The 72089-nt window shown below is 35.6% G+C and overlaps 3 protein-coding genes across 3 annotated transcripts; 1 reads left to right on the top strand and 2 right to left on the bottom strand.

Annotated features, from left to right (window-relative positions):
* Positions 1–3361: 3361 nt before the first annotated feature.
* On the bottom strand, positions 3362–7896 carry LOC144450010 (C3 and PZP-like alpha-2-macroglobulin domain-containing protein 8). The gene is made up of 3 exons (XM_078140577.1): positions 7791–7896; positions 3844–4284; positions 3362–3387 (listed from the first exon to the last, which is right to left on the bottom strand). The coding sequence occupies exons 1-3, from the start codon at positions 7894–7896 to the stop codon at positions 3362–3364; spliced, it is 573 nt and encodes a 190-aa protein (XP_077996703.1).
* Positions 7897–38808: 30912 nt separating this feature from the next.
* Positions 38809–42027, top strand: LOC144450009 (uncharacterized). The gene is made up of 2 exons (XM_078140576.1): positions 38809–38869; positions 40358–42027. Exon 2 carries the CDS (start codon positions 40399–40401, stop codon positions 42025–42027), a length of 1629 nt encoding a protein of 542 aa, XP_077996702.1. The 5' UTR covers positions 38809–38869; positions 40358–40398.
* Positions 42028–52798: 10771 nt separating this feature from the next.
* On the bottom strand, positions 52799–66003 carry LOC144450317 (procathepsin L-like). Its single transcript, XM_078140915.1, has 7 exons — positions 65844–66003; positions 61742–61991; positions 61249–61407; positions 57166–57390; positions 56408–56573; positions 55778–55883; positions 52799–54765 (listed from the first exon to the last, which is right to left on the bottom strand). The coding sequence occupies exons 2-7, from the start codon at positions 61982–61984 to the stop codon at positions 54666–54668; spliced, it is 999 nt and encodes a 332-aa protein (XP_077997041.1). The 5' UTR covers positions 61985–61991; positions 65844–66003; the 3' UTR covers positions 52799–54665.
* Positions 66004–72089: the final 6086 nt, after the last annotated feature.

Below are 72089 nucleotides of genomic sequence, written 5' to 3'. Positions count from 1 at the left end.
ACTCACTCATCCTACAACTGGTCGCAGCCCTGCAGAATTGTTATTTGGTCGTAAACTACGTGGTAAACTACCAGACTTGTCAATGCATCATCACAATATGACGTCGAAGTTCGAGACCGTGACACTGAGCAGAAAGCCAAGTCTAAGATAACCGCTGATTTGCCACGTGGTGTAAAACCATCAGAAATCAACGTGGGGGATGAAGTACTGATTCGCCAGGAAAAGATGAACAAGCTGACAACTAACTTCAATGACATTCCACACACCGTTGTGCACAGAGATGGTAACCAGGTAACTGTTCAATCACCTGAAGGTGTTGGTTACAAGCGAAACACGTCCCATGTGAAATTGTTTGTAAATCCTGAAACTAATAATACAGCAGTGGAACCACCTGTGGAAGCACCAGTGGATGACCATAGTAAATCTAGTGTGCCACAAGCTGCCTGTAGACCAACTCGCACAAGGAAGTTACCCGTGAAATATGATGACTTCATCATGGGATGATGCTATTGTAAAGGGGCAGAATAATCCCCTTAATGACAGGCATATAGTTAATGGGTAGTCCACCCCAGCCTGAAAGTTATTCTTGAACACTGAGTAATTTGACTTATCGTTTTGACTGTTTAAGTCTTGACTATGTTGTTTCTCCACTTGAGAATTAATAATTAAATAACTGTTGGAACTATTAACTGTTGACTGTTAAGCTGAAAGCTGAAGAACTTTAAGCTGTTAATTGTTTGGTTAAAAACAAAAACCCAAAGAACGTTACTTGTGCATGATCAGGACATTTACTTTTGATGACTTATTTCACTTAGAAGAAAAAGAGGGATGTCGTGTTTTGATATGTACCACATTCCACCGGAAGCGGAACTTACTTATTCCAGAGCATTCTGGGTATATAGAAATGAGCGGCAAATAAAGTATTACATATTCGTTCGTCTGCTGAAGTTGAATCTTGTCTAAAGTCTAGTTTAATCTGAGCCAATAAGGCGGAATTTTACACTTCTGTCTATCTATTCCCTGACTAGGTGGGTATGTCACATCTGACAGTATGTGTGTAAGTTTGTCTTCTTCATCTCTCTCTCTCTCTCTCTCTCTCTCTCTCTCTCTCTCTCTCTCTCTCTCTCTCTCTCTCTCTCTCTCTCTCTCTCTCTCTCTCTCTCTCTCTCTCTCTCTCTCTCTCTATTGATGTTGGCGATGTATAGCACCAGAGCGCATACTTTTGGTACCCATATTCCCACCCCAGCAAACAAGACTGTAACTAAAATCGCTGTTTACCACGGCTCCATAAAATTTTGATACAATATCTGGCTGTACATTAAAAGATCGTAACTTTCTCAAGCCATGCACACAGGAGTTCAATTTCTTAAGAATGAAATCAATTTGGTGTTGCCAGTTAAATTTACTATGAAGGACAAGCTCTGAGTATTGGTACGTATCAACTCTCACCACTTCTACACCCTTGATTGTGACATTGTAGGACGTGATATGATTGATGATGGTGATGACATCATGGTAGGACTTGTTTAATTAAGTGAGCTTCCAGTAATTACATGGGGATGGGGGCGGTATAATTAGGGAGGGGGTCATATTTTAAAAATGTGGAAATTAGGGGAGGTTCACAATTTTGTTTGACTGATTCTTTGTCTACAGTTGTAATAGTTTTTTATTTTGATATGATGTCACCGCTGCCAATGGTTCCAAATTCTACTTTTACCACATCCCACCACTGCCACCATTGTAAAGTAATAGCTCGCGCAGCGGGCCAAAGACTCGTATGCATGCGCGTCCTATATACTCTTGTGTGTGGTTTTACCCATAGATGGTGATGAATTGTGGCACAATGACTTTGCATGCACGTTCTATGCACTATGCGCATTCTCCATGCAGAGGGCGCTATCTACAATATCATCGTGAGGCAGCTGGTCACAAATGAATCTACCCTGCGCGAGCTTATGGGCTTTGCTTAGTTAAGATATTATCATAACATATCAATGAACTGCAGTGAATGATCTGTTAGTTGTGGTGTGAGGAGAGGAGCGGTTCTTACAGTAGTAAAGGGGGAACAGCGTGGCAAGATATTTGGGATAATGTGGTGGAGTCGAGATATTGATCGCGGTCCTGAGGTTGTCAGATGTGCGCTAGTGTAGTCTTTTAGGAGATCTGGCCTTCAGCTATGCCAATTAAATCCAAACAAAAAAGCAATCAATATGGTGGGATCATACTACAGAACAAGTCTCTTTTGGGATTCCAACCCAGGACATCCAGACTACTAATCTTAAGCTGCAACATCTACACCACAGAGAGGTGGTGTTTAAAATATGTTTCCGTTGAAATATTTTAACAGAGGGCGGGTCATATTTTAGAGAATGGAAATTATGGGAGGTCACCTTTCAGTAGAATGGACTAGGGGAGGGTCATATTGTATACCACAGACCGGACTTGATTTTTCCCCGACCTCCCCGCTAAGTAATTACTGAAGGTTCATTGATGTTGGCGATGTATAGCACCAGAGCGCATACTTTTGGTACCCAATTTTCAAAAGCTTTCAGCGGCGGAAGGGGGATACCCCCTCTCCGAAAAATATCAAAACCCCTTGGTCCCTTCGCTCCCATGCTGTAGTACTTCCTACCCGGTTGCATCAGTTTACCTGTTACTTTTAGCATTGGCTATATCGCCAACAACATATCCATGAGATACTTACTCAAAAACAACGTGTCGATAATGTCGGGCGGCACTGTCTACTCATAATTTCACCCTCTGATATGATTTCATAAGTGTATGCAGTGTTAGATGCATTTAAATGCCCTTTTATCGACTCCAATTTGTTTTCCTATTAACTTGCAAATTATTTTTTTTCATCGAAAATCTAAAAATTGCAAGTGAACTACTGGGACTATCTCCCCCTCCCCTTGCCAGTTGAGTGTAAAAATATTCACATTGTTTTGTCACTGAAAAAATTAAAATGACAGCATACGGTCTTAGTACGACAATGCAGAATGTCGCTGACGAGATCATTTTAAGTTAGATATCACATATGACGTCATCGCTTATTTTCATCCAATCAGATAGAGATATATGACATTTATTGATAATAGAAATATAAACACTTTCTTAAAGTAAGAGGGTAAGTAATAAAGGCCAGATGAGAATAGGATACCATCTCGTAACATGTGTATATTGAGCTATTCCTGTGTGCCCGTGTGATCCGGTACTAGTGGAATTTGATCTAGTTTGCAGTGAGCCGAACGATCTCTACGACGTTTGAGGTGACTTCAATAATACTTGAGAACTCTAAAGTCTCTTAAAGAAATTCTACTGTACTTGGCATGCATTCGACCATTTTGGGGACTCCATCTGGTTATGGCATCACATTCATAACAAAATCTGTGTATTGACATATACACAATTGTAAAGACAAAGAAATGTTCGCATGTCGTGATTAGTGACGATAATGAGAAGGAATTGCAGCATGGTGGCTCAGTAGATTCACACACACACACACACACACACACACACACACACACACACACATGCATACACACACATACGGACAGACGGACAGACAGACACTCGGCGATGCCTATAGCACTACTGAACAGTTCATTTATGCTAAATATATGACATCTGGCTATTTTTCTCTCTTTAGTATGAGTTAATTGCTTGTTGACAAAAATAACGTACTAATCTGAGGGACTTGTTATTACCAGACAGAAGTTATAAATGAAATCTTCCTCAGCAGTTTTTTCATAATACTATCAAAGTTACCTATCGATCGTGTTAAACTATTCTTGAAATAGATTCAACTATATTATAAGGGCAAGACGTAATGACGTAATTTACCTTCAGTAGATTCATCAACGCAGAACTCAAATTCTCCATTACTTCCCCAGCCAGTGGAATATCCAATGTTGTTTACAGGTAAAGGGTTCGGATCAGTCCATTCCATAAATGCTGCATGGCCTTCTTTACCAACCTTGATAACACTATTGTTGTAGGTTATCCAAAATCCTCTGAATTCATTTGGTGACAGGATGCTAGGAGTATTTGCAAATACGCAGTTCTGGCCCCCTTTACTGCGTCGTATGAATGATTTCGAATTCATAGATCCACCAATACCAATCTCATATAAGGCAGGCTTATCCTGTGGTCCAGCAGAGAGTGCAATACGGACATCATTCTTTGCTTTGGCTTTAAAGTCAACACGTGTAATAGGTGATGATGATGCAAGATAACGGTACAGATATGTTGTATTGGTAGAAAATTGCATCTGATTAGCACATTCTGTGAAATGAAAATAAGAACCATTATCCAATGTTTGATAGACATGGAAACATCTTTTGATCTGTCTGTCTGTCTGTCTGTCTGTCTGTCTGTATGTATGTATGTATGTATGTATGTATGTATGTATGTATGTATGTATGTATGTATGTATTCTATTGGGTTCTATTTGGTGCGTGCGAATATCAGAACTTTTCCCACGTATAACCGTTTATACATCACGCGCGGTTTTGTTCCATTATATTCAGAAATGTTCAGGTTTTAACCTAACATTTTTGTATCTCGCCGATTTTTCCTTTGAAAAAGAATATTTATTCGAAACGTCGGATTTAACAGCTATTTATACGGACTGATTTATAAGTTCCATATGCATTTCCACCTATGTATGTATGTATGTATGTATGTATGTATGTATGTATGTATGTATGTATGTATGTATGTATGTATGTATTTATGGCTGGCTGGCTGCCTGCCTGCCTCTTTGTCTGTCTGTCTCTGTCTGTCTGTCTGCCTGTATGTCTGTCTCTCTCTCTCTATCTCAGACAGACAGACAGACAGACAGACAGACAGGCAGACAGTTAGAAATGACGTAAATAAATTGACTTTGGTCAGATTGGTAATGGAAAGCAAGCGACATCGAGGCCGCGATATAGCCTATCTATATTTGTTTACACGTCCTTTATGTTACAATAGTTCTTATTTAATCATGTTAATGGTTAATTGTCTATATTTTCACAAGGCTAAAAACCTTATATTAATATATAGTGTTAATGTTTAAGAGTACGATACTTTCCTCACTTTAACATTTTCATGTTGAAAGGAAGTTTGAGCTGAGGTAAAAATGACAAGTGGGTGAAATAAAAAAAATGGAGAAACAATTACTTGTGAACAGACACTAGTAAGCATAAATTTTTCAAATGTTAGTTTCGAAATTATGTTATTCACACAGTATGAGATTAATTTGTCAATACTGTCACTGACTGTTTTCTTAGTACGTTTATTTGAAAACACTTGATTGGTCACCATGACTACGAACACGTGGCTATTGCATAGAATCAACAAAACAAAAAGTGTTGTTATCATTATGACCATACAACTTGTATACACATTCAAATTCTCGCTCCTCAATAGAGACAGTTATGCTGCTAAAATATTTTTAAAGTAAAAAATTTCAAAATTGATATTGCAAGAGAAAAGTGCGCATAAAATTTATTCAAGTAGTCAATGATGATGAGTAGTTTGCTGCGTATGTTGAAGAGATAATTTTACCACACATTTTAACCTACATAGAATAATTCTGCTTTGCTAGGGAAATTTAATTATCAAGCCTTTCTGCACTAAAAAACACTTTCAATAGACTATTGAAATGGTGAGCCCATGTTAATTACTTCGTTGGATATTGGGTTACATGTTAATATACACTATCGAGAAACCATTTATATATCATTCAAATTGATATAAATGCTTACATACGGTAAGCCATTATTAAAGTTTGAAAGCTAGAATGAGTAAATGTAAATGACATCGTATAAAGATATACAACTAAAAAAAGAAACAATAGTGGAAAGCGAGCTTTTAGATTTAGAAAACACAGACACATAATTCCGTCTACTAACACTTTGTGTAGCTTACCCTCGAAATTGCAGTATCTTTTGTCCCAATATCTGCATATTGACATGTATTAACCATATATCTATATTACCTTACAACTACATGTTGACTGCATAGTTTGTGTTTACACTTTTCTATACTGCTCTTTTTGAATTATGTGTGTAACATATGAGATCGACCTGATATTTCCGACTGGTCACCAGTCACACGCCAACCTCTAATGTCAACGTGAATTCTGTACACAAAACTCATTCTCTCCACAAACTCTTTCCACTTTTACATCAAGTAAGCTTACCGAGATCCTTGAATGTTAGGGGAATACACTCAGATAATATTGACAAATGTAAAAGTAGCTAAACAATGTGATCTAGCCATTGGTTTTCCAGCTGGCCGGTAATTAGTCATTATTTGACACTGGTGATCTTTTAATGAAACTTTAATGTTGGCATCTTAGAAGAATACTATTCTCGATAGCAAACATTATTTAAAGTCTTAATTCAGGACAGAAGAAAGTTCACAGTAACCTGGCGTCACATATCAAAACATTGATCAAATCAAAATCATCTAACATACAATTATGTAAGGTTACGAATATCAGAAAATAAGGTTCTATCATCCTTGACTTATACACATCGCTAAAAAGAAATGGCTTCAACATATTTGTCACTACTTATATTGCCACAGATCAATGTTATTCGTTTCCACTATATAGGTTATGAACGTACATTTTATTTTTCGATCGGCATTAGATAAAGGTGGTCATTGTTGTACTGAAATCTACAAATTCTTCAGGAAAGGATACTCCTGTCTCGTTCTGCCTCTGTGGCTTTGTCTGCCTGTTTATCTTTTTTGTGTCTCTGTCTCGGTCTGTCTGTTGACCTGCCTGCCTGTCTGTCTTCCTGTCTTCCTGTCTGTCTGTCTGTCTGTCTGTCTGTCTGTCTGTCTGTCTGTCTGTCTGTCTGTCTGTCTGTCTGTCTGTCTGTCTCAAGATTGCTTTCAGACGTGCCACGTACAGCATCAAATGAAAGCGGAAACGTCTCCTGATCATTACTGCAAGTCCACCCATAAACATTTATATTCTCTAGCTTTTGGCAGTCATCGATCACATTGCAAAGAAAGTCACTTAGGTTGCATCGCTTAATTATAATCAGCGACGAAACCTTTACGAAGAGAATATATGCAGAATATCCTGGAAAATATATAATAGGTGGAAAACAACACAACAAGTTCAAAGAGCTGCAAAATATATAATAATATTGTACATTTTAGAACATGTGAGTTTTTTCAAAACATTACCCTTTTTATGAATAACGCAACCAATTATTTCCATCAGAAGATCAATAAAGGTATGTTCCATGAGAAATGTCATCTATCTCATTCAATGTTAGAGATTTGAAATGTAACTTGGAATGTGGGCCAGACTATCCCCGAAATGACAACAATATCGAAGAGATAAGGCTGGTACCTCGCAGAGAAGCACAACATGTCAGCATATCGAATTGGTTATATAGTGTCGATATCTTCCGAACCCCGTGAAATGTAGATTGAGACAGAAATGGGCAAGAAAGCTTTCAACCTCCTTCCCATGATCTCAATTTTTGAGATGATCTAACCATGTAATGCCATCATGTTATCACGTAATATTCTTCTTCAATTTGGCATTTTTCTAATTAGTAGTAAGACTATTTTACTTGAAAACCACATGTATTTGCTTTGCGTGCGTTCTTTTTTTCTACATAATTTTACGGTTGCGATGAATTTGATTAATTATCGAAAGAGATCACCTTGACATGACAGTAGTTGAAGATTAAAAGCCGTTGTTGTACTCATTCACTACTGGTATAAATTAAACAGAAACATATTTACATCAGGGTTTGTTTGAAGTGATTTAAACTTACCAGGATCGGGGGTTGCTGTAGATGTACATCTAAAAATGAATACAGCAAGGCACACTGCAAGAGTAAAACTGACTCTGGTATGAAATTTCAATATTGTCAGGTCCATTGTCGATGGTTCACTTAGTAGTACTGTTCACTGAGAAACAGTAACATATGATTCACTTTATATACGATATTAGTTCCATTCAAGGTATCGAAATTTAATCAAGGAATTGTTCAAACAATCTCTCACGTGTCCATTAAATTATCAATTATTTATGGTAGTTAATGTGATGAATAAATAATTGGATATATTTTCTTGTGTGTCCATTCCTCATCTTTTAGTACCTAATAAATAAGTGTAAACATATTGAATTACTGTTTGAATATATGGTTCGATAATGTGGATTTACGGTATTACTGAAGTCATTCGTTTGACATCCACATTTGCCATAAGTCATCATGGTAAAATATATATATATTCCTATGTCTTTGTTATAGGACGATGCACACATTCTAGTAGATATCAATGAACTGCAGTGAATGATCTGTTAGTTGTGGTGTGAGGAGAGGAGCGGTTCTTACAGTAGTAAAGGGGGAACAGCGTTGAAATGTGTCTACAAAATTACTTTCCATGTTTTAAATATCAATATGGAAATGGTATTTAGATCAAAATACATCTTTAATGGACTGTAGAATATTTTTGGGTTTTGTAAGTTTGTAATTGTATTTTAGGCCTATGGCCTTTGACTACAACAAAGTGACTACTAGTTCATTCAGAAATTGTTGCATTTAAGAAACACGTTTTAGCATGTTATTATTTTTCACTATATGTAAAAGTCGGTGTATTTAAAAAAAATATATATTTTCAAAATTTTAAAATCTCTTTCATACTTTCAAAGACATTAATAACTAACACAGTATATCTAATAACGATTTAAAAAAATATATTTAAAAGAAGTAGTCAATAATATTACCCAGAATGCATTGATAAGTGGATTACATATGCAAGTATCAATAGATGTATGTATTAATATTCTAGTTGTCATAATTGTATTTAAAACTTTCACTATACGAAAAGTCCAATTTACCCACCTTTACCCAACCTTTACCCTACTTGTGACCCCCTAACCACCACCTCTGTCCAGGGGTAGTATGAGGCGCAGTACCACTTTTGACTGTCAACAGCCCTAGGGGAGAGATCACCGGGGGGGGGTGAATCAAGTGAAATGTGTCACTTCGTCTCATACTCACCACATTTACACATCCTCTGCTAAAGATTTACCCCGGTGGAAAGACACAGTAAAATATGACTTTTCGTATAGTGATCGGTATGTATATTTTCCAATCAGTTGACGAGTGTTTCACATCAGTGTCTTTTACATGACAATCATCATTTTATTATAATTTCACTTATTATTTATTTTACATCATTCTTATCACAGATTATACACTTTTGTAAAACTTTAAGTTTATTCAAATGTAATGATAATAAGATAGAATTGTGTATTCTAATAGAACTACCAATATAGTTATCACTACAGATAAAATAGGTACTCATTAATATTCAAAATAACAACCACAATTTTCTAAATGAAAAATTACAATTTTTATATATAAAGTGTGAGCACATATACATGTATATTCTGTGCTTTAATTTATAAGGTAACAATATTCAGCATGATGTCCTATTATTTTCATTTTAGTCACGTTTCCATGGTAACACTGTAGAAAATTTAAAGTTTTTTATTGTATGATTGATGAATATAAATTAGTGAAAGCATTGTGAACGATATTGCAAATTATGTGATAAATTTATCCGAAGTATTAAATATTGTCAAAAGATTTTACAATTCACAAAGTATCAAATGATTTTTGGTATAAATGAAGATAAGTCCATGAGTATTGTAGAGTGATAATTTTCAAATGATGCATTTTTGATGACTTGACTTGGGTTTATTATTTTACCCTACATAAATCAACGCCTAGCTCAATAGATTGTGTAGCACTGAACTCGGCTCTGAATATAAAATTATTACCGAGAGTTTTATGAAATCAAATTGCAAGGTTTTTTTTTTATAAACAGGCGACGTTATCACATCTACACGTGACTCATGTTTCCCATATAATTAACAAATATTCGCCCATTTTGGATTTTTAGTTAAAGAGGTATGCTACTCCAGGAAATAAAGACCCTTTCATAAAGTATAGGTTCTGGAGAGTTATTCCATGATTTTCCACCACCTACACTTATCTGTTATTTAGAGTACAAAATGTTATAAACCTCATTATGAAACAGCTGTCATGAATATTTAGTGTTTCTATTTCCTGGAGTGGTGTTCCCCTTTAAATAAATTATGTTAACAATTTGACCTCGCGATGACCTCGGAAATGTTTCATGAACTTTAACTGTGAATAGGCTGCAACTTTCTTAAGCAAAGAAACACACAAAAGTTCAATGTGTTCCGTACATTAAGGAAAATCTTGGATTCACAACAGGATATAGAAAACAATTTTGAGCATCGTGTCATATTTCATGCAATGGAAATTCCAAACAGATGTGAGATGCCTCAAAGTGTAGAGTGAGTATTCTCTGACAACTGTATATCGATAGCAACGATTAAGTTACAAACAAAATGATATGAGGAAATTAATAGTTAGAACAAATAGTTTGCCTTGGGAAATAGAATGTCACTTATAATTTCAAGCTGACCAGATCAGACATCAAACCTACAAAATATAGAACGAAAAACGCTGAAAATTGCCTACACCGTGTGTTATTTTATTTGTGATACTAAAAGCTAAAAACAAAATGAAATGAACAATATGTTATGTGACTGACACACGTGTGTTCCTGTCAATTCATTACCAATATCTGCTAATTTTCCACCTGGATCATATCGCATGTCTTAAATACTGTAAATTCATATTGTTTCTTCTTTGATAGAATTTATTCTAACAGTTGGGGTTCATCGTCTGAGTTTAAAGATTTTTGGTTTAAAAATAAAATGATGTGTTGCTTTAAACAGCATTTTACAAAATGGTAATTTATATTATCTTGTATTCCTGTCCATGCACTTGATATTGTTATTCACTCGCTTAATTTATTTTTAATGTTTTTTTTTATAGATTTAATTTGATAATATTTTTAATAGGGTATCTTGTTCTCAGTAGCAAACTGCATACTGGTGAATGGAAGTTTAGTTTTTGTTAAACATATTAAAAAATATATGATATTTGAAACTCTACCTCGTGGACGGGCATGATGAAATGTTATTTTATGCCACATTTGTCACAGTGGAGGTTCGGTAAAATATATATCCATTCTGTGCCAGCACCTTGAGATTAGTTCTCATCGTTCGTCAATAAACTTTGCTTGTCAGCAGTTGCTGTACTTAACATCTTTGCCAAGAAATACTCTCATAAGGTGTGGCCATGCAAATATGTGATTACATGCATTTTATATTGTAATGTTTTTTTCATACAATTCAATTTTGTATTCTGTGAGTAATACATTATTTGTCACTGGTCACTACGTTTAGTGTAGGTTTCGTTTAAATCTTTGTATGGGAATATCGACTACTAACCTGTCATAAGGCATACTTAACAATATATAGCATACACATTTTGATGACTTACCGTGTAAATCAAACTGTTCGTTCAAACACCTGTATAGGATGAGTAAACATTTTCTTTATTCTGAAATTATGTTTCGACTTATTTGTGAGTCATTTCCAATGTTGAATAGTTAGCAATGACTAATAGGTTTAAACACCTGACTATTGGGGTTAAACACATTGTGGTATTTCTCCAAATCTTATCAACGTTGTTTTAAAGGGCCTGAAGAAGAGCGTTACTATAGGAGATTGAATATCAGTTTGCCTTGAACAGCTTGGATAAATAACATTATCACCTACAGCAAGGGTGTGGATGTGGGCGGAGTCACTATTTTGGTAGTTCAATCTTTCATTATTTCATATTTCATATCAAGAAGCAGTTCTTAGTTCATAAGCGGTACATCAAACAGTAAGTAGACGGACTCTCTGTAGTAACTATTTATTTACAACTCACTTTGTTAGAAAGATATGTATATTTACCAGCATAACATAAGGAATACGAACCAGAAACACTGGGCTGGGAAGGGGTTACAGCATTGCAATTTTAAGCTGTGTCATGTTTAACGAACACAGCACATCAGGAATGTTGGAAATAGGAATGTATTCATATTCCTGTTTATAGAACATGAGCAGGTTCAAGATAAATCCCGTTAGCAATTCATTAGGTACCAATTCTTGTTGAACGGCTAACGTTTCCGTGTTTAAAAAAGTAAGCTAACGTTGGCGTGTATACTTGGGATATGACTCCCCATACGGAAAGCACGATGGCTGCCGTATCTGTATCAACTTATTTCAAAGAGGTCCATGAATTGTGTCAAGGTCAAGGTGTATCCTGTACAATTGAACTGACCAGTAAACAATTATGCAGTTTTGTTTTGCATATTAAATAGATTACTTTACATATGTTTCGAGTATCAACGTTTTAAAATGTCATTTATATTTCTCATTACAGGAAATGAAACAAACATCAACAACTTTCCGAAAGCTATATTGACACTAACATGTTGTGTTATGGAACATTGTCGTTAGTCTTGGCTCTCAGTTTTACAACGTTTGGTCGTCTGCCTAATGAAGGTAACTGTAAAATTAATATTGAGCTTGACTGAAACATGTTAAACTAAAAAATTGCAAATTACATTATTTTTGACACAAAAGTGTGACTAATTGCAATTGCAATGTATACAACGTCAATATGAACACACGCACGCACGCACGCACGCACACACACACACACACACACACACACACACACACACATATGACCATGTTACAACCGTACAGTTATCTACCAAAACTGAATAGACACGACAACATAACAACATAATAAAAAAATAACATCGACCGTCCAGACACTTACATATTCTTACCAGAGAGGGCGCTTCTCCACAAATATTAAGTGCGGGCGAAAATAACTATATTTTTTTTTAATTTGGTGTCGGAGCTGAAATTTTGAGTCCGTCAGGTAATTAGAAACAGAAAAACACAGAATCACCCCGTAACAGACTTAAAACAATTTGTTAGTTTTTAATGTTCTTTATAGAATGTGCCATTTGAATTTGTGCATGATATTGTCTTTTTTTCCGAAATTATAGGATCAGAATGTTGGGTAGCTCCAATTGAAAGAACAAGTTGTCAACCTTTCAGGAATACAAGAAAGTCTTGCGAGGAGGTCAACTGTTGCTGGGATGTAACAAAAGGATTCTGCTACAGGAAATCAGAAATAAGTAAAACAAATATTAATATAATGATTCATAATTGATTTCAAAATTAACACATTCCTGTACAATATTCTTGTCTATAGCTATATTTCTTCTTAGATATACGTACATATGTAACTGCTTTGGTTAAAGTAGAACATGAGACATGCACAGCTCATTTTATTAGGAATCCAAAGAATGTAAACCTTAATAAATACCATTATACACCAACAAGTTAAGTCATTTTCTTCGAACAGAAAATATGGATTATATACCCTGGTAGGTCTACGTCATAACAACACAAGTCTGCTTTAAAACTTTCCAAAAATGACTTTATTTTTGACGAGTTTTCAAAAATTATGCTCAAGGTACGATTATATTATTTCTAAATATTTTATTTATTCGGCTGAAAAATAATAGTGAATTACTGAGTTAAGTTGTTGTTGTTGTCACTTCTCGTCTTGTTACCAATAGTGACAAGGCCCCTTATCTTAGAGCCCTCATATTTGTTGTCCATGCACAAGATGATTCATTTCCATAATGATACATTTTCGATAATTAAGCAATATCTTATAAGTATACACGCTTCAAATTTCATATAGTTTAGTATAATTAATTAATTTGCCAGTTAAGGGATACATAATGTATGATAATTATATGGCCAAATATTGCATTCAAACAATGTAATGTGTGTAGGAGCAAGAGCAAACATCTGAAGGCTGTGACCTGTGCTTCTTTTTCTATGTTCAACGTTTTCTGAATGAGATTCTTTATCACTATAATTGTTTTATATCTGCAATCTACTGATAGGTACCTACAATGTAGCCTACCAATCTAACTATCCAATAATGACACTCCTCAACACGTTTGCTTTGACCGACGGCAGAACTCAGATCGGTAAAGACAAGTATGGTATGACAACAATCCCTAGATTACATCTACCTTCCGAGGAAGTCGATTTCAAATCACGTGACTATGAACCTCATCATGCATCATGGCGACCATTTGACTATGTATCTCAATGTAATGATCGATCAGTGTTTGAATATTTTCATATCGGATTCATAAACGAGATCATTGTTTCGAGTGTACGACTCCTAACTGCAAAACAGAAATGTAGGTATAGTTATCGTGATAAGTACATGCTTTTCCGGTTCCTTATTAAAGGGGCACACGCTGAGTTTATAAGCATTTACACAATTGAAAATACATAAATAATGCCACATTCCAGCGTAATCATTAATGTCGATGAATGTTTTCTATAACATTATCATTGTCTTCTTGTTTTGTTAGAACAGTTTAATACATAGTTGGAATTTCCTGAATATTATTTATACGTATGATAAATTACGTCATCAGATCGTTTATGAGCTATATCTTAATACCAGGTTTAAGTTCAGTCAATTGCAAATGATGGTTAAGTATATAACAGTAAGTGGACACTAGAGGGCGGTGTACTAATTATATAAATTACGTCATTATATCATTTATGAGCTATATCTTAATACCAGGTTTAAGTTCAGTCAGTTGCAAGTGATGGTTAAGTATGCTGCAGTAAGTATAATACTTCGAGTATCTTTCAAATATGCAGCAACAATTGAGCCCAAATGCGACTAAACTCGGCTTGCGTCCCTTTAAAGGCGACAATGTATTTGTTCTTACTTGCTCATATTCATTTGTTAATGCCGTCTTGAAATTCAGAGTTATAAACCCTGTTATCCTGTTTTAGGCAATTTGTCTTACACTGGATGTCACAAACTCATAAGTGCAAGCAAGGAAATATTTTCCTATACTTCGTTATTTACATGTTGTATATCTAATTTACCCCACGTATACCCCATGTAAGGTTAATTGTTTGCAAATAAATTTGATTATATTATGATAATTAGTATTATTATGATATATTTTCATTATTATGTTTATCCTATTTTTCATCTGGTTTTTTTTTCAACATTGGATTGTGAAGTATACACCCTCAATGAAACTTGCATCGTAGACTTGCTACACAAGTTTGGACAAATGGAAATATCCTGTTTTGGAGGGGTTACTAACATAGAAAGTAGTGGAGATTATATGACCATGGAATACAATTCTGACAATACTGTTTGGGTTCAGTGGTTCTCTGATATACTGTATCTTAGCACTGGAATAGCAATTTTCTCGCTCAAGCCAATATTTGAGATTGAAATTCTAGAATTAGAAGTATTCACATCATATGGTGAGTAAATGATGCACCGACTCGTATAACACTACTTCCTATAGTTAAGTGAAGCAAGCCAGCTGTCTACATGCCTACCTACCCTCTTGTCTATCTGTCTGTCTGTCTGTCCGTCCGTCTGTCTGTCTATCTGTCTGTCTGTCTGTCTGTATGTATGTATGTCTGCCGCATGTCTGTCTGTATGTCTGCCTGTCTTTGTATGTATGTATGTATGTATGTATGTATGTATGTATGTATGTATGTATGTATGTATGTGTGTGTGTGTGTGTGTGTGTGTGTGTGTGTGTGTGTGTGTGTATGTATGTATGTATGTATGTATGTATGTATGTATGTATGTATGTACATTTGTATGTATGTAACCTTTCTTGGTCATTCTCAACTACTTATATTCTAGGAGGTATTGGAGAATGTTACCATGAAGTAGATGGCAGTGATTACCGTGGATCAGTCAATGTGTCAGAGACAGGAATGCCATGCATTCATTGGAGTTGGGTTCTTTCAGGACTTGAGGGGGTAGAATTTTGGATAAGAATTGTGGACTTGGACAACAACTTTTGCCGGAAGACAGACAAATATGACAAAGCAGTATGTGTAACTATTGATGGTTTAGCCAAACCATGTGATATTAGCCAATCTGGATTGAATTGTAGTGAGTAATTATTATATAAATTAAAGTAGTGCTATCTATATCATTCCTCTCTCTCTCTCTCTCTCTCTCTCTCTCTCTCTCTCTCTCTCTCTCTCTCTCTCTCTCTCTCTCTCTCTCTCTCTCTCTCTCTCTCTCTCTCTCTCTCTCTCTCTCTCTCTCTCTCTCTCTCTCTCTCTCTCTCTCTCTCTCTCTCTCTCACAAACTACAAACTAAAGTTAAGCATGAATCTATATCCATGTCATGCCAGATCAAACCCATCTCAATTTTCTATTTCTTTTTCGGGAGCAAAAATTTGGAATGATATCCCTGTCAGCATAAAATACATAAATTCTTTACACCGTTTCAAACAAATCTTAAAGAAACATCCACTGGCGCAGTATAACTGCTCAATTGTATATCTGTAATTATAATTGTGTACACATTATAGTATTAATTTTATATGTTTTTGAGTATCTTGCTGTGAATTTCTGTATATAAAGGGTAAACTGCACTGATACAACAAGTGTGGATGTATTTCAAAAAGCAAGTTTAACATACTATATCTTAAACTTAACAATACCAATCTCTCTGTCACAGATTACCCTATACAAGATATTTGCACACCTAATAATTGTATCAATGGTGGTACCTGTATGCCTGTATTTGATTACTATGTATGTGTTTGTCCAATAGGATATACAGGCACCAAATGTGATACAGGTATGTTACATTGCTATGAATATAAGTAGAAATTTTCATTTATTTTTTGGTAATTTTCCAGTGATAATAATTATGGCCAACATTTTATCCATGCACCTATATTAAATATAAATATAACCCATAATTAAAGGATAGTACACCATTCTATTTTACCTTGGTTCGGAATTATGTTATGAATATGTATGGTTATGTGATTGAATTGCTTGTCGTAATGATTCAATAGGAAACTTGCAAACCCACCATGTTGAATGTTGCATCATGGGAAATGTGATAATAAATACTAATGAATTGGTATTTTAAACAATGTTGATACATTGTTTGTAACCACAATTAATCAATTCATAGTTACCCTGACAATTGTGGGAGGTTTATTTTATCAGTATGATAACCACAGATAATCCCATAGTCCTTTGCGTCTGAGCATGCTCAGTCTGAATTGCAAGTTCCCTATTGACTGTGTGTTTCTATTCAACACAGTCATTGGTTTCATAATAAAAGGTCGCTTTGATACATTGGAGGAAGCAACGGATGCATGTAGAGAAAAAGGACGAATCGCTGAAGTCAGGGAAGCGGAAGATACAGTGAGGTTTGGCTTGGTATTGGTTGGCTACCATTGGTTCTGGACAAACGGAAAACTTATCCAAATCGGGTCCTATGAATCTTTAACACCTGGTCCTCGCGGTGGAATAATCAAATTGATATATAACAAACATGATATTGACATTACCGTTTTTTCAAAAGCTCCAATTGGAGTGTTTTGTAAGTATTGGGCAGAAAGGAATTGTTTCTGGTCAGCGCGCGCATCATTTAAATACCCTCGCGTCAGACTCTTTTTTTTTACGTGTGTGTCCAGCCTATCCAGATCTAACGGAAACACAACAATAACCTCCCCTACTTCAGTGCAGATAATTGCAGAGCCAATCATGAGCGAACAAGCAAATGACATCTGCCCGACATACACACCTTGCTCAAAACTACTGGATGAAAAGAACAGTAACTGTCATAAATAGTGGACTGAGTGAGAGGTTTGTTGAGAAAAGAAACCGCGTCATCACATCACTTTAGACAAATGTCTTGACCAGAAACAATTCTCTCTTTTTTGGCCTTAAATATGCTTTTTTAACAGTTAATTATTTTACAAAGCAATAATGCACATTACATATATATACCCACACATTACATATAACTACACTGGAGCTCAGGTGGCATGGGGTACTGTTATTATTATACATGTTAATCTGAAATGGCACATTGCCATGACAACCATACATATCATACAGCCTATCCCGCGATTTCGCGTTTAGAGAATGATCGCCTCCTCATTTGCATATCATTTATATTGTATACAGGTATGCAATAATGTTTTCGGTATTTCACTACAGCTAGAATACCACTAGTATGCATGTGCATTGGTGCAAGTAATCTCTGGTACATATGTAATAATTTTGGAATATGGTTTGAAAATTTCCTTAGTTGTTATTTTTTCTGTTGTTTGATAGTGTTTGTTCTATCCATTTCTATTGGTTGTAGGTTCCAGTGATTTACAGAAGGCAACATATTCAATACGTTATATTCAAGCACGAATGATTGGGAAGGATAACTCCCACACACCAATGACTGTGAATCGTGTGGAATACCTGAATAGTGTTTTGAATGCAATATCCTACACTGCAGGCTCCTACGTGTATCATAATGTATGGATAAGTAGAGGTCTATATACCTTCTTATCGCTGAAACTATCACAACAGATCATTGTATCAGGAATGGACATTCTGATGAACACTGGCTTTAATTGGGTTAAGTTATCATTCAGCACTGATGGCAAAACTTGGTTTAAAGGCAATAACACTAGAGACAATAATCTGGTATGTATAGTTTCAATTATTTAAAAAAAAATCCATTATTTAAAAAAAAATCCATTATTTAAAAAAAATCCGGATAAAATCTTAATGCCTCCTAAGCGGTTTTAATTTTTATTTTACAAAGTTTGATGTGTTTATATGTGTATTCGCGAAATCAAAAACAATGTGCATCATGCTAATGATAACACTAATGCTATATGTAATTCATTCTTTAGAGAGAGAGAGAGAGAGAGAGAGAGAGAGAGAGAGAGAGAGAGAGAGAGAGAGAGAGAGAGAGAGAGAGAGAGAGAGAGAGAGAGAGAGAGAGAGAGAGAGAGAGAGAGAGAGAGAGAGAGAACTAATGCTATCTCTACTTGCATCAAAAGTTGTAACAGATATTCATCTATAATATATTTAGATATACAAAGGGGTACATGCTTTTACAATCTATCCACCTGTTTTGACGAATTTAATTTTTGTTGAGCTGTGTCGACATATAGTTGATCCTGCTTATGGCGGTATTTTGGTATATCATATGACTGAAGAAGCACAAGGTAAATATCGTGCTATCGTCTGCTTGAATCAACAAAATCACGATGTTATTATTTTTGGTTATGTTAGTTATTGTTACTTGTATGAGTATGTCTGTTATCCATATTACCCTACAATGTTGTTATTGGTATGGTTATGTATGTTATCCATATTACCCTACAATGTTGTTATTGGTATGGTTATGTATGTTATTCATATTACCCTACAATGTTGTTATTGGTATGGTTATGTCTGTTATCCATATTACCCTACAATGTTGTTATTGGAATGGTTATGTTTGTCATTCATATTACCCTACAATGTTGTTATTGGTATGGTTATGTTTGTTATTCATATTACCCTATAGTGTTGTTATTGGTATGGTTATGTATGTTATTCATATTACCCTACAATGTTGTTATTGGTATGGCTATGTTTGTTATCCATATTACCCTACAATGTTGTTATTGGTATGGTTATGTATGTTATCCATATTACCCCACAATGTTGTTATTGGTATGGTTATGTATGTTATTCATATTACCCTACAATGTTGTTATTGGTATGGTTATGTATGTTATTCATATTATCCTACAATGTTGTTATTGGTATGGTTATGTTTGTTATTCATATTACCCTACAATGGTGTTATTGGTATGGTTATGTTTGTTATCTATATTACCCTACAATGTTGTTATTGGTATGGTTATGTTTGTTATCCATATTACCCTACAATGTTGTTATTGGTATGGTTATGTTTGTTATCCATATTACCCTACAATGTTGTTATTGGTATGGTTATGTATGTTATTCATATTGCCCTACAGTATTCTTATTAGTAGTATAGTACATTAAGGAAAGCTCATTTTGTAAACAGAGATTAACATTTTTTATTAATATTTTTGTACACGCAAATTTAATCACTGGTTTGTGTGTTTTGTTTTTATTTAGAGAAGATAAATGAAGAGTTTTATATGACATACCGTGTGTTTGATTCCCTGGATCGTGTGAGAGACAGCATCCAACGTACATACCAAATAGAGGACTGCTTGCACTATTGTATTAACTGGTTATTTGACAAATGTGCATACGTAAGGTATGATCCACAGATTGGTTGGTGTATATTTGGAAGTAAAGCACATTGGGCAACTGAAAACTTTGTGGGATTGTACGAGTCTACAACAGTGGAATATCATATAAGACTAACACACGGTAAGTAATATATATTTATGGTTGTTATAGCCAGAAGATGTTATCTAATGTGTATCTAAACCACTCTATTACCTTAGTTTACAGTTTCACGTGCTATCTCATTGTTGTTGCTATTGTATTGACGGCGACGAGGGCGGCTGCAGTGAAGACGACGACGACGACGACGACGACGACGACACCAACAATGACAATGATGACGACGGTGGCGGCGGTGGCGAAGACGACAACGACATGGGGTTGTCGGTGGCCAAGTGGTTAAGCCACTTGCCTCTTACAGCTGCGGTCGGGTTGAACTCATAACAGGGTTTGATGGTGATGATGATGATGGTGATGGAGGTGATGATGATCACGATGCGTTGATTTGTATTTACAGAGGTGCTGAACTGCCAGGATATTTCCAGAGTCTGCTTGAGTAATTTGATATGTACAAATTATACATCTGGTATCATTTCAACAAGAGACTACCCTATACCCTATCCCAAAATGATGCGATGTTCATGGCTTTTACGTGCTGATGATAATTCATACATCAGATTTTCCATTCAAGAGTTTGATGTTGGGAGATCAAATCGAGATTGTCTATTAGATAATGTAGAAGTGTACAGTGGACATACCATCAATGATCGCTTCAGACGACGATACTGCAACAGAAATCCTCCACCAGAGACAATATTATCAGATTTCAATGAAATGTTTGTGATTTTTACATCTGATCATGTTGATGATAACAGTATGGGGTTTCTGGCAAGATACGAGTACATTTACTATAATCTGGAAAATGTTTGGACATCTCCAGGTAATATTTTATCATAAAACTTTATTAAATGTAGGAAAAATCTATAATAATTTAATAAATGACATATCTTTATCTTGAGTGTAACCATGATTTAAGGAGACAGACACCACTGTAGTTAACTAAATGTAAAACACAACACAAAGACACAGACACAGACACAAGAAAACACACAAACACACACATACACACACACACACATACACATACATACATACATACATACATACATACATACATACATACATACATACATATATACATACATACTGACAGACAGAGACAGACAGAGACAGACAGACAGACAGACAGACAGACAGACAGAGGCAGATAGACTTACAGACAGACAGACAGACAGACAGACAGACAGACAGACAGACAGACAGACAGACAGACAGACAGACAGACAGACAGACAGACAGGCATATACAATGTACAAAATGGATTTGAAATTATCCTAACATGTATTTTTCTGAACATATTGTTTTATTGGATGCCCAAATATTGATAAACATGTTCTCTACAAGCTTTGTATTTCAGATTTCCATCTACAGTAAACAGTAAACGATCAGTTATTCATTTTGACCTTTCTCATAGTTTGAAATGATTGATAATTGTATCACTAAATAGGATGTATTAATTTACAGACCATAACTGTTCATTACATTGGGTGGCATATGAAGACCAATGCTATCAATTATTTTCCCATTCTGAGAAGCTGACATGGATGGACAGTGAAAATATATGTAGAGAAAAGAATGCATCACTAGTTAGCATTACGTCAGAGACAGAGGCCGAATTCATACACACCCTTGTCTTGGAACATCCTGAGTCATGGATATACATAGGTAAATTAATATATCATTTTCTTTGATCTATCCTAATCACATTTTCATTGCTTGCCTTTGAAATAAACAATCATTATGTTATTTATTCTTGATAGGCTTAACTGATATAAAAAGTGAAGGTCAATATGTATGGACGGACAAATCACAATTTATGTATTCTGACTGGAGTGCTACCAGGTAAGGGCTACACTTTGCTATGTTTATAATAAGTGCATATGTTCATGCACTTATATCGTTGAAATTTGACAACTGTAATGCCCTCTGTATATGCTGCCAGATAAGGAAACTGTCCTTCTTCAGAATACCCACAATACAGCAGCTTGGATTGTGTCACGTACAAAGAAAACAGATCACATCACACCTGTTCTTTCTGCTCTTCACTGGCTACCTGTCCAGTACAGGATTCAATACAAAGTACTCCTGACCATCTATAAGGCACTCAATAACACTACTCCTGGTTACGTCGCTGACTTGATTAACAATAAATCCACAACTCGTTCACTTCGCTCAAATAACAACAGTCTACTTTGTGTACCCCCTTGTAATACAAAGTCATACGGTGAGCGTGCATTCTCGTCGATAAATTCAAGAAGACAACAAGACACATCTGTTTGCAAGAGCTTTCTAACTTTTTACAATGATCTACTATTGTTCCTGTTCAGCGCCATAGAACATTACGTCATATTGGATTTTGGAACTATACAAATGTTTTTAATTAATTAATTAATTAATTAATTAATTAATTAATTGATTGATTGATTGATTGATTGAAATAATATATCAGGATGCTGTTGTATCGTTCAATATACAAGATAGAAAGACAACTAATAATTTCTGATAACATTTTATCACAGCGTTTCTTATATTTTATATAGTTTGTACTAATAGTTATATCAGTACCATATCATGCTTGATGCAAATGAAATCCTCATAGTATATTTTACCTTTTAGCAAGCAGCCAGATGGAAGTATTTACCAGGATTGTGTGGCTATGTACTTAGATAACTTTCACTCACATAATCACTGGTACGATATCCTCTGTGATAAAGAACTATCACATCTCTTCATATGTGAGCAAGGTTTAAATTTTGAAAACAATTATGGTAAGTGAATTAGTTAAAAAATATCACTAATGACTATTGCTTTATAAGACTACAACAATATGTTACCAATATATTCCTGTTATCAATAACCAAATTCAGATGCAATGGTCTCAACCTCGCTTCAAATATGACCTCCGCCACATAATAAAAACGTTATCAGAAGAGAGAAAAACAAATAATGAAACCATTCATTACTATAATCTAGTCTTACTGGACTAATTGACATTTGATTGGTCTTAATATACCGTCTATCAAATCAATTGGTCTGGTTTTGAATTTCACTGTTCATATTCATTAAGTCAGTGAGGATAAATCGTCCCGGCTCTATGTATCCATATGCTTTCTAATGTCTTAGAGCTACGTAGATGGCAAAATATCTAGTTCAGCTAGAGTATGCCTTGAAGTTCTGATATATGGTACAACATATGGGGATCTGTCTTTTCTGTTCGTTATGCGATAACCAATGATTCTCTTATGAAAAGGTTGTGTTATTTGGTCAACATACTGAATACTGCATGTACAGCAGGTTAAAGCATATGACATTGCTTGGTGTGTGTATATATATATATATATATATATATATATATATATATATATATATATACAAAAATGTATATAGTTTTGGTAGTACTGGAACTCTTTCTTGGGTGTAACTCGGAGTTTCACGCATATTGCAATCATCAGACACTCTGGAATTGAAAGACTAATATGAAAGACTATATATATATATATATATATATATATATATATATATATATATATATATATATATATATATATATATATATATATATAATTTTTTTAAATAAAATATCTAATTTTTCTCCTCGACCTATTAGCATCAATAACAACTAGAAATGACACATGGAAAGAACTACGAAATGGTAGGTAGTATCTATTCAAAGACAGTATTAAAGAGACAACTTTTCAACAATATTATTATTTAAAAGTATATATTTACATACTGCCTGAACTATTCTAAGTGGACTTCTAATATTTATTTTATGTATGAAGGAAAGTAATATGCAAATATGATTGAATAGCTATGTATTGATGCCAACATTGGCATTATCAGGGTTCAGGTTTCAATATGGGTTTTCTATATGTATACATGATTGGTTGGTTGGTTGGTTGGTTGGTTGATTGATGTCGACCATTTCATACTTAATGAATTTCATAAAAATGAAAACATATTAGTCTTTCAATTCCTATTGTCACTTAAGATAACAAAGACAGCAAATACACGTGTATTTTTGTTTTTATTCAATGTCATTGATAGAAAACGGATCTTGTCCTCGAAACATGCATCAGTGTCCGAGTGGAGAATGTATTCATCTAAGTAACCTGTGTGATAATACGGTCAAGTGTTACAGAGAAGAAGATAATGATCTGTATTGTGGTAGGACAAAAACATATGGAAATCAGTTTATTCTTACTTTTACTAAACTTTATTAAATTACATAGTATTGATAATCTTGCCTACCATATGTTTTTCTTGAGATGGAATGCATGGACTCTAATGTCTGTTTAAACCACTTTAATTCTCGCTTTTGAAACACTCAGGCTGTAGTGAAGCTATAATACCCACCATAAATGAAACTGAGAAGAGTTGTAGTGGCAATTACAATAATACAGAGACACATAGACACGCACGCACACACACACGCACGCACACACACACACACACACAAACAAACACACAAACAAACAAACAAACAAACACATGCACACACACACTAACCCAAACCCTAACCACACACACACACACTAGTCACTAACCCTAACCTTAACCCTAACCCTGCGCGCGCGCGCGCACACACACACACACACACACACACACACACAAACTAGCACACCAATGAATCGCGATTTTTTTAGTTGTATAGTTTATGTTATTTTACAATTCTTTTTTAAGTAGAATACATTCAGGAATTTCCATGCATACCATGACTATAGATAGGTATTTTAAAGTTAATTTCCTTACACATTATTAGATAATATAGCATTTATTCCCTTCCAATGTGATGATGGCAAGAATGTATCATTTACAAAATATTGTGATTTCTATGAAGATTGTCAAGACGGCTCTGATGAGAAACACTGTGGTAGGTTCATTACTGATAAATTTCTTCTGTTTTACCTTCGTCCAATATGCTGGTGAAAAGGATATTCATTACGTGTGTGTGTGTGTGTGTGTGTGTCTGTGTGTGGCTACATTTGTGTTTGTGTATGTGTACCTGTGCCTGTGTCTGTCTGTCTGTGTGTGTGTGTCTGTCTGTGCGTGTGTACGTGTGTCTGTGCTGATGTGTTTTGAATGTTTACCCCAGCAATGATCTGTCCTGTACATTGCGATGATTCACACTACTGTGCTGCTTTAGGAGATATTGCATACACTAGCTTCATCTTCAAAAGAATAATTTTCGAAAGTTCTACTGGACTGTTCATGACATGATATTAAGGTAATCATTGTGTATTTCTAGATAATTCTTTAAACAATGTAACGACTGTATTCCAATGCATGAATGGTCAAGTTATAAATCTGAATAAGGAATGTGATTTGAAATCAGACTGTTTTGATGGATCGGATGAAATTGGATGTAAAGATGCAGGTAATTAATGTCGACTTTTTGCTTGTTCATATTTATCATTCTTTTAGTTTTATTATATTATATATAATTAATAGTAACACATCCACACTAACACACACAGAGACAGACAGACAGACAGACAGACAGATCTATGGGGCACCTGGCTCACCTCAATCGAGTTGAGTGCAAGTTTGTATGTTGGAGTATAGGTAAGACATACGGTTTAATCGATACTTTGACCACTGGCCTTAAGTACAGTTATATAAAGATACAGCTAACAGAAACTAGAAGAGTTAAATTACAAGGCGCTAGAGGGCGTGAGCAGAGTAGCAGGTTCCATATTTATTAGAAATTAGTCATAAAGTTACCATAAAATACTGGTTATGAATCTCATAACTATACTTCCAAACAAAGATCGAAACTCATTACACATACTGAACAAGACACTACTTTTATGAGTAGATATCTGGAAGGTTTCATGTCAGAGAGGATGTTGTAATTGGATGATTTTGTGTTCATTTTTTTGTAATGGTTTTAACAGATTTAACAACTGACGTATATGTAAAGATAGTTAGTTTGCAATACAAGTTACGAAGACAAGGTATCACCAATAATAATTTATAAGAAATGTAAAATGAATTAAATATGGATAATGTGTTAAGAAGTATCATATGGCCTTTATTTGCACAATGATATATACCGTGATCGAATATCTTAAACATAAATTCTGTAAATAAATGAATAATGTGACTGAAGAACCAGTTATATTATGATGAAACTTGTTACTTCAATAGAAATTTGTAATGCTATAACATGTCTTGATGGTACATGTTTGCCACCTTCTCTTCGTTGTGATGGAATTACTGACTGTGTTTATTGTGATGAAGGTGTATCTGAGGATGAATCTGGCTGTGGTAAGTTCTTCCTATTTGGATAGAAATTTAAAAGAACAATTTCGCTACTAGTCTATGTTAGGAATCAATATATAACACCAGGTGTAAGATCGGAAATCTGTTAGGACTTAGATTGGCATATTCACTTGCCAATGAAGTTATTTGGACTGCAAATGCGCTATGTAATATTTGTAATTCACCTGGTACTGGTTCCAAGATGCATCGCGCATCTTTCCGGCCGTACAACGCATCATGTATTCTGTACACAGGAGGGGTTACACGCCCTACTCAGGGAAATGGTTGTCACCTGACTGCTCCCTGGGTTTATCAGTGAAATCTTTCTCTGTCGTTGATGACATTCAGTCTTTGTTCTATGAAATCACTCACAATTACAGAGGTCAACATGTCTTTCCATCTCTTCATGATGAAAATGTTATTTCAATTGTAATAGCGATAAAACAAGCCGAAAGGTAACAACATAGGCTACGTCGTCTCACACAATACACCTTGGAACCGAAAAATCATCCACTGGTCAGAAGTAACAGTTAGCTAGTATTCCCCCAATATGTTTCTTCATCGAGTCAAAGAAAATACCAGTGACATTATGTGATGTTACTACTAGTCGCTAGACGAGCTGCGTCAAAATTGTGTTCCGACATATTAAAGACGCAAATAAGTCCTTTTTTCTAGAAATATGTGGACACGGTGTATTAATAATGTATTTTATTGTCTTTTATACGTCCTGAATGGAAATACTTTTATAATATTAAAGACTATAATATCATTTTTATAATTATGAGTTGTACTTTGCTATCTATGCCAACAGTGGAAAGGAATGCATGTGAAAAGACTCAGAGACGATGTAAGGATGGTGTCTGCATTGATAAGAAGCTGTGGTGTCTTTATGATTTTGATCATTATGGGTACATACCAGGATGTAGGGATACCTCCAATTTAAACAACTGCAGTAAGCAAATCAAACATTCATCACTTTTTATTTATGTATCGAAATTGTATGTTTGTTGTCTTTAATTCATTTTAACCGCAAAGGAAATAATTGGGTATAAGCATGTTTAAATCAACCAACATGAAACCATAGCTATATCATTATAACGTATGTATGTATGTATGTATGTATGTATGTATGTATGTTTCTATTTATTTATTTATTTATTTATTTATTTATTTATTTATTTATGTAAATATTGAAATTCATTTTCTACCCTTCTCACTTTTATGCATAAACAGGTGACTTTGTATGTCCAGCTTACACCTACAAATGTCCTGATAGTTACTGCATCCCACTCCATAGATTATGTAATGGAATACAAGACTGTTATAATGGCTATGATGAAGACCTGGACAATTGTGGTATATATAGGTTACTATAATTTAAAACAAGTAAATAATCATTTAAATCTGCATTAAATATTACTTGAATATTAATTCTCTGTTTTTTAATTCTACTTTCATGGTAAATATGTAATATCTTATTTTCTGTGTCGTACATCATTAAGTATACAGAAAAAAACTCATCATTAATTCATTTGTTTTAAAAGAACCTACTCAGCTTTACCACAGACAGTGAACTTTTCTTCCTTTTATGTGGCTTTACCAGAATATTCATTCATACATATACTATACCAACAAATTCATGGAGCACTTAAAATATATTCATACATTAGTTGAATTCCAGTGTCCAAATGGATCATACAAGTGTAGAAGTAGTACGGTTTGTGTAAGTCCAGACTATATATGTGATGGTACTCCACACTGTGTACATGGAGATGATGAACTTTACTGTGGTGGGTTGGTTTTTCCAAACGTTTTATTCTTAATTACTTTACATAGATATTTAGATGTTATTTGAAAACAATTTATGTTCTAGTCATATGACAATGACTTTGATTAACTTTATTGTCCATTACAAGTGTTCCTATACTATAAGATTATGATGCATATGTTGTACCACATGAAGCAAGTATTTCATATTAAGTGAGCATCCACATTTTTCAGACTCCCTGTATACTTTGCAAGATGGCAATTGTCTACCACCTTATGTTAATGTTTATTAGTAGAAATTAAACATAAACTTCTCTCAGTGTGTTTTGGCACATATGTCTTCTTGGAAGTGTCTGAGTATGTGTATTTTCCTGCCTCTCTGACTGTCTGTCTATCTATCTGTCTGTATATCTATCTGTCTGTATGTCTGTCTGTCTGTCTGTCTGTCTGTCTGTCTGTCTGTATGTATGTATGTATGTATGTATGTATGTCAGCACCTGGGTATATGTGTCAATGTGTACGTGTCTGCGTATCTAAACTGACTGTTAACCATTGACTAATGTCTTTATTTCATCAGATTTTACATGTCCTGGTGGTTGTTCCTGTATTGATCTTGAAATGGTTTGCCTCAATACTTCAACTACTGTATTGGATAATTTACATTCGGAATTGAGAAGCATGTATGTAACATTGGGTATTTCTATTTCATTATCTTGTCAATCGTGCTGAGTAATACACAAATCAAACCAGGGAATGTTTCTATATATCTGTTATTCGTTTGGCTTACTTGTGTTTTTTTCTATAACATATTTTGCAAACGGTTAAGATATCTCAAGCCTGACACAATCTGTAACGGTATCACAAAACCAAAGTCAATGTAGTCATTTCTCTGTGGCACAAATATAACTGACCATACCAATACTGGAAAAGGTTAAATGACTGAAGAACATCCAATCATTAGTTTGTCTTATAATTTACATACTATAGTACGGTTTTATCAATGTTGCATTACGGAAAGTCGCGTTATTTCTTACGTTTGACGATTACATATGTTTTAATAACATGTGGAGCACATTTTTTAAGAAAAAAGATTATCACTTTATAAACAGAATATCTGCCTGTTGTAAATATATACTTCATAACAATATTAAATCTTATGTTATGTTTATATTTGTCAATCACAGCGTTGCTTGTCAGTTAGGATTTAAAGAACCTATTTCCAAGTATACATTCAATGATCTGACCAAGTTAGGCAATCTGTAAGTATGGTTTTTGCTGTAACCGTTAAACATTGTTATCACCTACATTTTACTTTGCATGTATACTTTAGGAACCTGTAAATAACTACTGGACTACAAATTTAATTAGTTGATTGATTGACTGACTGACTGACTGACTGACTGACTGACTGACTGACAATGAGTAAAATTGGGGTATTGAAGACAATTTAATGCCAATAAATGGCCTCCTACATGTCCTTGTCTTTTTTTAAAGTGCTTACTGCGGGAGGGGACACCTCTGCCACACCCTCCCCACTAACTATCATAGGAATGCCCAGAATCAACATTGAAAGATAAAACCCTGCTGAGTAAGTATCTCCAAGTACTGCCCAATGTGAGACCTTTTACACAAAGCCCACATATATTTGTAAAGAAATCGCTCATTGTTATGTATGGACGCTGAAGTGATTTCCAATGTTAGTTTAATGTACTGTACCACACTGTACATCTCTAAATGGAGGAGGAAGGGGTACTGTATAATTAAAATATGTGCAACCGGAAGGGGGCTACGAAATTCCTTGGGTTCATTTTGGGGGGCTGTGAATTGGTGGGGCTGCCAAAGAAATGTTGACCAAAATAATTTCTCCACAGCCCCCCCCCCTCCCCGCCGTAAATTCTGACTCCAGCCAAGTTTTTCTTCTACAATGATGTAATGTTCATATACTGACTAATCACTTTTTGTATTGAAGAAATCTTTCAGAAAATGCCCTTAAGAATTTACCAACTGGACTATTCAGAGATCTAAGAAATCTTCTGTTTCTGTAAGCTAATTTATTATATATACATAAAGTGACACACCTTTAGTTTGTAATTGTAACTGTTTAGTCCTGAGTACTTTACAAATGAAATTAATTTATAATTATTAGTGGTCTTACAAAAGATCAACCTATATTATGTAAGGTAACTTCGCAAAAACATGACTTGAAGTTAATTTAGAGTCAAAATTGATATTGAAACAAAATTGCTACTTTTTAGCACAACTGACCTGATAAGGTTCATGGCAAAGCGTTTTGTCTGTCTGTCTGTCTGTCTGTCTGTCTGTCTGTCTGTCTGTCTGTCTGTCTGTCTGTCAGTCTTTGTGTAAACAACCTAAAGTCAAAACCGCTAGACCGATAGCCATAATATTTGGTGTGTATATTACCTTGGGTGTCTAGTTTGGAAAATGTTCAACTCAAAATGATCTTACCACTGATGGTAAAAAAAACTGTTTTTGGTCAAAAATTAATGATTCCAAACTACTGAGCAGATTGGGATTAAATTTGGTGGAGGCGATCTTAGGGGTGTTTAGATTAAGAATTGTTCACGACACGATGATCACATATGCAAATTAGAGCTTACAATGTGTCTTTTGTATCCAAACTTTTATAAAGCCAAAACCACTCAGCAGATTAAGCTGAAATTTAATGGTGATGCATCTGGGGATGTGCAGATGAAAGTGTATACGCAACATGTTCCCATTGCCAATATGCAAGTTAGATCTAAAAATCTCAATTCTGGTCAAAAAATTATCTTGAAACTGTATGGTGAATGGGGTTGAATCTTGGTAGGGATGTTTCGGGGGGGGGGGGGGGTTATTCTGCCGTTATATTTTTTAAACTTTTAGACCAAACTGACCTTAACAACCATGACAATGCCATTAGCAAAAGATAAAATGGTAATGCTTAGTACAAAAATAATAACAGGGATGGGTAGGAAGGTGAATAAAAATTACAAACATGTATACAAATATACCTAGCAACAAGAACATACCCATAGCAACAGTCAATTGATGGTGTATATTGTAAAGATAATAAAAGATTAATAGGCAAGTAAATATTCAAAAATGTAAGCAAGTGAATAAAGATTCCAAACATGTATACAAATATGCCTAGCAACAAGACCACGCTCATAGCAACATTTAAATACAGTTCTGCTACAATACTATTTTGTCATTTTCTGAAGATACTTTATTCCTCAAATCCTGAATGTAATTTTTCGGTATAGTTTCTTGTCTCTTCTCTCATCGATTCAAAAATGTGACCGAGCTTTGAACACTCTTTGGTGGGGGGGGGGGGGGAGTGACATGAAGTAAATCTTCCATACGATCTTAAGGACCTAGTGCCATAAAAAAGACTTTTTCCCAAATTTGTATTTTCGTTTTGGGGTCCTTTTAATTTTAGCACTAATATAAGCAATCATGTAAGTAGTCAATTATGATATTTGGTAGCATTCGAATGTTTGTTAGATTTAATAATAACTGTCTGTGTATGTTGTTTCCTTATTTCCTTATTTATTTTATTTATAACATTCTAGGATTTTGTCAAAAAATGATCTGGACACAATTTCGCGTCAGATATTGACTGGCCTTACAAGACTTAAACTATTGTGAGTATTGACAACACTAACTCTTTATCAAAACTGAATTTGAAATGTTTTCCATGAGTAAGATATGCGATATTCTTAATATATGTTTCACTTTTCAGGCTAGATATTTCGATTGTTAGACCACTTTACCTTAATTGGTTACTATACATTTTGTATGTTTTATTAGCATGTACTATGAGTATGCATGCATACATACATACACACACACACACACACACACACAAACACAAACACAAACAAACAAACAAACAAACAAACAAACAAACAAACACACACACACAGAGAGAAACACACAGACTGCTTCTTCTTTACCTTTCTCTTTAAAAGTGTTCATTTTTTGTGTATCTAGGGATATTCGACATAATCGTATCATTCATTTCTGGAAAGATGTTTTTTCTGATTTAGTAAACCTGGACATATTGTAAGTATACTAAAAAATCTCGTACACAATACAAATATCCGTAAACTTTAATTCCATATTCATAATTATACATTGCGATTTCTTTTGTGATGAATGTTTATGCAAAGACATATCAAATTACCAAATTGTTTAACGTTGTTAATAGATAATATAATTTAATAGGTAATATTAAAATGAATTTCTAAATTTACAAAAGACCTTCGTTGGTCAAGTGAATTGCTAACTTTAAAGTTGTTCTTATTTGACAAGTGTAAGATCGATAGCAAGATAATGCTATTCTAAATATGCCTTTCAGATATTCTGATGTTTACGCCCTCTGTTGTGTAGCTGGAGTTGAGGATGATAATATAGCCGAATGTCTGCCAGAGGCAAATGTATTCAGGTCTTGCAAACCCCTATTACCAAATAATGGTGTTCGCATTATAGCATGGGTAATTGGGTTGATATCACTCTTGTTGAATATATACTGTATTGGCTGGAGACTAAAGTCTATGCCTCGCAAGTCACGTATGTCGACAGATTCATTTATGATATTGGCTTTATCCATTACTGATCTGCTTATGAGTGTGTATTTGGTTTCCATCGCAAGTGTGGATACATATTATGGGAGTGAATATGTAACTCAAGATTTGCTTTGGCGTACAAGCATAATGTGTAAATTCCTTGGTATCTTAGCAACAGTGTGTAGCAAAATGGCACTCTACATACTAACTACCATGTCCTTGATACGATGTGTCGTTCTTACAAATCCCTTTAAAATGATACGGGTACCTCTTAAAACGGCTAGCGGTATTATAGCGGGAGGAGTTGTTGTTAACTTATTGTTTGCAATCATACCTGTTTCCTCGATCGACTATTTTGGAGAGTTCTTTTACGGAGACAACACCGTTTGTTTGCCCTTTCACCTACGACATGATAGACCTTTAGGTTGGGAATATTCTTTTACGATGTTCACAATTTTAGATATGTTTTATGTAGCTGTGATAGTAGTTTGTTATATCATTATTCTCAACAAGAATCGTAAGAGTGGACAGGCAATAGGTGGTGATCGTAAATCACGTAACAGCCGTAAGATTCTGGTGATGATTCTAGCTATCATTTGCACCAACTTGTTGACATGGTTACCAATCACCATAGTAACCTTTGTTGGTGTAGCTGGTATAAAGATGTCGGGTATTGTTTATTCATGGTTTGCTGCGGTTGTTCTCCCATTAAATTCAATGATCAACCCTTTCCTGTATTCATTTTCTACATCTGAATTTACATTCATTGATGTGAGACGACTGAGAAGATTTGTAAAACGTTTGGAGAAAGAAAAAGGAGATGACGGTTGGTTGAATCTCTATTTTTTCACTTATAGCGAAAAAGCATACCATAGTATTTTACTATCCTGCATGTGTAGTTTAGAATTAAGCAGTTGCATAACTTGACAACATTGCAGTATATTATGAAGTAATTAAAATCAATCCTACTGGACTATCTGGTTCTTTAAGTGGCAACTTTAGCATTATTAACTTTCTATCTGCATGACTGAGAACATTCAGTCATTTGCAGTATATAGCCAGTGTACTTGGTTGCATATGGAATATTAATTGAACTATGTACTTTAGTTTAGCTAATTTATCGGATAATGACCCTCAATAGTAACATGACAATCACGGAATTAATTCTCACAAGCTACAGAAATGGTGAGACATATAGCAAATTCATTAAAAAATCGATTGGCTTATGACTAATGGTTTGTTGTTTCTCTACTCCAATGTACGCCATACAGATTGGTCTCAGACTAAATTTGTGTCACTGTATCATTGACTAGATTTACTGAAATGTTTCAGAAAGAATTGGAATTGTTGATTATTTTTTAATTTATAATTAGGAGAAAAATATGAATATAATTTTTTTTTAAAAAACATGGGGAAAGTCGTAATATCAGGAAAAACTTTCATTCTACTTATTTTCTTGCTAGGTTTACCAAAATTATACAGACAACAACAATTAAGAATGACACGAAAATTACGTCTCGGTTGGCAAACTATATTTGAGGACCTGTCTAGCAGTGGCACCTTGTCAACATTGTCTAATTTCACTGACTGGGACTGTCTCAATACAGACGATATCAAACTTATCATAAATGACCTGACAACTGCTGTTCATGTACTTCATGATTCTAAATATTGTGTTGAAAACATTGATGTAAATCATGTCATGCTGGACTTTTCAAAAGTAAGTTTACAATTAAATGAACAGCAAAAACAATACAATATTCGGGACTAGGCATACATTATACACACATACATACATGTATATATATATATATATATATATATATATATATATATATATATATATATATATATATATATATATATATATATATATTATATATATCAGGTTCTATCCATATATATATATAATATACAGAAAGACACAGACAGACAGATACACACAAAGCAGTTTCATTTGAACATATACAATAAACAGAAACACTTCACTTTGTACTATATATGTATGTATGTATTTGTGTTTTATGTATGTATGTATGTATGTATGTATGTATGTGTGTAGATAGATAGATAGATAGATAGATAGATAGATAGATAGATAGATAGATAGATAGATAGATAGATAGATAGATAGATAGATAGATAGATAGATAGATAGATAGATAGATAGATAGATAGATAGATAGATAGATAGATAGATAGATAGATAGATAGATAGATAGATGTCACTTCTATCAGTGTGTACACATAATGATTTCGACTATGTTTTTATTTCACAGGATATTTGCTATGGTGCATTCCTGGTCATTGATTCACTTCAGGAAAAAAAAGAAAATCTTAATGAAGCAACTTCAGGTGGTTCGACGTCAAATGATGGCTCACACGAGGATCAAGTCCAAACTCCCAATAATGCAACCTTGGGATGTTCGACATCAAATGACAGCACACAGAATGATAAAGTCCAAACTGACAATGATGCAACCTCAGGAGAGTCAACATCAAATGACAGCTTTGACGATAAAGACCAAACTCACAATGGTACAGCCTCAGGAGGTTCGACACCAAATGATAACTCACAACAGGATAAAGTCCAAACTCACAATGATGCAACCACTGAAGAATCAACATCAAATGAGAGCTTTGACGATAAAGTCCAAGTTCGCAACGATGCAACTTCAGGTGGTTCTACATCAAATGACGGCTCACACGAAGATAAAGTCAAAACTAACAATGATGTAGCCACCTTGGGAGTTTCAACATCAAATGACATCTCAATGAAGGGTGAAGTCCAACCTAGCAATAATGTAACCTCGGTAGGTGTAACACCAAATGGCAGTCCAGATGTTAATGTCCAAACTCACAAGAATTGAAAACAAGAAGTCACTCAGTGTCGCAACATGAAACAACAAGTAAATGTATCTACAGATGGCGCTAACACCCCATCTTCGATGAAAAATTCCAAACATCCAAAAAATAAACAGCAAGATGAAAATTAAGACATTGATGATGAAAATAAATTGTCAATAAGTAATGAAGATATTTCTTCAGAGTGAAAATAATCAGCAAGAAATACACAAAAAGATTCGTCATCGAAAATCAATATTATAATCTGAGGGGGTTAGAGTACTCCCCAAATGTTCAGACAGGGTATGTGGTCAAGCCTCAAATCTTCCCATGTATAATTCAATATGAGGAATGTCAAGTCACAATCATCCGGCCAAGTACCTTTATTCTGATGTTGTAACAGTATTTCTAATGCGTGACGATGATTGCCGTGATTAGGGAATTTGTAGATGAAAAGTAAACTCTTGTTTATTTATTTCTTCATGTAAAAGTGACCAATTTAGGTGCTACATAACCAAATACCTTTCTATGGGAGTACACCCCTTTCTCAAACTGTAATGCAATAAATATAGCAGAACACACACGAATAGGTATGTCGTGTATTGTACCTCTTTTAAAGGACATTTTTAATCGGATAAGAACATTTTTCACAATAAAGTCCGACTAGTATACATGGCTAGTTCTCAAATTTAGAGTGTCTATCAATTTATAGATAACAGTTGGAATTTAACATATTTATTATCACATTTCCCATGATGCAACATTCAACATGGCGGGTTTGCAAGTTCCCTATTCCTCTCCACTGCATCACAATCATCTACAGAGAGGAAACATCATGTTCTCTCTCATCTTTGACAATGTTTGTGCACTACCTGAAACTGGAGATTTGTTCACTAATAATTGTTACAATGTTAATAATTAGATATTGAAAATGTAAATTACATGTCTATTTTATCTATAAGTAGTATAATAATCAGTTGAAATCTTGATTCAGTGGGGTGCACACTTTTAGATGGACTTTAACATCAATTTGATTGGATATATTGCATACATACAGTATGTAACTAGCGCTCACAAAGGAACAAACAACCGTAAATGTAACAGCTGTATTCGTCCCGTGTACACTACATCGGATTTTAATCAGTTTATGTTGCACCTTGCATACTGCTACACAAATATGTTTTCCCACAGGTGATTCAATACCCTTCTCGGTGTACAATATTATGATTAATTCATATCTAACAAATTAAAAAAAAAAGCGTTCAAGTTGTAGCTTGTGAACATTTAATGTGAACACCACTTTAACAAATTAAAGCACTTTCTTTATCAAATAAATTTGATTAAACGGTTTTACATAAAATTGGTTTGATTCATATTACACAAGATTACGGTCAAATGCTCACATACATACATACATACATACATACATACATACATACATACATACATACATACATACATACATACATACACACACACACACACACACACATACACATACATACATACATACATACATACATACATACATACATACATACATACAAGCTATTCTGGTGTTCAGCAATTGTGAAATTATATTAGATTTTAGGGTTAAACTTGTATTATAATATTTTAAGATAAATGGGTTTTGGTGGAATGATTTTATATTAAATTTCAAAAAAGTCCTCATGTCAAAAATTGTTCTCTTTGATTAGCAATGTGAATTTTCATTATATGATATTATGTGATATCGTTGAGAGAAATATCAATTATCATCCATGGTATTATCAATGACCAGACGATAATGTAAGAATATACACACAATGTGATAATTCATTGTATGATAATATCAATGATTATATAGTATTATCAATTATTATATTTGAGTTTATCCATTATCATACAATGGATTATCAAAGATTACAATGCATGGTCTTATCAGTATATTAGACGAATATGTAATCGAGTGTACATTATTATTTTTTTGACTTAGTAAGGTATTGTAAATGATCTTATTTTAGTGTGGAATTAAAGGGTGAAAACAGCTATTTTTTATTCTTTGTTTTCATTTCTATAAATCACAACCCCTAAACCATTAAACTTTTGTTCCAAAACAAACATCAGGATTGTTACTTAAAATTTCGACTGCATACTCCAGTCTTTGTCACCATTCCCAACATATCACCTAAAGGACATGTGATACTAAAACTGGTCACAGCAGTTACACAGATTATATCGCCCTCTATCGCCCAGATACAGGTTCGTGAGAGATAAATGATGGCCTTTTTCTAAAAAAAGATTATGGAAATAATGATGATAAATATCTAAGACTGTATATTTTCAGAAACGTAATTACTTGCTGTTTATTGCCGTCAGATTCTCCAAAAGTGGGTATGTTTTTTGGGTTACAAATATAACTTTTCGTTAATTCTCACATGTCGTTTTACCGACACTTGAGCCTAATAACAGGGGTGCGTTCGATTTGCACAATCAATTACAATCATGATTTTGCGTTTGACAAATACCAATCACAATCATGATTGGTAATCATAGTAATCATGCCCCGAACCATGATTGACGTGATTACAATATGGCGGACAACGTAATCATAGGGAGATCGCCCGCCCTTGGCTGATGGCTAGTTAGAAATGACGGAAAACATTATGTAAATAAATTGTGTTCGGGCAGATTGGTAATTTGTTATCATTGTAATCATTTTGACGATGTAAAATCATCTAATTTGTCGAAAATGTGCGAAACTTTTTTTAAATGTTTACATGTATGTAATCATGATCGTGATTGAACGTTTTGTTTACAACCTCGTTTCGGGAAATGACATCAGATTAATCACACGTTAAATGATTGGGCAAATCGGAGTCAGGAGGTACTCCGCCCGTTGGTGGCGCTATATCATTGCCTCTTTACATGTCCTAATTTGACCCCAAAAACAATAGTATTTTCAGTCAAAACTCAATTCTTCAAAGGTAATCCAAATATGTTTATCGTCCACTATCAATTACTGAATGTCATTTAATGATAGACATGTTTATGATATAGCTTCAAATACTACAAGTTTCTTGTGTGTTGTCAACGAATTTTTAATCTAAAAATGTACACAATTATTAGTAACCCGGAAGTGTATTAAATAAACACAGATTTGCCACGTCCCCATCACAGACTAGACGATTAATCTGGGCGTGGTCAGCATTTAATGGAGAGAAGAGAAGCGATATAGGTGACTATTTATATATCTGTGTTGTACTTTATTGTAAATATATGGTGCCAATGACCTTGATAAGTTCAGTTATTATAAAAATACTACGCACATTTGAGTCAGGGCTTATTATACAAACTACAAAGAATTGGGTAGAAGGTGTAATATATACATGCATGCATACCGCGTATACATGTGTCACTGTGTGGTTTAAAACAAATGAAAACCGATGGCCACAAAATAGTCAACTTTAAACAGTTTCCAAAAGTCTGACCAGTGGTTGTGTTAACAACAGAGTATCCTAGGGTCAGCAAATGATGTCGGCTAATCATTCATTGTTATTTGGAATGGTATTTTTGCTTGTGATATATGTTTATGATTTGGTCCTGTATAGGAGTCGGTTATCAGGACCAAAACATAAACATGTAATACGAAGGTCAATTCAAGCAAAAATACCGATGTAAATTAACAATGAATGATTAGCCAACATCTACATTGGATTTTAATCGGATTGATGATAGTCCTGCTCGCAGACAGAATAAGTCTGGACTCGATTTAGACAGTGTCCCTCTCATCTCAGTGTCGCATTCCGTACACCATCTGCAGACAGGACTAAGCAAATGAGAGAACATCAGTAATTAATATAAAAGGAAATCTAGGGAAATAATATGCCCTCTAACGATAGCCAAATTTTGTTGTGGGTCAGTATGATAAAAACTGGTATTTCTTGTGAGTCACCACATAGTAACTAAGAGATAGGGGAACACAAAATGTTGGTGCATCACTACAAATTGTGTGTGTCAATGGTACATCAAAGTGGCCTAGAGGGAACCCTGGTGTTACAAGCTCAGTTCAACAGAAAAGCAGGAAAAAGGTGGAAGTGTGAATAAGAAAATTAACAGTTAGAAAGCTAAAGGTGTTTCATGAATCAGAGTTCAAAGTTCATAGTGCGCTGGTCTGGAAGTTGAATTTTGCATGTGTTTCACTATTCGGCCCTTCAATGTTTAAAGTTCATAGTGTTCTGGCCTGGAAGTTGAATTTTGCCTGTGTTTTACGATTCGGCCCTTCAGAGTTCAAAGTTCATAGTGTTCTGGCCTGGAAGTTGAATTTTGCCTGTGTTTTACTATTCTGCCCTTCAGAGTTCAAAGTTCATAGTGTTCTGGCCTGGAAGTTGAATTTATAATCATGAAGAATTCTCTTAATTAGATATATGCATTTCTTGTTTTTCCTTTATCTCTAATAATAATCAGTTTATTTACCCAAATAAGTATAAACTATAACAGTGGGTGAATGGGGAGTCAGGAAATAGCTAGTCTGGGCCTGTCCCCTCACATATTAATGTACAGAAATTCACAGCAAGGTACTAACATTAATCAAAATATACAATATATTATGTAGATATGATTAATATTACAAATATACAATTGATCAGTTATACTGTGCCAGTAGATGCTGCTTAGATTTACTTGTAAAGAGTAATTGAAATATTTATATTCATTCTGATTATAGCTTTACCAGGGATTAGAACTGGTGATTTAAGAGGCACCATCATGGCCAGTGCTGCACTGTGTACACAAGAGAACAAGAATGGGTTGAGCAATTTGAGCAAAGAAAGAGGACGTCTGAAACAGGAGATTCAACAGGGACAAGACTTGCTAAAGGATATTGAGATAGATTATGACAAACAAGTGTATGCGGTATGGCAGAAAGAGAGAGAGACAACTGAAAGACTGACAGAAGAGGTGAAGAAGATGAGTCAAAATCTTCACGAAACCTTAAAGGCGAAGTATGAAGAAAAGAAGGTCACATTAGAGAGTTATCAGTCTGTTTTGGAAAAACTAGCATCAGAGCTGGATGAGACAGAAAAGAAGATACAGACAACTGAGAGTGATAACTTAGAGACTTCTCAGTGCAATCAAGAGATTTTCGACAAAATAAATCAGGTTATCGAAACACGTCCATCACTCAACTTCCTTCCACGATACTGTCCTCCTAAAAGTCTCCCAAAGATAGATGGTGATCTCGGTAATGTTAATCTGCAGTCAGAGCCGTCAAAATCATCCATCGTAACCAAAGGACTTCCTCGTGACGGAAGATGTTGTAACCCTGTACAGATTATGTTAGATTTACAAGATGAGCATGTGGTTGCTGAAGTGAAGGGGCCAGACAAGAAAGTTCGACGTCTTGATGTGGTGCCAGGTGGACAGAGACGTGATCATGGGTGTGGAGAGACAACAAAGACAAGTGCTTTTGGAACCCATTCAACCACTTTTACTGCAGAAAAAGCTGGCCAGTATACGGTGTCTGTGAAAGTGAAGAACAAACATATCAGTGGTTCTCCATTCGAGTTCAAAGCATGGGGACTGTGTTGGAATGTAACACTGCATAAAGAGTTCAAGCCACACAGCATTGCAGCTAAGGACAAGGTCGTCGTACTAACTGATATGAGCAAGAATCAGATTATACGACTTAACCTTGACACTGATAATGGTCCTGAGAATGTCACCATTAAGGGACCGACCACTCCACCTTGTCCAAGAGGCATTTCTGTACAGGATGATGACTACCTCATTACTGATGATCATAGCAGAGCTGTGCTTGTTACCAACCGTGATGGTAAAGTACACCAAACCTTCGGTGAAGAGCAGATCAAAAATCCTTGTGGTATTGCAGTCAACAGCAAAGGTATTGTCTATGTAGTCGATTGCAATGGTCACTGTATTCATACCTATAAACAAGGTAACGATGGGAAATATGAGTACCGTCACTCCTTCGGTGGGGAGGGGCAAGAGGAAGGCCAGTTCAGTCGACCAAAGTCCATTGCCATTGACAGTAAGGATAACGTCATTGTGTCCGACTCTGACAATGAGCGTGTACAAGTGTTCAATGCTGATGGTCAATTCCTGTTTCAATTTGGCCACAAAGGTGATGAGGATGGTGAATTTGATAACCTCCGACGACTTGCAGTTGACACTCTTGATAATATTTACGTTTGTGATAGCAACAATAACAAAGTGCAGAAATTTGATAAATTTGGGCGCTTTGTTGGTCAGATCAATCGGGATGTCGATAACATCAACAAACCTAGCTGTGTTGCTGTGATTGGTCAAGGTCAAGGTCAAGGTCAAGTTGTCGTCCTTGACAGGAGCTCTGAAGGTCAACTGAAAGTCTATCACTAATCAGAAGTACATTTGTACAGTCTGAAACACTGTGTTAACCATCAGTAGGGGAAGCATAGGCAGATAGGCCTAATCAGTGTACCAGCAAAGCAAAATAATACATTCCACTGATACACACAATTTCTAATGAAAATTTGGTGTTCCCCTATCTCTTACATACAATGTGGTGACTCACAAGGAATGTCAGTTTTCTTCATTTTGACTCAACAAGAAAATTGATGTCAGTGCAATACTTTTTTACATAATTTAATTTCACAGGATCCTGCATAATATAGTTTTATTAAATTATTTTATAATTTCACAGGAGCCTGTGTAATAGTTTCATTAAATTATATCATAATTTCACAGGAGCCTGTGTAATAGTTTCATTAAATTATATCATAATTTCACAGGAGCCTGTGTAATAGTTTCATTAAATTATATCATAATTTCACAGGAGCCTGTGTCATAGTTTCATTAAATTATATTATAATTTCACAGGAGCCTGTGTAATAGTTTCATTAAGTTATATTATAATTTCACAGGAGCCTGTGTAATAGTTTCATTAAATTATATTATAATTTTCCAGGAGCCTGTGTAATAGTTTCATTGAATTATATTATAATTTTACAGGAGCCTGTGTTATATAGCTTCATTAAATTATATTATAATTTCACAGGAGCCTGTGTAATAATTTCATTAAATTATATCATAATTTCACAGGTTCCTGTGTAATAGTTTCATTAAGTTATATTATAATTTCACAGGAGCCTGTGTAATAGTTTCATTAAGTTATATTATAATTTCACAGAAGCCTGTGTAATAGTTTCAATAAATTATATTATAATTTCACAGGAGCCTGTGTAATATAGTTTTATTGAATTATTTGATTATTGTATCAACATTTCTTTTTCAAAACATATATGAACATTTAAATGAATTGTCTCTGTGAATAATATCGATTGTTATACATTGATATCTTAATTGATTATTTGATGATTATTCCAGTGATTGATTTATCAATACATTGTTTTGATTGATTAATCACATTAACATTACCATATCAACATTGCAATCGTTTTGATCAAGCTACATTACAGGAAATTTACTCATTGTGTAGTCATGGTTACCAAAACTCCTCTGACTTCCAATGCCAACAGAAAGCATGAGGAATTTTATAAGTGATTGTTACAAGATGACATCACGGAAAGTTAAACCACAGCAACATTTTTAGTAAAATTACAAAGTAACAATTCTTGCCGAGAGTATTAGTCTTCTAGGGCCTGAAAAATTGTTTGGTTCCAGCTTCCCGACCCCACCTACTTTCATTTCTGACCCTAAACTTTTTTTTATGTATTCAAGAAAAAAATACTAAAATCACAACAAATACGAAGTCTCACGAGAAATAGTGGGTGCAGAAACTGACAGCAACAAAAATGACAATATAAAACTGTTCTCCCAATGAATAATGGCTGTACATCTGATGAGAAGAAACAAATAACACAGAGACCATATGGAAAACAACAGAAAACATAACTACCTGAACTAGACACTCACACATATGAAAAAAGAATTAAATCTACCTACCCCACCTATTCTAATATTAAGCATAATTGGAACTACACAATTTTTTTAGGCTTAACAAAGACAATTTTTAAAAAAAATAGAGACAATGAAATATATACAGAGTACATTGTAGTCTGGGTAACCGAGACTATTAATTGTGGTGCTTTTTGAATTTCTACATAATTATTTGATAGATTGGTTGGTTGGTTGGTTGGTTGGTTGGGTGGCTGATTGATTGATTTTTTTTAATTTAAATTATTTAATGTTTGTGCATTTCATTCATTTTAATGAATTTGACAAAAATACATTTCTTTTTCAAAACAGGTATGTATGTATGTATGTATGTATGTATGTATGTATGTATGTATGTATGTATGTATATGTGTGTGTGTGTGTGTGTGTGTATGTATGTATGTATGTATGTATGTATGTATGCATGTATGCATGTATGTATGTATGTATGTATGCAGGGGGGAGGGATGGGTGGATGGAAGGATGGGTGGGTTGATTTTTTGAATGAAAAGTTGATTTTTGTAAACTATGTATTTTGACTGGTGATTGTCCATAAGTTAGAATAATGTGTATACTGATTTCTCTTTTCAACATTTGTACTTTGTAGCATTTTATTTTGTTCAAATGAAAATTAAATTGATTTGACAGTTATAGTCATGCATCAATTTATTGCAGGTGACAAAAATTTCAAATAAATTCAGTTCACCATAAAGGTTATTATTATTTGATTGATTTATTTTATGAATTCCAATGTATATGGTGTGCTGGCTAAGATGTGTATGTGTGTTGTCATGACAACCACCATGTTATGTTATGACAATGGTAAAACACACTTTGTATGTTATTTTGTGCAAAATGCCTAATATAGCACCAAAACGATGGTGATAAACTTTATATAGCGCCCTCTATCTACACCTGGGTGCAAAGGTGATGAGATAGATTTTTATTAGTGCACCTACCTCCTCCTCTGTATAAATATTATGTGATGGCATTGGCATCCCTACCCTGACAACTTTCCCCTGGGAAAATTCATTATAGCGCCCTCTATGTGCTCTATGCAAATATGATGTCAAGGTCATTCTGAAAGCACAAAGCCCTCAATCTACTGGGGCGCATTCGATTTGCCCAAACATGATTGTGATTAATCTGACGTCATTTCTCAAAACGAGGTTGTAAACAAAACGCTCAATCACGATCATGATTACTTACATGTAAACATTTTTTTAAAGTTTCGCATATTGCCGATAAATTAAATGATTTTACATCAACAAAATGATTACAATGATCACAAATAACCAATCAGACCGAACACAATTTATTTACATAATGTTTTCCGTCATTTCTAACTTGCCGTCAGCCACGGGCGTGCGATCCCCCTATGATTACGTTGTCCGCCATCTTGTAATCACAGCAATCATGGTTCGGGGCATGATTACTATGATTACCAATCATGATTGGGATTGGTATTTATCAAATGCAAAATTATGATTGTGATTGATAAATCATGATCATGATTGTGCAAATCGAACGCGCCCCTGGTCTGTAAGGTACGCCATGACAGGGCGCACTCAAACATCCGCAGTGTGAGAGGAGGCCGGTGAGGGCGAAATGTCACGACGTATCTTAGTCTGTCAATCTACTCCCTGTCTTCATAAAATATACAATTTTTATAATATGCCTGTTGAGAGCTCCAGACACTAAAAGTGAAATGGAGAGACCATACAAGGTGTGGACTCATTAACATATATGTATGGTCACAGTTGTGAGATAGTAAATTTGTAACAGCGCCCTCTATCGTTCCTATGTGCAAATGTGATGTGATTCACATCCCGCCATACCATTCTGATTTTATTTCCAATGTATTCAATATTTAATTATTGTAATCAGCACTTTGTTAATTCCTGTTTAAGCAAGTACAACAAATATTCAAAATTAAAAGTAAAAAATAGTTAGAGTTATTAATCAGGGAATTTAGACATCAACATCAACTGATATCTAAATACTCTGTAAGCTATGCCGTGACGGGGCGCCCTCACACATCGGTCGTTGGTGAGATGAGAGGAGGCCGGTGAGAATGGTACGGCATGACATATCTTACAGTCCAACTGCCAAACTGTTGTGAGATAATAAATTTGTAACAGCGCCCTCTATCTTTCCGGTTCACAACCCAATTCAAACAAAACTATTGATGCTAGTCTGTATGTTCCTATGAACTTCGTTATTATAATATAATTATGAATTAATAAATTCATGTGTCAGCAAGTAAAAAATCAATTGAAATTTTTAAAACAAATATTGAGGAATAGTCACAGGTATTAATCAGCGTTTTTTTTAGATCAACATTTGGCATCATTATCAATAAATTCAATTGAAGTCAGAATTAGTCAAGATGCTACATAGTACAAACATAACATAGAACTAGTCTTTGGTTGCTAGCAGCACTTCCTGAATGGTTCCCCACACCGCCACACCCTCAACCCCTTCAGCATTCTCTTAATAAGTAGGCACGCCAGACGCACTGAAAAATTTTCTGCCACTGTGTGTTCACAGCATAAACCCTGACATTGACAAGACAATATCTCTGCTTTGAAAAGTCGGATTTTTATGACTAAAACATCAAAAAGGTCAATATTTCTGTTAAAATAATTTTTAGTAAATTTTGGAAGCAATCCGGAAAACAAATAACTTAAAAAAATGACATTTATTCAACTGCGCGCAGCGGTAAAAATCGGCCGTTTTCACCACAGGTACTCGAATCAATGTGTAGAAAAAAAATGTATTGTATATAAATAAGTCTTATTTATATACATATTTTTTTTTAAAATCATACATATTGATTCGAGTACCTGTGGTTTTCACTGTATGGACTTCCCACTTCATTTTCAAAGTGCAGGGGGACTGTGTCACCTGACCTATGTCACATGATCCCTTATTTGAAAGGTCATGACATTGTGCGATGTGTCACAGCCTCGTTCTGCAGAGTTCAAGTTTGCAGTCAATTTGCTACCAGAAGCTCGAGAAATTGCAGGTAAACGATACTTTCATGTTAAAATTTGGTGTTTTTTCTATCAAATCATGTATTTTTAGTGATTTTTAATGACCGAGTCCTCTGCACTAACGATTTTAGTTTTACTAGTGAACCATCAGTTCGGAACGACACGCGAGTGGAGTTTGAGCGAGTGATATAGGACGCCATTGTTCATGTACCAGGTCGCAGTGACCGTCACATACCATTAGTTCTCAGTGGCCTGAAGTTGGTTAAAGTGATCAATATTGACTTTTTTTCACAATAAAATGATCAGGAAGAAGTGTTGTATCATGTTTAAGTACAAAATAGAAAACCATATTTTGATATTTAACGATTTTCGCTACTTGTGTGAGGTTAGCCCTGGATACTTGTCACACGTATACAGACTACAGTAAGTTGAAATTAGAACAGTACACTAGCATATATCACTGTTGTAATGTTGTGGAGAGTTTACAAATCCGTATGCAGACTTCATTTTTTTTAATTTTCTTGTAATTATTGTCAACTTATAATTGTTTTTAAAGTGTTGGTTCAAATTTTTACATGCTGCACAGAATGATTGTGCATTTGATTATGACAATCAGCAAAGTGAGGAGATGAATCCTCTATTTCACTTTCATCGCCATGTATTTTTGTCTGTAGCTAGAAAATTAGGAGTACTAAATAGCACAAATTTATGTAAAGTTGATCATATTTAGTGTGATATAATTATAACTAGCCATTGAAAATAAATTTGACCATATCACATTTTTTGGTTTACCTTGAATAGATTACAAAGTGACTGGATTCATGGAGACAGTGCATCATTCATACTTGACAGATGCTCAAATTACAGAGCTGGTCACCAATTTAGCTGCTCCTGGTAAGTAACTGTACAGTATATCTGTGAGTCTGTGTGTGTGTGTGTGTGTGTTTATAAACACTAGAATATTAACTAGTTTTCCTTTCATGTATCATTGTATGTAAAACTGTGTGATGTTGTCTTAGACTTTCACAAATAAATTATATAATTCTTGGTTGTTTATGAACTAAGAACATAGTGAATTCATCCAATGCGTTCTTTTCTTTTTATGTACAACTTGAAGTATTACTGTTTGCATTAAAACATTTCTATTCTGCAAAAAATACAAGTCAAGTCTTATGAGTTCAACAAGTCATTTTATTTCCTCTGTTTTGATTGTTTACAGATGACTGGAAACCATATCATCTGATTGTTGGTGAGTTGGGAAAGATCATCAACTGTGTTGATAATGAAGGCTTTCCAAAACATGAACGCCTAAAATCCATCTTTGATGTACTGACTCTGGACAAGCCAAGGGATTGGTCAAACTACTGTAAGAAAATAAAAAGAAAGTGTTCAAAAGGAGAACATGATCAGGTTTTAGCTCCTAAAATCGCAAAGCCTGAGATTGGTGAGTGTTGTACTGCGGTAGGCATCTCAGAAGAATGGTTAAACAATCCCTGTGCCTTTGATGAGCCTGGAAAGAAACTGGAAATAACTAATGAAGTCATTGTAGAGCTGTTCAGCTACAAAGAGAAAAAAGAAGTACCATGGTATAGGGTTGCTGTTTGGATACAGTACTTGTGCGAACTGGAACATCCTCCAAACAGCCATACATTAAGGTCCAGTTTCTGTAAGGTGAAGAAAGATTTACAAAACCTGGGAAAAAAAAGAAATAATGAAAAGGATGAGTTCAAGCATAAGATGTACAAACCACCACGACAGTTAGATGAAATAGAAGATGAAACTTTCCAAAGATTGATTGCAAAACTAACAAGAGAGAATATGATGTTACTCGATGAATGTGATGACCAGGAGGATACTACTCATCTGTTAGAAAACAGATTTCTGAGAAAAGAAGCAACAGACAATAGGCATCGTAACAGACATCTAACGAGTGAATCCAGTACTATGAAGAAGGCCATTGATGAATATACAGCTGTGAATCAAGAACTTCTGGCTGATTTGAAAGCTGTGGGCCATGCTAGAGGGAAGAGAGATATGAGTAAAATATCAAAGGTCAATGATCAGCAAAAGAAGATACTCGAAGAAAGTGAAGAAAGAATAGAACATCTAACTGAAGTAGAAGAGAGGCTTAATGAGAAGATTGAAAGATTATCTGGTACTGTGAAACAGCTATCAAAGGAAAGGAAACAATGGAAAGAACAAACTCGATATTACAAGGGTGTTGCATCAAAATTAAAAGATGATGATGACAAGAAATTGAAGGAGCTTACTGATGAACTGAAAGAAGAAAAGAGACAAAATGAAGAGTTAAGCAATGCACTTGATATTTTGATGTGTGACAATGATATTGTAACATTCAATAATGGGAAGTACAATGACCAGGTACTCTTAGTTTGCTATGAACTACTGTCAAGAGGAGTGGGAGCACAACATGTTAGTGATGTCATAAGAAGTGTGGTTAAAAATCTAGCTGGGTTAAATCTTGGCAGGTTACCAAAGCCAACACTTGTAAAGTACATGGTGACACAGGCTGGTATTCTGGCCAAAGCTGCTACAGGTGCTGCTATTGAATCTCCTACCAGTTTTGTTACCCTCCATAGCGATGGCACTTCCAGGCAAAATCAAGGCATGAGAAGAAAATATATAAATTTTTTATCCACCACAGAGTCTGGAACTGTAGCAACTGGTCTACAAGACCATTTTGCTGGTGACACAGCAGCACAAGTGGCAGGCACAGCTATGGTATTTGAAGAATTGGCCAATGCTGTAATATCTGAAGGGGACAATTCTAAAGCTACTAAGGTAAACCAACTACTGTACAAGCACAAAAACCTTATGCAAGATAGGTCAAGTGTAATGAAAAACTTCGCTGGAGAATATACAAAATGGAGAACTGAAGTGGTGCCAGAAGTTGTTAAAAATTGGGAAATGCTGGATGACAATGCCAAACAGAAGCTCTCCAGTGTCAGTGACCTCTACTGTGCTGCCCATCCTGTACTCGCACTCCAAGAAATTGCAGAAAGCACCCTGAAGGAATGGGAAGTCATTGAGAGCAATGGTCACAAGCTTGGGAGACAAAACATCACCACTTGGGCTCACAAGGATTCAGGGACGAGCTGTGCCATTAGATCACTATGTGATGCTTTTGGGCCTTCTGCAAATGAATCAGCTGGCCACCCCAACCAGTTCCAAGCCTTCATTGGTGAAAGGGACATAGAACTTGAATCATTCAGGGGAAATAGATTCAACTGCCTCTTTAAGAATGCAACTGCAGCTTATTACCATGCCCAGGATACCATTGACTATTGCAAAAGTCTGCCAACTACAGAGAAAAACCAGTTGATAAAGTGTGTCGAAGCTGACTTCACAGACCAAGTTTTTGTCACTGGTATTCATACACTTGGTATCGTGGAGAAAAACATCACAACACCATACATGGACATGGTCACCAGTGACATGCACATAATGGATGCACCAAAGTATTTCAGTAGACTGAGGGACTGTCTCTCTGACTGGAGCAAGGATGCCAGTGACCTGGTGTCTGGGTCGGCAATTCTGTTTCCCGAGTTTCCACCAAAGAAAGACCATCTATATGACAAACTCTATGAAGACAGAAATAACGTTGCAGAGGTAGAAGTACTCCTTTCAATTATCTGTACTGGCATGCTGGCAGTTGTTGAAAGACAATTGGCAGACCAACTACCCGGAGGTAGGTTTTATGATGCAGACCAGACAGTGAGAGCAGAAACATCATCAATGCCTCTACACAATCTGTCTTCAAAGAATTTGTTTGCCAAACTAGACAGACTACAAAAGAATATGCCAAATGCCAATACAGTCGCTATGGAAGGGATACTTCTCTGGTCTCAAAATAAAACATACAAGTACCTTAATTCCCTGGATGCTGAAAAGAAAGAACAACAGGCAAGACAGAAGTCTCCTCGTGTGCTGCAGGCCTATAGGAAAAGAAAACGCTTGGTTAGGGAGAAGTACCGAGAGCTGGAAGAAAAGCAGAGGAAGAAACTATTTGCTGACCAAAAAAGAATCAACCAAAAAGATAAGATAATTGATGATATAGTAATGAAAGGAGGGCCATGTAAATCAAAAGATGACATTGCAAGTGCCCTTGCAACAAAAAATGACAAACAAAAACTTGACTATCTACAGGCACAAATCAGGTACCAGAAAAATGTCCATGGTGTCAGAACTGGCTTGGAGCGGCAACTGTATCAGTTTCAAAGTAAAGGAAAAAAATGTACATGGAATGAATTAAGGCAAAACTTGGAGAAAATGTTACCTCCAGATGATGAACAGGAACCCACTTCACAATCACAGTCACTTCCACCTTGTAACCCTGGGGAAAAAGAAGAAAAACTTGTGCAACTTAAAAGAAAAATGCTTGATAAAGTTGAGCAACAGAGAAAACAAAAGAAACACTGAGTGAACTGTCTTGTGTTCAGGCAAAAGTGTACTTTGTCTTTGTAATCATCACATCACACTGATTTATGTCTCAACTATTCAACTACTCATTCCAAGAGTTCAAAATTACTGAACAAGTGTTTATGACTGGATGATAGTCATTGATAGTACTTAGACTACTTACCTTATCAGATAGGTACCAGGTCCAAAGATGCCACACTTACACAGTATTTCCTCTTGCTTTTTTTCAGAGAAAAACTGAACTGAAACGTTCATTAGTGGTTGTCATGGTGAAGACATCATTGTCTAGTTTGTCTTTTGTAACAGGATCATATCAGAAATATGCATTTTTGGAAAAATCAAAAATGTTTTGTTTTTTGTTGCAGGGACAATTTAAAATTCAAAGATAACTTGACTAATTATAATAAATACAGTTTATTTTATTCTCTTTCATATTTTACGTGTACATTTGCATAATTTGGCCCGCCTCATTTGCATATATTTGGAATCTCATATTTGTAGCCCTATTACAAATTTTTGAATGGTGACATTGGATTCAGCACCCATTGAAACATACAAATCCCAAATTTCATGCTGATGGCATGAATAGAAAGAGCTTTACAAGAAATATGCATACGTAATTAGGGGGACTTTTTCTGGAAAAGTTTTCTGCCGCAACTGATTTTTAGACAAAGTTGTGATTTCAGTGTACGTTTATTCACATATGATATATACTTGTATTAATGCCATTTTGCCCAAGTTTACAAATACTTTTTCTGTATGTAAAACAAATTAAATGCTCTTAAGATGTCATTTTCTTGTTGAAATTATGGTTTAAAAATGAAGGAAACTCAAATTTTCAAAATTTCAAAATTGTGGCAGAAAAAAATCGGAAAATTTAATACTTTAAAAAACTATCTTCAACAGTTCTTATCCGATTTTAGTCATTCAAGTGTCATTTTCCTTCTTTCACAGATCTATCTAAGTATGGCAGATTTAATGAGCAATATGTGCATTGGAAAAAGTACTTAATGGTTCCCACACCTTCCTCACCCCATCAACACTCTCTTAATGGTTCCCCCACCAATCCACACCTTCACCCCTTCAGCACTCTCTTAATGACTCTGGTCACTAGCAGCACTTCCACACCCTCTTCAGCACTCTTTTAATAGTTCCCCCACACCTTCACACCCTCACCCCTTCAGCACTCTCTTAATGGTTCGTTCCCCCACACCTTCACAATTAATGGTTCCCTCACACCTCCATAGCCTCACCCCCTTCAGTGCTCTCTTAATGGTCCCCTCACACCACACACTCGAACCCTTCGGCACTATCTTAACGGTTCCCCCATCCCTCCACACCCTCACCCATTTAAATCTAGGGGAAATAGTAACAGAAATGTATCTGACTTTCACACTGTCAGGATGGCACAAGTCATGCAAATAAGGCCATAGGTTGAGTTAGTAATATTGTAACATTTGAAATTAAGAGGAATTTGGCTCAACAGTCAAACACGTAGCACATAAGTTCGGATCGCTAAAGATTGGCGACACCTTCATGGCAGTTATCCTGTATTCCCCAACTTGTAGTTTTTTGTGTTGAAATAAGTAACCCTATGGTAGAAAGATTATTAATTTTTCCATAATTCATACATCCTAACCTTTAGAAGTCATACACATACTGCCCCCCCCCCCCCCAAGACTTTCTGGGGTTATGCCAGTAGCCATAAAAATGAGCGCCCCCAACGACAAGTCTTTGTAATCATGGAATTACAACACACAGACGAGGTTTATTACAACTAATTTTACATTTTCAGTCCGCTTTTTCAGATTTATTTTACATACAACCCACAATCACAAAAAATGTCCCAAAACAAAACTAAATTGTTATTCTTTTTATTTTATCTATCAGTATATCTTTAAAATACATCAAAATCTCGCAAAGCAAAAAAAAACATGAAAACTACAAAAACATAGAGCAGCAAATTATGTGACAAAGTTGAGAATTTTTTGACAGAAATCTGTCAATTTGTTAGAGTACTACATGTATAAAATAAAATCAAAGCAAAAAGTGACCTGTCTGACCAAGATACACTGCAAGATGAATTCTGTGCTGAGAATTTTCGAATAATTTTGCATTTTTTGAAGACAAAATACATTTCATCCTTAAAATCATCATTTCTTTTGAATTTTCTCTTTTTGCTGCTGCACGGAATAGAATCTTAGAATGAAGTGAATTATTGCCATCATGCTTCCTGAGAAATGAAGGAAGATTTTTATGTCTAATTGAAGTGATACTGTCTGTGTTTTGTTCAATTTGAGAATAAACAAAAGTTACAGAGTCCTTTTAAGGTATCAACAAACCCACATGAAAATACTCAAAAAAATAAATTGAAAAATATACATGAGATGTGCAGTGCATCTTGGTTCTCACAAAAGGGTCAAGCACCCCCTCAATGGTGGGGGTCAAAGTTCAAATCAAATCACATCACATCATATCATTACCAATCATTAATTGCTAAAAGCGAAAACGATTAGCATATTAAAATCTTGGATAATGCCTGCATTGATCTGCATTGCTATCAGATTTTTGATTAAATGATTTCTCAGCGTAAAAATTTCTCCACAATCAATGCATAAAATTCAAACACACATTATTCACTGTACAAAACTTTTAACCTATTAACCTTTGCCCTTTGAACTCTTGATATGAGTGATTCTGGCAGCCATATTGAAAGCAACTTGAATGGCAACCATATTGGATGCGCATCTTGAATGGCAGCCATATTGTTTTCAGATTCAATGGTTACATCAACTACTTTTCTTGGGCTTCACTAAAAGCAGAAATAGTAGTTGCAGTTGGCAGACGAGTTCAGAAAAAGAGAGAACATTAAACAGAAAATAAGTAAATATGATAAATAATGACACACAATAATAAGGAAAGCAGGAAAAAATACAAAACAGCCCAACCAATATTAAGTTCCCCACAAACATAATTCGTCTTCTACTGCTGGCCTGAGTGGTTCACTTTTTCTTGTCTCAAAAAGATGAATAAATTGCTGTACATCAATTATTTCAATTTTGCAATTCACAAAGAATTGCTACAATAGGAAAAGCCTTGTGCCAGTACTAGTAGCAGTGTTCCTGCAAGAGCATAGCATGGAGGCCCGAGCTGTTATAACAACATTGAGGCCCCCTAAGCTATCATTTCATAATCATAATTCACTTTACATAACAATACACAATTGCAAAACATACATCAATATATAATTAATTTGCATATAATTTTAATAACAATGACATAACATCTAAACTTTGACCTGACAGAAATATTTCATTTATCAAATTTGTTTACTCCAATCAAGGTCTTGTTTCACTCAAATAACATTTTTTTTTAACAACTTCAACTATACTACAATTTTTATTCAAAACTGATGATGAAAATATTTCTTTTAAAATTATCAGAAATTTTCATAAAAATTTGGTTTGAAGACAATATTGACGACGACTGGCCAGTGAACCTTCTGCAGTAGCACAGAATAACATACGGAAGCACCTTTCAGAATTAAACTCTGATAAAATCTATACAGGTTGCCCACTCTCCCCGCATGCAGAAATGTAGCGACCCAAGCAACAGCAATTTTAGTACTATCAAGGTGAGTCCATTCTAGACAAGAGGGTAGCTGGCTGAGGTAGCGATACCGCACTGGTTACTTTTGTTTCTTGACATGTAAACGTATCCCTGGTCTCCCCACACAGTACCCCAGCTGTAATTAAAGAAAAAAAACTTAGGTTACTAATCTGGATAATTTATATAGTAATTGCAGCATATCTTATCTTAATTATCTCACTTTCATTTCTAATGTGCTTAGAAATTTGACCACGAGGAAATTGTCCAATTAAAAAAAATTCACCATAGAGTACACACATCAACCTTAATACAATTTTAATGTCATTTTTACCATCATGCAATATCACTGAAAACAAAAGAATGTATGGTTTGACCACTAGGGGCGCCATTCATGAGTAGATTTCACACTGGAAATAATTTTCAGAAATACTCTAATAAAATCTATAGAGGTTACCACTTCCAACACCCCCCCCCCCCCACACACACACACACACAAAACAAAAAAACAACAACAGATGCACCGACCCAAGCAACATAAATCCTAGTGCTATCAAGGCAAGCCTATTCAAAGTAGATTTCAAACTGACTACTTGGTGTACCGGTATATTGAAAAATTATCCTGTCCCAGTCTCAAATAAAAGTTGACTTTCTTGGCCACATACAATAGTTCTGAACTTTTTCTTTCAGTTTACACATAGTAAAGGGTTCACCGAATTCATGACAGTCACAAGCCATTAGCTGTCCAAGTGCAACAAACCCGCGGGCTTGCCAGGCGAAAACGGGTGTCATAAAAGTTGTTTGCATCTCTAAAGCTGTTTGTAGCGTTACTTATAATAGCCTAATAAATTGATAACAACTGATATAAGACGGAGATAAGGTTTGCCTCAATTGACTGAAATGCCAAAAGTAGTGCCGGTGGGTAATAAAATGTTTTACAGCTGTTTACTTGTGACCATCATCACATGTGTAAATATTGGTACTCTTTGATAACAAGTCCACTTGCTTGGCTAATGGCTTGTCCCAGTAATGGTAAATCTGAACTGCACCATGGGTCAATTTCATAAACAGACCAGAAGTATTTTAACAGTGTAAAAGTTTTTACAAAATACACAATCTGATGTTCAGCAGGCTACAACATATGTACATACCTATTTTTCACAAGCCAATAATCTGATCCACTTTCTGTTCCATATCCTACAACTAAGACACCATGGTCTAATTCTTCACTGCTGCATTCTGGTTCATCATAAACACCTACAGGTAACAGAAAAATATTCACAATTAAAACAAATTGCACAACAGAAAGCAAAATTGTTTGTAACATGTTCTGTACGTCCACAGTCTGATGTCGGCAGTGGTATAGCAAAACAGTTCACAACCAAACACCAACATCTCTGAGAGTCAATTCTTAGCAGTGTGTCCTCTAAGCTAATTTGAGGCACCACTGAAACACACAATTTGGTGTTCCCCTATCTCTTACTATGTGGTGAGTGTTCCCTCTAAGCCAATTTGACATGCCACTGACGCACACAATTTCTAGTGACACACCAAAATTTGGTGTTCCCCTATCTCTTACTATGTGGTGAGTTTGCCCTCTAAACCAATTTGATGTGCCACTGTGCACACAATTTGTAATGACACCAAAATGTGGTGTTGCCCTATCTCTTACTATGTAGTGGACTCACAAGAAATCCCAGTTTTCTCACTTTGACTCGAAACAACAAAATTTGGTTATCACTAGAGGACACACTTCACATAAACTACAGACAGTGATTTACCTGTTGAATAGAATTGGAATGACTGGTGACTGGCGTCAATGGCGACAGAAATTGGGCCGACTGTACCAGCTGCTTGTTTCAAGGCATCTTCATTACCACTCTCAACATCAGTATATCCTGTACAGGTAGCTCCTACGTCCTGAGATTTGAATCTACATGTGTCATCCTGAAAATATAAAATACCAAAGAAAGTTCCTGTAAATGTTCAACTTCATCACAATGGCGCTATTTCGAAATGTTTTACCACTGCCGGCAACACAGGTTGCAGTCACTTCCATTTTGCGGTTATCGTCATTCAAACCGATCACATCGGTAATATTCCGTGCCTCAGCACGCGATCCAGCAAAAGTATTCTCAGAAGACAGAGTTGATTGTATGAACAACGTTGCAATACTGCTCCAACATCACTTCAATTTGAAACATTAAATACAACTAATATATCTCTCATTGACTGACTGATTCACTTTCTGACTGACTGACTTACTGACTGACTCACTAATTGATTAGTACAAACTTACTGCTTCATTCTGATATAATGAATCTATCAGTATCATCATTGGTTTTAATTTAACTCATTCACTTACTGACTGACTGACTGACTCACTCACTCACTAATTGATTAGTACAAAGTTACTGCTTCATTCTGATATAATGAATCTATCGATATCATTGGTTTTAATTTATTCAAATGCTTCACTGCCTGACTAACTCACCCAATAACTCACTAACTGACTGACTGATAGACAAATACAACTTACAACTGCTTCATATGGGTATGATTCCTCTGTATCAATTCCACCATTTTTCTTAATATATTCAAAAGCTTGGTCCATCAATCCACCGTTGCAACCCTCATTTCCTTCATCTCCAGAACAATCCACCAGATTCTGTTCACTGAGGTCGGGAAGTTTTCCGGTTTTCTTGAATGTCTGTCCTTCCATGGATCCTGTAGTACTGAATGCCCAGCATGAACCACACTGACCCTGGAATGACATAATATGATATTGGATTATTGTAATTTATTCATAAATTCCATGATGGGAGATACAGGTAGAAAGGGTAGACAATAGGGAACTTGCAATCCAAACTGAGCATGCTCAGATGCAAAGGACTGTGGGATTATCTGTGGTTATCATAATACCTAATCTGGAGCTACTGATAAAATGAACCTCCCACAATGGTCAGGGTAACTATGAATTGATTATTTGTGGTTACAATGTATCAACATTGTTTATAATACTAATTGATTGGTATTTCTAATCACATTTCCCATGATGCCACATTCAACATGGCGGTTTGCAAGTTCCCTATTGGCACTTGATGACTAAAGGTTCAAAGGTCAGAAAATTATATTGCATAGTAAGAAGAAAAATTTAGTACAGTACAATAACAAGTGTCTGATTTGTGGTTGGGAACAATGGAGCACTCTCTACAGTATTGTATATCACTTGTGAGAGGTCAAAGGTTAGATTACATAGTACCACAAGGACAATCATGTATTGAATACCCTGATAATTTTCAAGTATTGACTACTCTGTGGTGAGAGGTATTCATGTAACATATTTCAACATGTCAGCTTTGATTTACTAGCATAGGACTGGTGTAGACATTAACCCTTCTAGTTGCTAACACATACTGGTGAAGTGCGAGTGCCAGCCTAGTGTTAGCACTGAGCTAGTCTGGTGTTAACATAGGAATGGTGTAGACATTAACCCTGCCAGTTGCTAACACATACTGGTGAGGTGTTAGTGCAAGCCCAGTGTTAGCAATGAACTAGTCTGGCGTTAACATAGGACTGGTGCAGACATTAACCATTCCAGTTGCTAACACATACTGGTGAGGTGTTAGTGCCAGCCTAGTGTTAGCACTGAGCTAGTCTGGTGTTAACATAAGACTGGTGCAGACATTAACCCTTCCAGTTGCTAACACATACTGGTGAGGTGTTAGTGTCAGCCTAGTGTTAGCACTAAGCTAGTCTGGTGTTAACATAGGACTGGTGCAGACTTTAACCCTTCCAGTTGCTAACACATACTGGTGAGGTGTTAGTGTCAGCCTAGTGTTAGCACTAAGCTAGTCTGGTGTTAACATAGGACTGGTGCAGACTTTAACCTTATGCCTTGTGAAAACAGGAGTTAAAGTAACACTTCTGGTTACATAAAATGTCTAAAAATGAGAAAATATACCTACAAAAGTTACATATCAATATAGCCATATATTTATCCTATTACAAAGTTTAGTTGCCCAGCGGGACTTCCACCCGAAAATATGAGAGAGAAATTCAGAATGAACAAAAAAGCACCTGGGGAGATTTCCAGCCGGTGTCTGTAGCCTAGCTACCCATAGTCTGGATGCCGACATGGTCTCTAACTAAACTATTGTGTATTAATTGTAACAATACCATACAGGGGACTAGACTATATTAACTGGGAAGATTGCCAGGTAGTTAGGACATGTCATTGCTAGCTTGGCATCTTTCCAATTGCTGTGCATATCAAGTTTTTTTTATGATTCCACTATAATTCATACAACAAGCTGTTACAGTAGGCTCTGCAAACAGTAGTAAACTATATGGAAGTTCCATTAACACCATCATGTGATACTAACTTCTACCACAGTTCTATTTTTGAATCTTTTCTCATGCCATCTTTATTGTGACAAATAAGTCATGTGACAATCATGCCACTCAGGACATTGTATGTAAATGCAATCAATTATGCAAATTTGACAACATTGTATGCAAATGTAAGCAATCATATTATTTTGCATCTGTCTGGAAGTCATATATTTCATAAATGTTCTGAACAGTTGCACAAGGCAAACAAAAATAGGACCATATATACATCAGTATGAAATGCCACAAAGTGAAAAGATTTCACCATCATATGATTGTTGGTGGCCGGGTGGTTAAACCACTTGTCTTTTACCACTGCGGGCAGGGTTCGAACACATTCAGGGTTTGATTAAATTTACCACTGTAAGTAAGAAGAGTGTCGTCCAGTTTCATTCTACCAAACAACGCAAGTTCTCCCCGGGTACTCCGATTTCCTCCTGTATTAACACTGAGCCCATGAGGGATGGCCCTCACTGGACTTCTTGGGAGATAAGTGTTTATATACTTAAAGAACTATCCAGTATAAATAAAGATTATTATTATTATTATTATCATCTAAACATTAGTCTAGTTCCTATACGGTATCGTTACCATTTACACCTCCACTCACATAGTCTAGTTCCTATACGGTGTCGTTACCATTTACACCTCCACTCACATAGTCTAGTTCCTATACAGTATCGTTACCATTTACACCTCCACTCACTAGTCTAGTTCCTATACAGTACCGTTACCATTTACACCTCCACTCACATAGTCTAGTTCATATACGGTATCGTTACCATTTACACCTCCACTCACGTAGTCTAGTTCCTATACAGTATCGTTACCATTTACACCTCCACTCACGTAGTCTAGTTCCTATACAGTATCGTTACAATTTACACCTCCACTCACATAGTCTAGTTCCTATACAGTATCATTACAATTTACACCTCCACTCACATAGTCTAGTTCCTATACAGTATCGTTACAATTTACACCTCTCCACTTTAGTTAGAGACTACATCCGCCTCCAGACTACCTTATTATACACCTGAAGTGACTGTACAAGAACTACACGAAAACTGTCTATGTTTGTAGCCAATAGTAAGACAAGTTAACTGTTGCAGCTGTAATTTTCTACTGATCTGAATTAGTCTCGCCACAAAGTGTAAAAGATTTTATCCCCTAATAATATATACCTGAAGTGACTGCGTACAAGAACAGTTACTGTCTGTGCCTGTAGTCAGAGTTAGCCAAGTGAACTGTAGTCTAGCTCCTATACCTCTCCATGTTCTCTACAATCACGATCTCTATCTCTCCACGGCAGAGATGATCATAGTGATCATAACATACAGAGGTCGCGTTAACGCGTTATTTGTGCGTATTTGACGCACTATTTGACACTTGGGACGCCTTTTTTTGGATGTATGCGTCACTGGGGACGCGTCATAAACAGGGGACAAATGTAGGAACTAGACTTAAGTGAACTGTTACAGCTATAATTTTCTATTCACTTAAATTACTCTCACATATGACCACACTTTATAAATCTGGTAGCTTGATAGAGAATTTCCGTCTTAAGGAGAAAAGAGGAAGTTTAGTTGTCATGACTACCGTAATACTACATAAATAAATTTACAAAATAGACTGACAGATATAGATTCATTTAGAGCATGTTACTGAAATAATCTACTCATAAGAGAACAGGAAATGTGGGTTTTCCCAATGTCATGCATAATGGGAAAGAGGAAATGTAACCAATACCTCACATCCATATTCAGCATATCCGATCACATGACTTTACCTGACCGCCAACGACCTTTTATGCCCTCCAATCACATAAATGACCTCACATGTGTTTTATCTAGATATGATTACTATACTCTACTTGCCGCTTATGTGTGAAGGATCAATACAAATGTTGTGAGTATACATTGAAAACAACAAAGGCATCAGCTGACAGAGTTACAGATGAACAACGTAACATGCAATTTACTGAATCCTAAGCAATCTGATAGCGTATCTGGACAACTGATCACTTATCGGCAAAAATTAAAGGATATCGGGCCAGATATGTGAAAACCATCTGGGGGAACACTGCTCTACACAATGCACCATATATTGAACTCCTCTTGCCTCTGAGAAAAGTGACATAAACTGTACTCATGGGTAGGAATAATTGAAGCTGCCCTACCCTCCTCTAACCCACTCATCCACCCCTACACCAAGGAATAAACAAACTCACCTGATCTTTGACAGGGGTGACGTAACCCTTTTGCCTCCAATCAACTGTGTCTGGCAAGACTACAAAGCTAGCAGCAAGGAATGTAGATGCTGATTTCGTCTTGGTTGAATTACTATGCATTTTATAACCATTCATCATGGCACGGAACTCGTGGTGTTTCTGAAATGAAAATGAAAATAAAACATTGCTTCAAAATTATGACTACCGATAATGAGAAAATAGCGATAAATTTAGGAGGAAACCGGTATAGATTGTAAGGACATCCAAGTTCGAAACCTTTGTCAATGAGTAAATTACTTTCCAGCTTCAAAGTATTAAAATTTAGGGGGAAACCAGTATAGATTGTAAGGACATCCAAGTTCAAAACCTTTGTCAATGAGTAAATTACTTTGCAGCTTCAAAGTATTAAAAGTTGAGATGTTCACCCAGAAGGGTCACTTTAGGTTGATGAATTGCAGACACACCCCCACTGTAGAAAACATTCCACACTTACCAAGTCACCAAATCTGTTCATCTCCATGGTATAGGAATGTTTACCAATACTGTGTTCAAAATTATGGTTGTTGATGTAATCAAAGTTTTCTTCCCAAATTAACCTTCTCACTTGCTCTTCTGAGATGTCATATTGTTTGCCATGATAACTCTTCCATGATTCCCATGCTGGTGTTAGTTGCTCAGCAAATGGGGCGGCTACTGTTGCCACGACTATGGCTGCTAGAAGTGCGATACGCAGCATGTTGAAACTGTAAAACAAAGAGAATCCACAGTTTAGGTGATGCAAAGACAGTGTATGAATGTCATATACTAAGTTCACACAGGAAATTTAATCTTCTTCCACAGGGGAGGAGGGGGTTGTCTTTAAAAGTACCTTCAAGTTGTGAGAAAGAGAATATGTACAATGCAAATTGCAAGTGGTGAAATGGCCCACCATAGTGTTGAAAGCCTTCAAGAATCAGTGAAACTGCTTAGATACAAACATTAATGAGAAAGCAAATTGCAATTTATATTAAACAATTCTTGCTCTGTATTTGTTTGTGTGCAGCATGCCCTAGTTCACATTGACAAATTTAACACTTTCAAAATTAACGATTATCAATGCTAGACCTCACAAGGAAATATTTCTAAAATTACGTACATGTATTCTTCTTTTTTCTGAATAATTTATACTTTTCATGAGCCCGGGAGGTGGGGGGATGGGTGACTGGACACCTACTAGCTTTTCATTAGCTATCTTCCAGCACCCAGTCGCATTTGTCATTTTCATTATTTTCATTTCATTTGTATTTATTTATTAATTTGTGTTATTGCGAATAAAGAACTTATATATTTGGATATAATGTATTGGTAACTATGCCAATTTTACCAGATTTCCCCCTCTCTGTTACTGGGGGGCTCTCAAACTTAAGCAACACACTGAAGACAAAACTAGATGAACTTTGTTTGGTACAATCACCATATAGTAAGTTTATATGAGTTCACATCAATGACTTCATAGTCATCAGCAATTCACAAATTTAGAACTAGTGAAACTTGATCAGATTTCAAATGTAGGCAAAGTTGGCATGACAAATCACAGAAAAACATGTACCTGAGCTCAGGTTAGCAAACTTAACCGCCACAAAAATCCACAGCCAATCAGGAGAGAGCTATATGATGATCTTGCAAAGTATCACCTTATGAATCTGTCTACAAATTTCTTTTGTTATGCAAATTGTGTATGTTCAGTTCAATTGACCATATTAGTCATAGCTTCAAGTCAAATAACCACACACATTCGGAGTTCTGTGGGCAAAGATTACTAGGGTATTGAATAACGCATTCCATAATGCTGAGTCATGTGACTACCACCTACAGACATCAGGTGACTTAACAAATCCAAATTTATGAAATCTTAGAATACAGACAAGTATTTGAAAACCCAGGGAAGCAGACTATTGCATTGTTCAACTCTATCACTGGATATCAGGCTTCTATAAGTTCTAAACTAATGGTTGTGATAGTAAGGCATGAAGTCTTTTTTTTAAGAGTGGTAAGTAGGTAAAATCTACTGGGGTTCCCAGGTCATTTTACCTGGGTTGGGTTGCTAAACAAAATTACAATAAACTATGAGGAAACACAGTTATTTTATCACTTCTCCTTTCTGTTACTGGGGTTCCCCACCCTTAGTAATAACACTGCTGAATGTTACATCTTTCAGACAAAGAGAAACACAACATTTATCAATTATCACTGCCATATCCAATACAGCAGTAGTGCTGTCGCAGTACTATGTGTTCAGGCTGCAATTTTAATGGGAGCGGCATGAGTCCACCCCTCTGGTGATTTTTAACCACTGTTATCATCTTTTGTTCAATATTAAGTTTTAGAAATCTTTGAACCTGAGGAAATTTCAAAGTCTCAACAAACACACTAACTTTAATTTACACTACTTTTCACGACAATTTCTACCTCAAAATTTCAGGGGAACTGAAACACTGAAATATTTTAAGAGGACTATACCCCTCATCCTACGTGATATTACTATCAAACTAAATTCAGTGAGTACATCTGTTAAATAAAACTCTACAGTAAACATTTGATACACGAAGATTTTTTGAATGTCATTGAAATATAAATAGCAGGTCACATGACTCAGAAGTGGCTGATGTAATACCATGTACTAGTATCTACATGAACTGCTGGGTGCAGAACACTGGTCTGAACACATTTTAGATACACTAGGGAGTTAGGGTTAGAGTATGAGAGTGGGGTTGACCCCCTAACATACAACCAATCTGTATAATTTATAGGGAATGGCTATTATTGTACACTTCAAGGGTTGAATATTTAGTGATCCTAGTAAAACTATTACAAACTACTGACCAATCACAATCATTCTTCTCTGCATGTATTCAAGTAATTTGCATAACAATAGTTGATGGGGTGTGGGAATTTCACCAGTTTTTCAAAGGTGCTGTGTCATACCTGAGAACACCAACATGTGACATGAATTTATAAAGACCCTCCTTTTTACAACAAAGTTTATTGTTAACAGCAACCCACTGGATTTTATTATGAGATGGACACAGTTTCTCACACCACATTCTGCAACCCCATCCTGTTTCACAAATCAAGCCAATATACAAATCTCCAATATTTGGTGTGTTCATTTGGGTTTGTACATGGTTCAGGTGTGCTCATGCACTTATCATAATTTTCCCTTTCAAATGCTTCTCTTGACCTTGGCCTCAAACTGTTTTTTTCAGTCCAAGTACAGGTAAACATACTGAACTTGAGCAGACCTATTACACTACAATGCACACAGGTGTATTGGACTAAAATCCTACAGAAATCACAGAAAAGGAAATACAAAGCTGGAGAATCCCCCCCCCCTTTCTTTAGCAACCAAAATGCAAACTAAATGCAAGCAAAATAAACTCAATATGCAGAATGGCTCAAAGTGGCCTCACAACTTGTAAGATGAAACTAAATATTTAGAATATGAGCTACAAAAATAGTTGTTGGTAATTTTGTTCAAAATTGGGAAAGAATATTTATAGCACAATGACAGTACAAAAGATACATATCTGTTGCAAACTAGGGAGTTTGGGATAGCTATGGGAACAGAGTTAGACCCCCTAACCTATACCTCATTTGTATGTCAAACAGAAGTGGCTACTGTTCTTATGCTATCATTAAATCTGCTTGATTCTCTTCACTTGAGTTGCCAACTTCCGAAAATGACATAATCCATGCCATAGTTTCTAACTTTCACCTTCACCAGTAAAGTTTGGCAAAACAAATGATGTCACTGCTTTTGGGTTGATTCTATTGTTTACGAAGTAACTATTTGCCAGAGACAATCTGTACACATTGAACAGTGTGATGTAACAATGACTCGTCTCATAAAGGCCCTTGCACAACATAGTATATGTATTTATTGTCACGGGCGATATGTCATACTTCCGTGATCGTGACCAAACCACAGTACCCCTAAGACCCCGAGTAAGATTATTTGAGGTTATTTAAGTTAAGGAAATGGACGTAATTCGGTGACACACCCGGAAATCTAACAATGACACCGGTTAAATTCCCCGGTCAACTTCACGTGATCACCGCCGGACACCTACGTAAATATCAACAAAGAAAATACCGGCAATTTGACCTTGGCCAAAAAATGACGCACACGTTAAACTAAGTCGACTTTTGTCAATCAGGAGATAAGATGACAGTACAAGATTTCGCGGCACGTTTTCTTGTCTCAAGTTAATATTAACTTGTGACACGCTTTGGTTTGATAACGCGGTTTCAAAATAAACTGGCCTTTGTTGGCCAATGTTGACATCGGAGTTCGCTTCTCGCAGATGACCTTTTCACATGGATTTACACAAACTAAACACCAGAAGTGGTGTAAAATCAACCAAAATCTCACCATATGTTGAGTTCAGAGCTGGTATGACTAAGGACGGTAGAACACAGAGGTTAAAGAAGGCCGTCTACACATACACAATTTCCATCACATGATCGAGTGAAAGTGCCGGGTGAAAAATAAAACATCGTATGCATTATTTCGGCGCTATACTGCCGTAAAACAGCACATCGTTAAAGTTACTTACCTTAATATTTCTAAAATACAGACTATTTGAAACTAACAAGCCAAGCTCTGAGCAACTGCGATGCTTTCAGGTCGGAATATATAGCTAGATTTGACAGCACGTTTGATAGCGTCTGGTACTTGAATGGTTGTAAGTACAGGATGCACAACTCGTGACCAGAAAGCATGTGATGCTACGTCACAGGGTCACTTTTATTATGTTAATTTTGACCAGGTCATGTGATCCAAACATGCACGTGATGACTGGCAAAACGCATGATGCAATTTAACTTATAAACAATTCTGCACACAACAAAGAGAAAATTAAAAACATTTTCACGCTTAATTATATTGCAAATATTAGAATTTCCAGAATAACAATTTATACGATAAGAAAAAGGTATTTCATTTAATTGAAAATGATTACTAGTATTAAATGTTGTCGGAGTTATCGTTGGATGACGTAGAAAAATAAATAACTTTGCACACGACCCTTTACGACAAGCAAAAAAACGAACAAAAAGCGAAAAGTTGAATAATTTGTTTACGCTTAAAACGTCTGTACATCACATTATTCGATCGATACATCGGATGATTGGTTTCAAGGCAAGGCGAGCGCGACCTTCTTTCAAAGTCATAAATAATTTTACAAGCCGCCACTATCCAGAGTATATATCACCCGATCCGAACAGTCCACCTTCAAAAGAATTCAGTAGTAATTTAAATCACCACAACGAAATGTATATATAACGTGGTGTAAGACCTAATAAAAAAATTGTGTGATTCCGATTACGCTCAATTTTAGAATAGGTGGGGTAGGTAGATTTTTCATTTTATTTTATTATATATTTTTTTATGTGGGAGTGTCTAGTTCAGGTTTTCCATTGTTTTCCAAATGGTCTCTCTCTCAGATATACAGCCATAGCACAAATTGGAAGAACAGTTAAAGTTTTATATTGTATTTTTAAGTTGATGTCAGTTTCCGCATCCACTATTTCTCGTATAAAGAGCACAATTTTTGCGATTTTTTTTTTTGAATACGTAAAAAAAAGTTTAGGGTCGGCAGTGAAAAGCCAGGTGGGGTCGGTAACCGAAACCAAACAATTATTTAGGCATAAGCAGATCGGATTTTGAATTGTCTGCAATTTTTGCAGAAAGAATAAAACACACTGTACAGTCTGATAGTGATTTATGGATTTTAGCCGTTGGTGGCGCTGCTCCAATAACGCGACTGTACCACAGACACGTTTTCTTGTCTCTGTCTCGTCGACCAGTCTGTGCTGCAATACTTCTAGATCCCCGTTACTACGAAATATGTCGGAGTTATCAGAGCGAATATATCCAGAGATATTAGGTTGGCATGACAACCTAGCCTGGAATGATCTCAGTTTGAGATGACAGTAGTTCATTGTTTTATCGGCGTATCCGAACTGCTAAAACACGTACGTTCAAAACTTTGTGTCTGGTACGACCGTAACGGTTAAAATTTAAAGACCTCTCACCAGATATTTGAGCCCAGAGACCTGGTTCGTTTTATTCATTGTTGGGAAATAATAACTTGAAAATATGTCACCCATCAAATCTTACTTTTGTGCATCTCCCCCTTAAACGCATGAATCGTGAAATACAGAATTTGCGTGAATGAAACTTGTGAATTTAACCTCGACTGGATGACAGGCGTGACTTCTGACCCAGTTCTCCTTGAATGACCTGTGTGGTCTGATTTTTTACTTCCTTTGAAATCAATTAAACCTTTAGATACGGAGTTTTCTATTGATTTACACGAATGTCATTGAGAAATCAGAGTGTAATTATTATGCGAGTTGCAGGTCACTATGATTTTTCCAATTATAAGTTAATTTATTCACTTTTAAAACCCAAGAATAGAAACTTGCTGGTCACTGGGGGTTATTGTGAAGGTCACATGCTAAATGCACTGTACTTTTCGAGAGAGAGAGAGAGAGAGAGAGAGAGAGAGAGAGAGAGAGAGAGAGAGAGAGAGAGAGAGAGAGAGAGAGAGAGAGAGAGAGAGAGAGAGAGAGAGAGAGAGAGAGAGAGAGAGAGAGAGAGAGAGAGAGAGAGAGAGAGGGGGGGGGAGGGGAGGGAGAGAGAGGGGCAAGATAAGAGTCAGGCACAGAAAGACAACTAAAATTAATTGTTTTTCTAAAACACAGTTTTATCCATAAATCATCCTTACCTCCACATTGTTCAAAATAATCCAGACACCAGTCACCACTAAAGATACAACTATGAAGACAGCTACAATAGAAGTCGTAATCGTACCAATTACATTGTCCATCACAATATCCTGTCCCAATTGATTAGAATAAGAGTAAATGTTAAATACAATTGGCAAATCAATTCTTCAATGAGTAAAAAGAACACTTTGTAAATGTATGCTTTAACTAGAGATGAGATACATCATTAAAAATTGTTTCAGACCATACAATCAATTTCAAATCAGTATATAGTAGTAGTATGTAGTGCTATGAATACAAAGCCAGTATGTAGTAGTATGTAGTGCTATGAATACAAAGCCAGTGTGTAGTAGTATGTAGTGCTATGAATACAAAGCCAGTATGTAGTAGTATGTAGTGCTATGAATACAAAGCCAGTATGTAGTAGTATGTAGTGCTATGAATACAACGCCTGTATGTAGTAGTATGAAGTGCTATGAATACAAAGCCAGTATGTAGTAGTATGCAGTGCTATGAATACAAAGCCAGTGTGCAGTGAGGAGAAAATAGTTCTTTTGTTGACACTTTACTTTAGTGTCATGTATCTACTATGCGAACATTTTTTCCATTTCTCAATTTCACATTTTGTTAGAAATATTTGTATTTAGGGGTACAAAACAGACCCATTAAAAGTAAAATAGTTTTTGTACGATGAGATCTAAAATGGTTCAACCCCCCCCCCCACCCATTTATAAGAATTTGTCCTTTGTATCCTAAATTAAAATATTGATATCACCCCTTAGTACAAGGAATATTTGCCCATGTGTCTATGCCAAAACACGCAACACTAAACCACTTTGTACAATATCTTATCCACAACTCTCTGCTTTTACGTTTGGGGGTTCCTTACTTAATAAAAATAACTTTCATAACGTCTTTCACTAAATTAGGTTGACAAATTCCTAAAATATCTATCTCCTACAATAAATCACTGTCAATGAAAATGGGTAATCAGAAACTAATCAGTGGTAATTCTATTTTTCGCAAAATGTCAAAAATGTTTTTACAAAACCCTGGTGACAGGTGAGATTTGTCTGACTGCCAGAAGATGATGTCTGACAGTACAAATCAGAGAGAGTTATGGGTAAAATATTTCATAGAACCATACAAAGTTAGAATTTTTAAAAAGTGTATTACCGTATGTGTCTTCTACACATTCTGGGATCAAGCGATGGTCCGGAAATGCATTTAACACGGTTTTTACATTCTATGGTTGCGCGGAATACATTCTATTATCGGGCGATGGTCGGGGAACTTGCACATTCTATGGTCGCGAAAAACATTCTAGGATCAAGCGGTGGTCCGGGAAGGTTACACAAAATGCATTTAACCCGTTTTTTACATTCTATGGTTGCGCGGTGTACATCCATTTTGATCCTGCAAACTACAGAGGAATTACATTGCTACCAACTTTGCAAAAACTCTTTGAAATTGAAGTGTGTATTTCACATCGCTTACAACCATGGCTCCTCGAAAAGAAAATCACACACCCCACAAGCCAGTTAGTTATCAACCTGGTCAGAGTAATATTACTACAGTATTCTGTATTCTAGAGACGACCCCTCATTACATTGAATGACATAGCAAAGTATGTATGTGTAGCCGAGATATTCACAAAGCTATTGATTCTCTATGGTGGAATGGTCTATTTCACAAACTGTACACCGTGGGTGTAAATTCAAAACTTTGATATCCAATACGACAGGTGTATGACAGGGAAGGATTCTTTCAACGACTCTTTTCCTAATTTATGCCAATGGACGCAACCTCTTGGTTGAACGAGAACAGTCACATGACAGTGGTGTCGGATGTTGTGACAGTTACATGGGTTCCCTATTCCCGGATCTGTTAGGAACTGTTACTAATTATAAGCTCACCACTAGAGAGCAACCCAAAGGTTACTCCTGCTTGCCTCCTTCAGAAGATGACGTTTCAATATTAGCACCAACTCGTTCTACATGTCAGAAAACCCTCAATATTGTATACAACTACTGTTCAACATACAGACTAATACTCATCTGAAATACAGACAGTGGGAAGATCTTAAATCAAACAACATTGAAGACCTGTGGATACAAATCAATTTCACCAACTCCAAACCAATACTAATAGGTACTGTATACCGGCTCCAGACTCCGCTTCGTCATGGTTTACTACATTTGAATCATTAACCCTAGATCGTGCATGCAGTGAAGACGTTGAAACGATTGTCATGGGTGATCTTAACATTGATATGTTAACTCAAAAACAGTAACTGTAAACATTGGATTTCACTTTGTAATTCATCTATCTATGTAATTCTGACTAAAACTCTCACCATCAAAATGTAGATTACTAGTTTTTGGAGAAACAATGTAACAACTTAGAGGACGCGATCACTCTAGCCTGGAATCCATGGAGTTTTTACATTCGTCTTTCCAGTCACTAGACTTCACAGGACTTGATATGACAACTTACAGTGTAAGTACCCATGTAGTTGGAAATAAGTACACAATAGCTAGTAATTACTAGCTATTTTGTAAATCAATATACATGTATATGCTGAATTAAGTCATTTGACAAATGACTTAAAACTCTTGATTTGACGCGACTCAACTTGACTTACATTTACTTAACCTTACTTACCTTCACTTGACCTTGACATTCCTTTACTTGACACAGCTTGAGCTTGACTTCCCTCGAGTTGAGTCTTGACATTACATACTTGATTTTACCTCAGACCACTACATTTTAGTGGTCTGAGATGTTACCTACCTTTAGTTGAATTGACTTGACTTGACTGTCGACTTGACGTGACAATTTAGAGGATGGGCAAGGGGTATTTTCATACTTTTTTACGTACTCGGGCCATTCCATTTTTCATTATTTGTAAAATGTTGCAATAAAGTCCGTAAAACTGTTATTTTAAGTAAAAGTACCACTTTTTCTGACTTTTTTCGTACACGTAAAAGAAAAGTACATACAACTGTACTGTAATTGTACGACGTTAAAAGGATTCAATACAAGCAACAGTAAACATAATCCATAATTTGTTAAAATAGCAGTCATGTCACAATGCAGTGTCTTTTTGAACTTCTTTTTGTTTGTTTTTTTGGGTTTTTTGAAGGAGGGGGGGGGGGAATTCCCAAGCCCATAAAGGTCAAAGTTTGTCAATGGAATTGACTTGTGTCACACATGTACACACAAGGAAAATTATTTCAGTAGAATTTGAAGCTGACCCAGCACCCTAAGGCATATAAAAAGTACAAACATACACCTACGGGCCAAAATTTATTTTGGAAAAACCAGCCATTTTTAGATATTTAGTCATCGACACAGTCTCGGTTACCCAGACTCTTGTCGTTATGGGCTCCCTCCCCAGCAGAGACATGAGATTCATGCAGCTGAGATGGGGGAGCCCTCAACGGCAAGAGTCTAGGTAACCGATGGAGGCGCTGCCTACGAGACCTACGCGAGAACACTTCCAAGAACTTTCCAGTTATAATTATAAAACGTAAACTTCAGTTTATTTTCTTCATAATTCGTAAATTGTGTTTTTTCATCATAAATGTAAAAATTGAAATTGTATCTTCGTAATATGTAATTCAACAGTTATTTTTTTCTGTAAATCGTACTAGGGGACACCCTTGCCCATCCTCAATTTAGTATACTTATAGTTCAAACTCACCAAGTACAAATATCGAACATACTCTCTCTTGCATACATGCACTTTTGAAAACATTATTCAATTACTGTGCTTTAAACATCAGCAACAGCTCCGAAGATCTCAAAGCTGATGGAATCACGGTGTATTATTTCCATATGAGTAATGAGTTACACTGTAGCCCAAATTAAATAAACACACACACACACACACTTACACATATACATATACACATAAGCACACACACACACACACACATTGTATTGAGAATCCCTGGAGAATCTATAACATCGATATATTATTGCGATCCAACTCGCAAAGTATCGTCTTCACACATATAGACAGTGCAAACTAGAAGTACTACACAATAATTATAATTTGTGAATAT

This window comes from Glandiceps talaboti, chromosome 19 (genome assembly GCF_964340395.1).
Source record: "Glandiceps talaboti chromosome 19, keGlaTala1.1, whole genome shotgun sequence".
Classification (NCBI taxonomy): domain Eukaryota; kingdom Metazoa; phylum Hemichordata; class Enteropneusta; family Spengelidae; genus Glandiceps; species Glandiceps talaboti.
The sequence above is the reverse complement of the archived record's forward strand: the minus strand, read 5'-3'. Positions and strand labels throughout refer to the sequence as shown.

Coding starts and splice junctions, on each gene's coding strand:
- LOC144450009 (XM_078140576.1), top strand. CDS start 40,399: ATGGCCAGTGCTGCACTGTGTACACAAGAGAACAAGAATGGGTTGAGC.
- LOC144450317 (XM_078140915.1), bottom strand. CDS start 61,984: ATGCTGCGTATCGCACTTCTAGCAGCCATAGTCGTGGCAACAGTAGCC. Junction 57,391..61,248: donor TCACCCCTGTCAAAGATCAG/GTGAGTTTGTTT, acceptor ATGTCATTCCAG/GGTCAGTGTGGTTCATGCTG. Junction 56,574..57,165: donor CATACCCATATGAAGCAGTT/GTAAGTTGTATT, acceptor TTATATTTTCAG/GATGACACATGTAGATTCAA.
- LOC144450010 (XM_078140577.1), bottom strand. CDS start 7,896: ATGGACCTGACAATATTGAAATTTCATACCAGAGTCAGTTTTACTCTT. Junction 4,285..7,790: donor TACAGCAACCCCCGATCCTG/GTAAGTTTAAAT, acceptor TTCATTTCACAG/AATGTGCTAATCAGATGCAA. Junction 3,388..3,843: donor CGTTGATGAATCTACTGAAG/GTAAATTACGTC, acceptor GTCAATACACAG/ATTTTGTTATGAATGTGATG.